The 72,089-nt window shown below is 34.0% G+C and overlaps 1 protein-coding gene across 1 annotated transcript; it reads left to right on the forward strand.

The window, feature by feature from the left end:
- Window positions 1-7,197: 7,197 nt before the first annotated feature.
- On the forward strand, window positions 7,198-36,939 carry LOC135716250 (uncharacterized). Its single transcript, XM_065238933.1, has 3 exons — window positions 7,198-7,264; window positions 18,011-18,063; window positions 36,565-36,939. The coding sequence occupies exons 1-3, from the start codon at window positions 7,247-7,249 to the stop codon at window positions 36,839-36,841; spliced, it is 348 nt and encodes a 115-aa protein (XP_065095005.1). The 5' UTR covers window positions 7,198-7,246; the 3' UTR covers window positions 36,842-36,939.
- The last annotated feature ends 35,150 nt before the right edge of the window (window positions 36,940-72,089 follow it).

The following is a 72,089-nucleotide window of genomic DNA, read 5'->3' on the forward strand; positions in this document are numbered from 1 at the left end:
CGATTATTTTGCATTTTATGCAGAAATTTTCAAGGGACATTGGCTTCAATCAACTTCAAGTGCAGGACATTTTGCAGGCTTTAAAAAAATTTAGATGCCTCAAAAGGTCCTGGACCTGACGGAATTCCTCCAGTATTTATTAAATGTCTAGCAATGGAACTCACTGCTCCATTGTTTTGGCTTTTTTAATATGTCCCTGGAATCCGGAACCTTCCCTAAAATTTGGAAAAGCTCATTTCTAGTACCTATCTTTAAATCTGGTCGAAAATCTGACGTACGTAATTATCGTGGTATAGCCATTATCTCTTGCATTCCTAAGCTTTTCGAGTCAATTATCAACGAAAAATTATTTCTCCAAATCAAAAATAGAATTACTGACATGCAACACGGCTTTTTCAAGGGTCGTTCGACCTCGACCAACTTACTTGAATTTATAGACTATTCATTGAATGCAATGGATAATGGAAACCACGTAGAAGCTCTCTATACAGACTTTAGCAAGGCATTTGACCGCATTGACATACCAATATTACTCTTTAAACTGCAAAAAATTGGAATTAAGTCAGGGCTCCTGAAATGGCTTGAATCATATTTAACTAACCGCCAACAAATAATTAAATTCAACGGAAAGAAATCGAGCCCAATTCAAGTCACTTCAGGCGTCCCCAAGGCTCTCATTTGGGACCTCTTTTTTTTATTCTATACGTAAACGACATATCTTACATTCTCAAAAAACTTAAATTGCTTATTTATGCCGACGACATGAAGCTCTTTTTGGAAATAAGAAATGAAGAAGACATCAATATATTCCGGAATGAAATACACATATTCTACATATGGTGCAAAAAAAGTCTACTAGAATTGAATGTAAAAAAATGTAACTTAATATCATTTAGTAGAAAAAGAACAACTTCAAATATTTCAATTGCATTAGGAAATCAAACTGTAGACAAATGTGAAAGAGTTAGGGATTTAGGAATTATCTTAGACTCTAAGCTAACTTTCATAGACCATTACAATACAATTATTCACAGGGAAAATAACATGCTAGGCTTTATCAAGCGCTTTTGCTATTACTTTCAGGACCCATACACAATTAAAACACTATATATCGCCTATGTGAGGTCAATACTGGAATATTGCAGCATTGTATGGTCTCCATTTTCAATCACGCACGAAGAAAGATTAGAATCAGTACAAAAACAATTTCTATTATACGCTCTTCGTAAATTAGGTTGGACTTCATTTCCTCTTCCATCATATGAAGCACGTTCATGAGTTGATGGGTCGATAGGTAGGGTCAAGGTGTGGGAGCTGCCTTCCTGGCACGTCGTCGGTAGCATTGGTGCTCAGCACGGAAAACAAGATCGACGGAAAAAACAAACCAAAAGAAAAAAAAATATATGAAGCACGCTGCATGCTTATAAACATACAAACATTAAAAGAGCGTCGTGAATATGCAATGGTTTCATTTGTAAATGATATCGTTTCGCAGCGAATTGACTCAACAGAACTTTTATCAAAATTAAACTTCCATGCATCCACTCGGCAACTCCGAAATCGAAATTTATTTGCCATAAAACATCATCGCACAAATTATGCAAAATATGGGCCATTAAACCGCATGATGGCCTCTTACAATAAACACTGCGAAACCATTGACTTTACAATGTCTCGGCATAAACTAAAGCAATATTTTTATTCCATAAGAAATAACAACTCATAAAAGAAAAGACAAGAAAGCTGACACTACTTTTTTATATAAATATATATTTAAGAAAACAAAACTGTATTAATTGTACTAGTCTACGTTGGTTGACGAAATAAATAAATAAAGTACGTTCAGACTACAGAGTTATAACATGTTATAGCGCTATTTTGATGGTGGTTTCTGTGTTGCAATTATTTGACAACCGTTATAACATGTTATAACTCTCCAGTCTGGACAGCGTTTTATATCATGTAATGTCTGTAATGTCTTGCAATGAGCACTCATACATCTAGTTTTCACTGGAAATCCTATGTATGAGTGCTCATTGTAAGACAACCTATATTATATGATATAAGCCATAGCCTGTCCGGGGTATAAGGGTGACGAATTGTAATGCTTCGCCCGGAAAGCTGATTTTTATTTCCTGGTCCTGCAGGGTGGATTTGATAACGTTCAGCTCTCGTGTTGATAGCATTTTGTTATTAGTAACGAAGTTTAGAAAGGGTAATTGCTTCTTGAATATTGTCCAAAAGTTCATTGATGACATCTATGTTCAACATAATCGTGACATCATCTAAAGAGTCCAAACTAGCTTTGTTTTCGTTAATCGAAGCGGATATCTGATTGATAGTTTCGGTTAACTGCGTAATCCTTTTGTCGATGCTTTCGTTAATACTGTATTGGTGGTTATTTTGGTCGATGATGTCGTTCATCGTGGAGTTTATGATGTGCATGTGTTGAGCGTCGGGTAGGGGTTAATTTGTCATAAAATGTGTTTGTAATAGTTTCTATGCTATCCTCAATTCTATCTAGATTTATTGGGTGTATAGTTTTTATGGATCCTGTTTGAATTTTACAATTGCTTTCCTTAATTTGAGCGATGGGATCATTAACAATGTTGATGATGTTTAGAAACGGTTCACAGAAAGCAAGGGAAAACGTGGTGCATAGTATAAATGATATACATATTATCTGTAAAATTAAAATTAGTGTGTAAGTTTATAACGATTTTGTCAAGGCAATTTTTTTGTTAGGCCTTGCGTTTTCTTTTCAATTTTGTTTTCTGCAATTTTATGTTCCTACGTTCGATGGCAGTTTTCCTCCTATTCTCCTTAACAATTTGTTTTCTGAATATTTGTTTCTTTTTATTGGGGATGCCTGAAGTTTTAATGTAAATTTGATCGCCTACTGAGAAGGTTGGTTCTTTTTCCCTGTTCTTATGTTTATGTCTTATGTTCTTTATGTCTTATGTTCTTTATGTCTTATGTTCTTTATGTCTTATGTTCTTTATGTCTTATGTTCTTTATGTCTTATGTTCTTTATGTCTTATGTTCTTTATGTCTTATGTTTTTGTCTTTTTTATTATGTTTTTTAATAAGATTTTTCTGATGCGTTTCTACATTTTGAACGATTTCATCAAAGATCTAATTTCTATTGTCTAGTATTCTCTGGAGATTTATAGGTCTTTCTTTTCCCTACTTAAGTCCAAAAAATACGTCTATAGGCTTCATTTTCGTCGCAGAATGAGTGGTTGTGTTGAACAATGAAGTAGCAATCTTATATAGGGGAAATGAATGTAATGTCGACCTAAATGCTCCTAATTTGGACCCATACATAAATTCAGCAATCGACTAAATTTTCAATAGTGACCAAAATATACAATAATACCTACCCAATGAAGCGTTCATCTAGATAAAATTGATAAAAAGCAGATTTTTAGCGATGGGCCCACTCTTAGATACATAGGCCAACATTAGAGCCATTTCCCCTATATCTTTGTTTGTCAAATCGGTGTATTTTGGTTTGATGCATCTAAAAACCTGAAGGCGTGTAGAAAATTTCAACGTTAAGTCTTTGAAGCAGACTACGTACTTCTATTGATTTTAGAGCGACTTCATTGTCGCACACAATCATTTGTGGTGTACCATGCGATGTGAGTAATTTAATGATACCCCTTTTTATATCTGGAATAGAACGAGATTTTACTGGAATAAGCATAGCGTAACGCGACAATCTTCTATACCCGAAAAAAAAGCGTCGGGCTGGAAATAAATATGTCTAAATGAAAAAAATATCTAATGGTTTGTTCGGGGTTGGGGTATATTCAAACTTAACGCGATAAGGGTTTCTCTCGTATTTGTTTTCGAGACAAGTAAGACAGAGATTAACGAAAGAGGATACCTTATTCTTCATCTTGGGAAAGTAGAATTCCTTGGAGATTATCCGATGGTTATACTCTATGGGCTCGGCTGTGCGTTTTCTCAATAATTCTGTCTTGATCTTCTTCTACTGAGATGTCCTGAAAGAGTGTTTGTGTTAATTTAATTTTGAAAATTTTATTATAGGTTATTTTATATTTTATATTTTTTTATAGGTTATTTGAAGAATATTTAACCATCTTTCAGGACAAAGAATACCGTTCATCCTCTTGGGATGCATGAATTCTTTAATTATTCTAACTGCCACTGGTACTTCGAATGATGTTCTGGTCATGGTCCTTCTTTATATACCTGGAAATATTTGTTGATAAGTATCATGGGTTTTGTCCCCTTTTATCATAAGGATCTGATGTTTGAACTTAGTGAGTCATGTTGCACAGTATAATAAATCTCTGAATCCAGGGAAATCAATATATATTTCTTGGGAAATAAGAAACTAATTTTCAGTGAAATTCTTCACATAGGATACATAAATCGATCAGAATGACTGAGTACGCAAAAATTAATTGTTTATTTTCTTACAAATTTCAGGACGTATTCTCGTCTATATAGGGGCTTTTCATAAACTACGTAGAGGTACATTTTTTGGAAATTTGTATGGGCCGTAGATATGTGGGGTCCCTCTAAAGAGTCTACGTAGTTTATGAACAGCCCCCTAAGCAGCGTCCGCACATCTATTATCCATTTTTCAATGTCACGCACACATATATCGTGTTTGTTTGTTTAAATTTATCTGCTACTTGCTATTCTATCCATTTCAATTGACAAAATTGACCAAAACGGGTTGAAAATGTTGTACGAGCGTTGTATCCAAACTTTTCAGGTGAGTGTGAAATTGAACTGCGTGTTAATCAGCTGTTATATTATCGGCAACTCTTTATCAGCCTTTTTTGTGGTGGGTATGTTTCATTTGAAGAAAAACCTGGTTGTTGTATGACTAACATTGAAGTTGTATGACTAAGGTGTGTGTGTGGATACAATCCGTCGCCCACTGAACCGGCAGTGTTGTTATGGAAAAAACTTGTCTGCATCTATCCTGTATCATAGGTGCAAACATTTTTAGCCCTGGAGATGGAAGGTGACAGCTCTATTGTACATCCAGTGACCCATTTCAAGAATACCTGTTCCTACACGTACATTCTGAGGTCTCCTTCATATACAATAAACCCCGCATGAACACATCGATGTATCAATTGGATACATGTAATGCATTCACACTTCCAGAATAAAAAAAAAACTTTTTTTTATTCTGGCGCGTATTAAGTTGTAACAATTTGAAATTTATGTGAATAACACATTAAAATGTAATGATAACTCGGCTCTGTAAAGTTTATTCGATTGAGCCTGTACAAATAAATTAATATAAAAAAACACATTAAAATGTAAGTAAACTTAGCTGATCTGTTCAACGTCAAACTAAAAAGGCGGCTCTCGATCGCATCTTGTGTCCGACGTCTTTTCCCCCTTTTTCTTGTCTTTTTACGAACCCTCTTTCCTTGATTCATCTGCTCTACTTCGATGTATGTTGTATTTTCTCAATGCTTACTACAAAATAAACATTAAAACATTAAAAATTATGTTCAAATACTCTATAGAACGGACTGACATCAGTTTTTAAATCAGTTTTCACACTGAAACTAACAGAAATCACTACTCGAAACAAAAATTTTGTATTTCAAGGTTACTGCTTTCCATTGGACCAGTTCCGACCTTCTCCGATTAGCATGAAACTTTACATAACGATAACGATTTAAAATGTCTCAAATATTGTTTCGTGTGTAGAAATTACATAAAAAAGTTCAAATATTCAACCAAAAGTTCTTGTCCAAGGATTTTTGCCCATTTAAAATATCCATGGTTTTAAATATTCCAAAAGTTTACATTTCTTATGAGCTTTTTTAAAAAAAGCATAAAAAAAAATTAAGACATACTTTTTGAGACATTAAAATGCAACGCAAAATTACAAAAAAAAAATGCTATGTTTATTTTCCCCATAAAGACTTTATTTTTATCTACAACTTTGTCTCTGACGTTCTTTCGATCAGAAGTGAAGTTTTTGAGCTGCAATTTATTGAAAAATTACAAAGACACCATTTTGAAAAAAATACAACATTCAAAATGGCCGAATTTATGTAAAAATGTAAATGATTGCCCTAACACACAATTATGCAAAGTTTTATGCAAATCTGGAAAGTCGAGCTTTCCGATTCGTCATTTGGTGAGGAATTGATCATTGCTAAAGAACATTGTTCTATGCTAGACGGACTAAATATTATTGAGAAAAGGATTATGGTGGTAAACACAGACTGGCAAAAATAAATTCCATCAAACTGTCACTACCCATATTTTTATGCAGAAATGCAACATCTTTTTTTATATTCAAGTAACACTTTATTATTATTCTTTTTTTAAGGTTTCAAACGACGCCAAGGATAACAAGCTGTTGTTAGTAAAATATAATTGTTTCCGTCATATTTGATTACTCTACCAAGAAAAGGGTAAGGATAACTTGGCTCTAGATTACTTAATTCACACGATGCACATATTGGCTCAGCTAGCTCTTAAGATAGGACAAATTTTAGTGGCTAAAGCATACTATGAGAAGTGCATTGAACGTAACGCTAATCACTGGCCAAGTTTTACGTTGAAGCTGTATGACTAAGGTTTCATTTAATTACTTTCATCGATGTGTTTTGGTGAGAAAATACAGCACATCATTTACCCCATTAAAAATTATTTTGGAATATGAAATATTAAAATATTAAAATTTATCATAATATGAATAGTATTGAAAATTTCACATGATACTAAACCAATAAATTTGCGTAAAATGAGATTCAACCCCTTCAAATATGTTGATGTGATTCGCAAACGATAACCCTCTCGATTTACACTCAATGCCTTTATGGCTAAATACAAATATCGAATTAAATCAAAATACGAGAAATTTTAGTAAATATAAATGGCAAGAGGTGTGATTTATAAGTTTTGATAAGAATATGATAAATATCTGTTCATTACCTACATACCTACGTAAAACTATTGTACTTGTTTTTCTTTTCACACACGCTAGTTCGCTCATCAACGCTTGCAAATTAACGAGGCAAAAGAAAATGTTTTCACTGCTGCACAAACATATAAGGGTTTCTTTCTTTTATGTATGGAACGCAATCGTTAAATTTCGTTCCAAGTTCGCTTTACTCTATCGGAGAGGGGTGCTTAACATAATGTACGTATAAAAGCTAAAATCATACCGTCAATAACAATCAGATTTCCTTTATCAATACAGCAGTAAGTTTAGTTTAGATTTTGCACAATGAAGCTGAAGTTTGTGGTAAGTGTTATTAAACCACAAATCTAGAATAAAAACGAATCGTGTTTGGCAAGTTAGTGGCATAGTAGTAATACTTAAAATGTAATATAAACTTCTTAAATCAATCAGCTGTGGGTGTGTGCAGTTTTAAAATATGTGAAAAGGTCTCCAGTGTATGTTGGAGGAAAACATGTGAAAAAAATATGAAAAGCAAAACATCATTTGATTTTATTTCGTTCATATCCTATTTGTCACGAGCAGAGATGCCAGATATTTTTTTCTGAAGTCTGCGAAAAATTTCTGTGAATTTCAGAAATGTCTGTTATTGGGCTTCATAAAATTAGCAAAAGCTTTGCGTGTGTCGGGGAGGTTGTGAAATAGATGCGAAATTTGAAATGTTTTAAAAGTCATGTTTGAGCAAAAACCAGGTGTTTGGAGCAGGTCTTTTAACGAATGTAACCTAATTGGAGTTGCGAATCGTTAACATAAATTAATAAAAAAAAATTACGATTACACGACAAATGAGGTCAACTCTAAGTTGAGATTAGTTCACTCATATTCTTGAAAATGTAGTTAACTAACAAACTGAGTAAAACTTTCCGAGCTTTTACAGGAATTTGTTTTCTAATATGAGAAACATCTCGATGTACATATGAAATTAGTACACGGAAAAAAGTTTTCATGTAGTTTCCATTGGGAATGCACATAATATTTTTCCATTAATAACCAATAAAATCTAGCTAAATTTCACATAAAATTCATGTGATCACTTGAGTTCAAAAGGATAAATCACTTAAATTTCATTTGACACATAAACTTCATGTGATTTTGTGGTGCAATTCCCAATTACGATATCACTTGAAAGTTATGTAAAATTCTAATGAATATTTTCCGTTGGATACGTGATTTATTCTTTGAGTGTTTACTTCTAGAATGAGTGAATTTTTGGTCGATTTTTCTCATATTAGAAAAGATTTATTAAGGCTCGGAAAATTTTACTCAGTCTACAAGTAAACTACGTTTTCTACAGCACATCTTAGTGAGAGATTCAACTTTCCACTACTTAAATATGGAGAAATCGACAATCAAAAGAACAATCTATAAACTTATTAATACGATTCTAAACGCTTCGTGCTTAGAAAGTGTTGATGAGTCACATTAGAATTTTACTATAAGATCAATGATGGACATATTTAGACCCAATGTTCACAATGGCCTATTTTAGATGTACCGAGTACCCCCGGTAAGTGGACAGATTCTGACATGCGCCGAAATTCATCGTGCGAAGACATGTCTGTAAATCTGGCATCTCTGGTCACAAGTTTACATGCGGTAGACGTCTTTGAAAAACAAATTAAATTAAAACTTACCAGCTCCTAAAAAATTCAGTTTTTTATTGTGAAAGCAAATTGTGAATTCAATGCACAGTGGTCCAGGAGGGTGTTTTCAGGTAAAAACTAAAAAAGTGCATAAAGATGCAGTTTAATGAAGTTGGTGTCTTGATACAAGTTTAGATTAAAAAAAAGGCCCATCTGATGAAAGGGTCATCCATAATTTAAATCCCTTAGGACAAAAAATCAAAACATCAATGGTTTAAATCGTCGTTTTCATTGATACATGAAGTATTTTTTTACAGAAGGTCCATTCAAATCGACTTTTCAACCATAACTTTTTTTATTTGTTTTTTTCATGGCATACTATGTTTGAAAGAGTTTTTTCATTTACCAAAACAAGCAACTTTCTAGAGTACTGCAACATGTTAAGAGCGTTTATGTGTTCAAAACATACGATATTCTGGTGAATATTTTGTAAATTGGGGCAACCAGTTTTTTAAACTAAAGACGTTATCAAATTTAACGTGCTTTGATGAATACTTTTATGTAAAAATATTAGAGGGGAAGTTATTTTTCATTACAGGACAGCTAATTTAAAATCATGGTTTTTAGCTCAATTTTACTTAAAATTGGCTCTTTTCCGAACTAACTTCTTTTATATCAAAGTTTAATCATCTCTTTCATTAAAAATGTAATTTTTGTAGGAAACCACACAGCTTGAAAGATAAATATCACATTACAATATTATGATTCTGCTAATTTTAAGAGATGTGTGCCATATTATGTTATTGACATTATCAAAGTCAATTAAAAAAAGATAGGGTTTGTGTACAGCGCAAAACTGCATTATTGATTAATACACGATTATTGCTGTTTCATCATTCAATAATATTCACTTGATTAAAAACACATAAACTTAATTCTCAAATCAACAATGTTTCAATTCATTATTAAAATATTTGAAATTAGGTGACCTCAATATCCTAAAATGAAGACTATATTTTTAGCACTCAATATTTGATATGGTTCCAAACATGGAGACTAAACGTTCTGTAACTGAATAATAATTAAAACTTATCGTTAGCGACGCCAGTGGTGTAGTGGTAAGCGTGATTGCCTCTCACCTCAAAAGGCTTGGGGTCAATCTCAATCGGCGACGCCCGATTTTCTGGGGCATAATATCCATGATCACGGCTTCCTTTGGAAGGGAAGTAAAGCCGCTGGTCCCCGGCCCATGAGTTAATAGGTCGATAGGTAGGGTCCAGGTGTAGGAGCTGCCCTCGTGGTGTCGGTAGCATTGGTACTCAGTACGGAAAACAAGATTGACGGAAAACAAATAATAATAAAAAAAATCAATCGTATGTTAAACTGCATTTCATATAACCCTCCAGTTTATAATACATTGCAGTGCATCTGACATTATATAACATTTTTATATTGCATCCAATAGGTATTGTCCACCTGCAAAACTTTTCCCAAGACACAAATTTTCTATCAAATCGGGATGTCATGTTAAGCAAGTAATTAGAGACCAAAAGGCCCACTCTCGCTACCTGGTGAGCGAGTTCTGAACTGAGCATTCCACCATCCAATACGCTTTTTCCATCTGAACAATTTTGACCAAGACATCAACCTTCTGTTTAGTTAACACGCAAAAAATTCGACATATTAATTAATTTTAAGTAATTTTTTACCTTATTGTTGGTAAAGCTTTTACCTATTTTTGAATTCCCTTTGTTTACTCCGAAAATAATTCATCCTATTCCACACATTTTTGGGTAATTTTGAACGGGTTTGTAAAAACTATAAGCCAAACATTTTAAAAGGCTCGATCTCCTTTGATCGATTCGCGTCACTGTGTTAATACATCCGCCGAGGAACTTACACAAAAAAATTCTGCCTGATAGTCATAGCAAGTGCGAGAGCAAGCGAGCACTAAATGGTTGATTATGGTAAAATTTTTCGATCAACTATAAATGATAAGCAACTATAATATATGCAATAAACGAATCTTACATCAAATTTTAATCAAGTGATGCAATAAGATTCGAAATTCATCCATAATTGGTCAAGTCATAAGCGTTGTAAGTCAAAACCTGACACTATTTCGTCACACATTCTTTTTTTCGATTTGCACCCCAGTTATTCCACAAAAACGTAGTTCATACGCACTATCAGATATCAGGCGGTCAAAAATCAAAAAATCGACTTTCACTAATCCTTTTTTCGTTATTTTTGGTCGATAGTAAACATTTCAACTAAGAGAATCTGAAAGTTTCAAGCTTCTAGCAGTTTTAGTTTCTGAGATATCGAATGTCGAAGGCAAAAAAGAGTAAGAAAAGTACAAATTTTGCCGCAAAAATACACTGCCACTCAAATAAAATTTCATCCACTATTTATCATATAACTACCACATAATTATACATCGTTGGAAAGGTAATTTAATAAGCTTTCCGAAAATAAAATCCATTTGAAAATTTAATGGAGACAAAAAAATAAAAAAAAATAGAAAAAAAATAATTGAAAATTAATGAAAATTTAACTTTATTGATCACAAACTTTCGAGTCTTGCACATTCCCAGGCAAATTATCAGCTCTGGATGAAGTTTTCAGTGCACTCTAACAAGTACTGAAGAGTTTGCCTGCCCCAACCTGCCCCATTGGAAATATAAGCGATTTGAAAATTTTCGGTTATTATGGAAGATTTGTTGAAAAAAATAAACATATTTAAAAAAAAAAGGTTTTTTTTAATTTTTTGACGGTGTTCCCCCCAATAAAACCATGGTAGGTTGTCTTTGTTCAATAGATTTAATTCTCTGAAAACAAGCTTGAAACTGTAACCGTTATAAAATGGTGAAAATTAAATTTTAATTAATCAAAAGTTAGGCCCTTTTCAAAAGTTGGTCGTGAAAATGTTGAAAAGTGATAACGCACACCTTATATTGATGAAACAAAGCAAGAATAATAGCAGAAATTGTGAAAAAATTATAGAAATATTTTTGACCGCCTGGTTGTATGAAAATGCCCCATAGTGATACGTCAATATTAACCATCAGCATGAACTACCTCTCACAATATTTGAAAGTTATCTATGCATTAGATTTAGTTGGTTCGGAGAGTACCAAAACTAACATTATGATCAGAAGCAGAACTTCAATACTGCGGATCGTTAATCGTAATCGAATCGTAAATAATCTGACGAAGCGAATTTCAATCGAATCTCTAGAATCCAGCCTTGTAGTTCCGATACTCTTAAGTTTTGCCAGTTGTGAATCAGTCAAAGTTTTCATTATTCAGGACTCTAAAGTATTATTATTCAGTATTACAGTATTATTATTCAGTATTTTACAAGAAAACTGCACGCGCTGAAGTTAAAGGGTTTCGAAGATGACGGAACGTAAGTGTATTTTCACAAGTATTGTAGGACTTTTATTAGTCATAAGTATTTACAGGAATATTAATTGCAAACAAGGAGCTGGTTTACATTTTAATGGAAGGGAAAGTTGTGACCTAGCTGTTGGATCATGTACAAAAATACTGGTAGTGTGTAGTCGGAAGCGAAAAAAAAAGATTTCATTGTCAAGTTCAACAATTGGTGGAGGAAAAGCACCATCATTGGGGAATATTTGAAAAACTCTAGGAAAACTAATTTTTGAGACGCTGAAAGTCTCGAGAACGCCAAAGGTCGCCCCAAGAAAACGTTCTCAAAGTCGAGCACAAATAGGACGCGTGAATTGCGGGAGCTTTTTTCTTCAATGAAACTGATGTTTGCCGCAGCATCTAGTGTTGAACCGCCAGGTATCAAGCTTGATGATATTTGAAATTAATGTCAAACGCATTACCTTATTTTACGTAACAGGAAAGAAGAATGCCGAGATTGTAGAGAACATCATGAAAGCACCAAGTTCAATGGAAACCTCAGAAACCAAAATCTTATTATGTTTGCATATAAACGCAAGAGCTTCTTCTGGGGAATACGACCAGAAGAAGATCTTGCGTTTATATGTAAACATAATTTCTCGAAAGCGCAATAGATGAGTATTTGGCTTAGTATTATTCAAAACGGCGCAGATATGTATCCAGCGTATGGGAAAATTCTCGAAGCAAAGGAAGTGTATTATCTCTGGTAAATTTTAAAAGGGACTATAGGATGCACTAAAACTGTAATTACACTTATGTCTTATACAGGACTATCGATTTCGCTATCCGTGGCAGTAGTTAGGCTTCAAGAACTTCCAGACCATACTACAACCCGCTTAATAAGCAGTCAGGTTCCTGTTAAAAAACTGCAACAGTTCTATGGTAGCTATGAACTAACCGTTATCTACAAGTGGGTATGTGATGGCAGCAGTAATCACGCCAAATATAAGCAAGGTTTTAGTGACGAGCTCAAAGCCGGTGAAGTTAAGGAGTATAGTGATTCGCACATATTGGTATTCTCGACCCCTCTGGGTATAGAAGCAAAGAAAACTGGGTCAGCTACGGAGGAAATAGTTTGGGTCAATACTCTACCATCATCAGTTACTTTATGTCGCCCATGAAAATTACTGTTTGCCAAAGAAAATGCACAATTAACGTCAAAATAAGTTGAGCATATGGAAAGGCAAATTGGTCTGCTGAATCCAAACATTTACCGATCAAATGGTATCGAGCTTCCAGTTGTTCCAAAACTGTATTTCAGTATGGTCGATACAAAAGTTGTGAATTATGTTACCAGTACCCAATCCTATTTGTGGTCGTGCGGTGAAAAATCTAAACGGTGTCAACAGAGAAGATGACCCGAACAAAACCGACACATCAAAATACACCAAAATTCAACAACAAGATCAATGGTGTCCATACTATGTATCTATGACCACATTAGCCACTTCCGGGCATTTAGCGGATGCCCCCGGGGAAGTGACCAGAACCAAAATTGATCCAAAACCCACCATGTATAAAAGTTAGTTAGAAAAGAGCCAATTTTAAGTAAAATTGAGCTAAAAACCATGATTTTAAATTAGCTGTCCTGTAATGAAAAACAATTTCCCCTCTAATATTTTTACATGAAAGTATTCATCAAAGCACGTTAAATTTGATAACGTCTTTAGTTTAAAAAACTGGTTGCCCCCATTTGCAAAATATTCACCAGAATATCGTATGTTTTGAGCAAATAAACGCTCTTAGCATGTTGAATTTGTGAGGTAGCGTGTTAAAGTACTCTAAAAAGTTGCTTGTTTTGGTAAACGAAAAAACTCTTTCAAACATAGTATGCCACGAAAAACTCAAATAAAAAAGATATGGTTGAAAAAACGATTTGAAGGGACCTTCCTTATAAAATACTTCATATATCAATGAAAACGACGATTTAAACCATTGATGTTTTCAACAAAGTTTGCGGAAATGATAAGATCTACAACTTTGTGGATCATTTTATTTTTCTAAACCGCATAGAAATATAGTAAGAAATTTTATTTTTTGTCCTAAGGGATTTAAATTATGGACGACCCCTTCATCAGATGCGTCTTTTTTAAATCTAAACTTGTCTGAAGACACCAACTTGATTAAACTACATCTTTATGCACTTTTTTAGTTTTTACCTGAAAAACACCCCCTGGACCACTGTGCAATGTCAGCATTTATTTGGTTAAGCGTGTATTTTGCTATTGTCTTACAGAGCTCATACTCAGTGTCCCTATGTTTCGAATATTAAAAATGTTTGTGAATAATGAGTTGCAGTTCAAAATGCTTATGAAGCAGAAAAGAGGAAGAGTATCCAAAATGTATATCCAACCACATAAAGTGCAAAAAAAAAAGTTTGGATTTGAGCAGTTAAAAATGACAAGCAGGATTGTTTCAATTAACCATCAGTGTTGTAGAGCCTTCGTGACCTTGACCATAAAAAATACGTATATATTACATGTATAAAACAGATCTAGAAGATTTATGGCTTAGCACACAAAATTGAGGAGTCAAAAGTGCCTTTCTCGAATAAAATTGAATAATATTTATATCACAGTGTTACAAAGATAAAATATAAGGAAATTTTCAAGTTACCTACACATTTAATTTGTTTTTGCCGAGTAGTCTTGCAATTCATTTTGCTGAAATTCAGTAAAACAATTGCCGAGACTCTGAAAAAAACAGATATTTTGCAGAGGTATCAGTAAATTTAAATGCCGAGGTAAACGACTGTTGGAAATTCTAACGAACTAGATTGAGTGTGTACTGAAAGTTATTAGTCTAGTTGTACAACATTAAATCACATTTGAAATTGATATAATTCTACCAACAATTTAAATTATTGATTAATAACCGATTTGGGTAACCATTTTTAATGTTTTGCCGGCGTTGCAAACGAAACTAAATACAATGTTCTTTTAGGAAATTATATGCTCAATAATTTTGTCAAATACTGGAATATAATCCTAGTTGATTTTTAAAAGGGATTAATATTTTATTGAAACGATATCTAGCTAATTTTTATTTTTTATAAAGGAGACTCAAGAAAGAATAAAAATTAACATCAGTCAGACATAGCTTCTATAAAATGCTAGTAGCTTTTCAGAATAAATTTGGATCCTCTTCCAGTCTTTGATAAAGTTGTTGAGTATATAATTTCTTATGAGAATATTGCTAATGTCATCTAGGGGCAAAAGCTTAAAAATTGTATTTCTTCATACATTTTCCCATACAAGCTACAGTAACTTACCAGCCTTAATTGTTATAATATATATATAAATGTTTTTACATTGATCCTGCTTTGGAAATTCATTATTTTAAACAGGTTTTCTAAACCTGCATGTCAGTATATGAATTGAAATCTTATAACTAAATCTTACTTAAATTTAAAGGGAATTAATCGTTGCAATTGAGGATTGCAACGATTTTTGCCTGAAATTATCAATTATTTTGTTGGACATGTGTTCTAAAGTCTCAACATTTAATATTTTATCTACCTCTATAGTACTGCGCCAAGGAGGCAACTTCAAAATCATCATTATGTACCTTGACGAAGTTATTTCTACCGGATTAGTTTATATGGATAGCTGTCATAACGACTTTTAAATAATTATTGTAGCACTGTAAAAACTTTTTCTGTTCGTCACGATGGTGATGATGGATTTTTAATATTTGATTTAATAATAGTAGCTCAAAAAAATGCAGTTTTGAAGCTTATTTGGAAGATACCTAGTAGTAAGTTTTCTGGCAAATGTTGGGGGTTCGTGAGCATTCCTGACATTGTGAAAATTATGATAGCATAAGATTGCGGGGTTGCTAGTGTAATAGGATGCTTTGTTGATTGTTCATTAACTCTTGATCGCTTGTAATACTTATGAATATTTAGGTGGACATTTATATCGCTGTGAAGCAACTGTAAACTCTAGAGGGAATTTATATCTGTAACTGTAACCAGTTCGATTTTGTTTGCTAACCTGGTTAAAATGGCATATATAGTTATCATAAAGATAAATCGTCCAGCTCAAATCTTTGTAGCGGCAAGAGGTGGGACCATCCTCAAATTTTTTTCCTAAGTCAAAATTATCAAAACTTCCGTTAGAATTATGCTGGCTAGTAATTTGATATCTATCAGTCTACCAATAGCAGCATAGGTAGCTCCATTTGCTCGCTGAACATTGTTAGCAGCGAGGGGAGCAGGTAAAGATGAAGAATTTGAAGCAGGGGTGATGTTTGTACATCCGGGTACGAATGTAGAATTTGTTCCTCGCTGACCGTTGTTAACAGCAGAGGAATTTGTACCTGGTCGGAAACGTAGAGCGTCTTCTACCTGTCACTTTGAATCGATTTGCGAGTCTCACATTCCTAAAAATTGGATTTCTGATTTTCCCCACAATTTGAACATTAAAATTTCTTAGGAAATCGGAAGTGGTTATTACAAAAAGGGAAATCTTTTCCTTCTCAGCATTAAGCCGGGAAAGTTTACTCATCATCCGTGAGCAAATCGAATTGATTGCTCAAATTAATTGCGCCATGGCGGCAAAAAATAGTTTATCCAAATCGGCTTCCAAGCGGATTTCTATAAGTATCTGAAGGATCAAAGAGGAATTTTCCAAATCATTATCCAAGCAGGATTACCTCGTGTAGGGTCCAAACAAGGATCGAAGAGGAATAAGAGTCGAAAAAGGTAGAAAATTCACAGGTATATTAAGCACTGAAAAGTGTTGTTTAAATTTGTTGTAGCTTTAGGTAGCAGTAACACTTCCCTCTGTAAAAAAAAAAACAAATAAATTCGCACGGCAATAGAGCACGATGCGGACCCTGGTTTGACAGTTTGATATCTATTTGTCACCTCTCTTGTGCACGCTAGGCGTGCTTAGTTTATGCATTATTGAAGCTTTTTTCTAATATCAAAATCGATGCAATAATTTCATTTTCAATATTTAATTAATAAGATGGTTATTTTTCTAGCAAGAACATGTTCTGCAAAAATTGCCTCGCTAAAACCAACAATATTCCTTAGTCACCAACAAAAACTGTTGGCCAACAAAAAAGTTAAGTTAAAGTTGATTGAATGAAGGATATGTTTCGAACACTTTTAATAAACGAAACATTCGTTTTTTTTACCCCTCCCCCTTGATATGCTTTGTAGTGATAGCACATAATTTTATTTTAATATTTGTTATAGCCTAATACTAGTGCACAAAATGGTACAAACTTAGAAATAAGACAATAATAACGATTTTGCTGAAATTTTTCAATTGTAATCATAATAACTCAATTAATTTCTTTTTGATGGAGGGTGAGGTTCTTAAATAAAACAATTATAAATACTTATATAACCATTGTAACTGATAACTGTTTTGATCAATTACCATTACAAACAATGACTAACCTTATAAACAGGTACCATACACAAACTATAAAATAGATGTTATGACCATAGCGCATACAGTTGGGATGATATTCCGAATTGGTGGATTGGCGCTTCTTATTGTTATTGTTTATGCGGCTAGCACTTCATCTCAGGGTAGATGGATTGCGTTTGTTCGGAAAATCTTCCCTTTTTTTTTGCTTGATTTGTTTTTCTTCGATCTTGTTTTCCGTACTGAGTACCAATGCTCCCGACGCCAGGGAGGCAGCTCCCACACCTGGACCCTACCTATCGACCCATCAACTCATGGCCTCAGAAAATCCCGACGGTGCCGACTGGGATTGAACGCAGGCCTTTTGGGGTGAGAGGCAAAAACGCTTACCAATACACCTCCGGCGCCGCTAATCTTCGATGTTACGTACGAGCGAAATCAACAAATGCATTAACAATGCGACCAGGACACGTTTGTGGATATTCATCAACGCTTTAGTATCCAACCCAACATTGTCAATAGCAAAAAAAAAAATCGTTTTAGGCAAAATTATTATTTTGAATATTATCGATGCCTGAGCCAAAAACCTCAATATTATCATATTATTTCATGTATTGTTTTTTTTTCAGATATTGGCCGTTCTGCTCTGCGTGGTTTCTATAGCTGGAGTTACTGCTGCCGGGTAATAATAAGTATGCTTATTCATTTATGTACAGCTCTGCACTATATAATTTGTTCATAAATGTGAATATCCTATGATAGGAAGAAAAAAAACTCCTAAGGCCGGGCGCCACAGTGATCTACCATACAAACTTGACCCACCCTAGAGGGCATGCAAAAATATGACAATATTCAAAATATGAAAGGTGCAAAAGCAGATACGTAGCCAGGAGCAGCGTTTAAGGATCACTAAGGGTATATGTTTATGGTGAACACTGATCACTGTTAAATGTATATTAATTTGCTTTCGATTATATACCCGCGGTAGTCACAAACCCGTCATCAGCAAGAATAAAACATATATTGTATTGGTGTGGCGGCGATGTGGCATTATGCATGATGTTTTGACATGCTAGCAGATGCAACACCTCCGCCACATCAGTGGGTGTCTGACCTAAAACATAACTTCATTCATTTTCAGCTGGGAGGACGAATATAAAAATACGATTTCCCAAAAACCAGCAATAACAATATTTCTGGATGACTTCACAGAAATATGTTTTATTCTTGCTGATGACGGGTTTGTGACTACCGCGGGTATATAATCGAAAGCAAATTAATATACATTTAACAGTGATCAGTGTTCACCATAAACATATACCCTTAGTGATCCTTAAACGCTCCTCCTGGCTACGTATCTGCTTTTGCACCTTTCATATTTTAAATATTGTCATATTTTGGCATGCCCTCTAGGGTGGGTCAAGTTTGTATGGTAGATCACTACCCCCTACTCCCCACTACTATTCCGATGTGTATTGAGGTTCCCAACAACGGTGTCAAATTTGAATGAATTTGGTTATGATCTGGATTTGCGAACCATTTCATTTACTTGCCAAAAACTCAAATATTGCTCATTTTCACCAGTCTTCGACAAAGTTGTTTTGTAAACTATTCTCAATCTAGGTTAGAGATTTGGTGAAATTTGAGCAATATTTGGAGTTTTGATAAGCTTATGAATATGATCATTCTTAAAAATGTCAACTCTAGAACGTGAACGTCAAAAGTGGCCTAGCACATACAAAATTGTTGAATAAACGTAAATGATACGAAAATGTCAAAATCGCCTAAAAAAAAAACAAGTACACCAACAATGATTAAAAATGTAATTATGGCCAAAAACACGCAAAATAAATGTTAAAATACTTTACACTTTCGAGACTAGCATAAAAATTAAAAAAATTTCATTAAAACGCCTAAAATATCCCCGAAATGCAAAAAATGCTCCAAAAATTTCAAGATGACCAATAGCTACTTGAAAGATGGGGCCAAAAATGGCAAAAAAAAACACATTACTTTAAAATCGTCAAACATGGTCCAACACTGAGTAAGATTGTCCAAAATTGTAAAAATGGCCTGAAACATAAAAAAATGTTAAAATGGCCAGAATTTAAATTGTTGAACAACCTGAAATTAACCATTAATCTCAATAATGGCGTCGATTTTTTTTAATGATTTTGAAATGCTAACGTAGGGGAAATGCCTCTAATGTTGACCTATGGATATACTTATGGATATTTTGGTCACTATTTAAAATTTAGTCGATTGCTGAATTTATATATGGGCTCAAGTTAGGGGCATTTAGACCGACATTACATCCATTTCACCTATTTAAGAAAATAAAATTCTGGATAAAAGTTTCCATTAGTCAATGTCAATGCTTTTATCATTTTGGATGAATATTTGTTGATATTTGCGTACATATCAATTTCAATTAGTTATAATCCTTGAAATAAAAAACTTATTAGTTTGTTATTGTAAATCAATTTCAACACAATTTTAAATTCAGATAAATTTTGCATATTTTTTTTAATCATGACCACGTTGTCTAAATTTTTGCGACCCATCGGTTGCAACCCTTATATTGAGAAATGCTGTGCAAACTAATTTGTTCTGAATTTTGTGAAAAAACGGATATCGGATAACGGTTAACGGATTCTGGACTTTTTTTCTGTGACTGTTTATGTAAATAAAAAAAAATTACATGTCAATTGTTTCTTGGTCTTTTATTATCGATCTGCAGTATCACACATATCTGTTGTTGGAATTTATGCGTAATATTTAACAATAAATTAAATGTCCGGCTTAACGGACCGTCTAACATTCGGTGCATTACGGTACTTTATTCATGTTTTTCGACATTTTCTTCTAAGTGAGTGGCCGAAACCAGGGTATTTCTTAGCTAAAGATCTGTATTTTATGTATGAAGGAGAAATGGCTATAATGTTGCCCTATGGATCTAAGATTGAGCCCATCGCTAAAAATCTGCTATTTATCAATTTATCTAGATAAATGCGTTATTGTGACGGCACAAATGCATATTTTTGGTCGCTATTAAAAATTTAGTCGATCGCGGAATTAAGGTATGGACCCAAATTAGGGACATTTAGGCCGACATTACATCCATTCCCCCTACATCATACAATAAAACGACAAATAAAAAAAAAGGAATCTTCAACTAAATAAAACTATGTCAGTTGCTGATAAAAATATACAAACAGAATGAAAAAGCCTAGTGCTCTAAATCATAAGAGTGTAACCGATTCACATTATCGATTTTCTCTTTAGATTACTACAGCCAAGTGAACCAATTTCCCGATTATGTTTAATGCAGTTCCATAAAAGGTTATATTGGCTACCAAAACCAACATCAGACGTACCGAAAAATGATAATTTGGCCGAGTTATTAACAAACAAACAATTAAAGTCATTGGGGAAAATAGAAGCAAAGCGCATTGTTCTTTTCAACACTATCAAAGCGAATTCAATATCACAAGCCGAGCTCTGAATTTCTTCTACCTGACAACGATTCAGTTGTTCAAATCAGTCGATCATTAGGATTGGAAACCTAAGTTAAGCATCAGGTGATCACAGGGAATTGAACATTTCGAACAGAACGATGTCCTAATTTATGGTATTGCAATGTATTAATCTTCAAACAAAGGCTGTTCATAAACTAGGCTTAGACCTCCACGTGGAAATAAACCCTTCTTCTTCTTCTTATTCGCATTTCAAGCTTATTGCTAAGTGCATATTAGCTTATTGTGTGCTCTCAAATGCACTTCCACAGTTATTAATTGAGATCTTTCGATGCCAATACCAATGCATGAGTTTGTATATTGTGTTGCAAGCACAATGATACTCTATGTCCGAAAGATTCCCTAGACCAGACCAGGAATCGAACCCGCTGCCTTCGGCTTGGTAATACCGTGCCTTTACTGACTAGGCTATGAGGCCCCAGAAATAAACCCATAAACGCCAATAAACTTCCCGCCCTCCCTAAGGTGCAAACATGATGAATGAACAGCCCTACATTTCAAATATCTCCGCGTTAGTTCAAACCAGGATGAGGTTGCTCTAAGAATAAGTGCAATATACGCAATGTTGTACACGATTGCAGTTAAGGACTCTTCACTTTATAATCTAGATATGGGAAGATTATGATCCAATCAAAACTATGCAATGCTTAAATTATTGGTTGTGAAACTCATAACTTTTTAATGAACATTCAAAGTAAGTCGTCACCAAGAACTCACAGCCAAAACTCAAAAAAAATCTATTCCATGTTGCTGTCTTTATTTTTTCGTACGGAAACAAGTGAATATTTTTTTTTTTATTATTTTTTGTTGTTTGTCAAAAAATGACCAGTTATATCGAACTTTGTGTTACGTGTTAGCAATTGGCATATTCAATTCAAATTCAATGAAAACTGCTAGAGAATAGCTTAACGGTAAAAGATAAGGAAGAATCATAGTTATTAAAACTGTATTATTGGAGCCGGCGCCGGTGTTGTAGTGGTAAGCGCGACTACTTTCTCACCCCAATGGGTCTGGGTTCAATCCCAGCCGAGGTCGGTGGGATTTTTCTGAGGCATAAACATCTCTGGTCACGTCTTCCTTCGGGAGGGAAGCAATGCCGTTGGTCCCGGCCCATGTGTGTTGAATGGGTGCGATATCCTACGCAGGTGTGGAAGCTGCCTTCCTGCACATTCGATTGCCGTCAATGGATGGCAATCGATGTCCGTCGGTGATTGGCACTGGATTGCGGAACAGAGACTGACGTTAAATAAAGGAATTAATAAAACTGTATTGTTAGTTTTCTGAAATTGTAAACATGGGACGCAAAATACAATAAAAAATGTTGAAAAATCTAATGTATACATTGTTCTACACAAAAAAATTGGTTGGTGTCATCATTGAGAATTTCAAAAATTAAAATTATGTGACTTGACGCCAGTGCACAGTGGTTCCCCCTAGAACAAAAGTTGGACAAAACCTCAAAATTGTTGCTGATAGGCAAAAACAGTTGAAATAGATGTTTTTTAGCTGTGCGAAGAAAACTTGACAATCAAGACGTCACAAAAAGGAGTGTAGTAGAACCAAAACCAATGCACAATGGTCCCAGCCGTATTTACCTAGGAAGACAAAAAATTTTGCGCCCGAACTGTCAGTTTTAGATATATGGTTTCTTACGGAAAGTTGCTTCATATTTTTTGTTCAATCTTTTTATGTTCGTAAAATCAAGGTGGTCCTTATAATTGGAGAATTAAAAATACAAACTATTTATTATTTGAGATAGACCAATACAGTGTTCTAAACAGTTGTAGAACATTAAATTCAAAGCAACTTTGTAGAAAACTCAACGTTTTTCATGAGTTATGATTTTTTAAACAAGCAGGTTAGGATGGTCACTAAAATCGATTTTCTTTGAATATCTTTTCATGCGTTAATTTCTTGCAAAAACATTGTGCTGATTACACTTAGAACTTTTGATGACGCATATTTTTGCTCAAGCAACTAGGTTACTATCTATTTGATTAGAAAGTTAAAGGCTATTTTCTTCGAAAAAATTACTCTTTTCAATTGTCAATATCTCAAAATGGAGCAAACCGATTTCATTGGAAACATCGTTTTTTTTTTTTCATTTTTGGTAAAAAAAAACTGCAAGAGCCTTTTGTGTTTAAAGCATTTAATTAAATTAAAAAAAAGTAATATTTTTCAACAAAACAAGTCATAACTTTTCAAATAAAAGAGATAACAACTTAGCAAAAATATGCGTCATAAAAAGTTCTTAAAGTATATGGCATAAAAATTTCACGAGAAATGGACGTATAAAAAGATATTTAGAGAATGTCGATTGTGTAGGGGCCACCCTAACCTGCTTGTTTAAAAAATCATAACTCATGAACCATAAGAGATAGCTATATGGTGCGTGTGTGTATGTGTGTGCGTATTGGTGTGCTTTGAAAAAGGCATTGTGCTACGGTATACACCGCAGATTATATAACTTAGAAACAGATATTTTCAATGAACACTTTACTTGTTATTCCTAATTTCAACATGTTTCGCAAAAAATCTCAAAACACATTAAAGCCAATCTGAAAGCTAACTTTTGTAGCAATCTTTTGGTTACTAAATGATAGTGAGCGGATGTGTCCGTCATATGTTTTGCTTAGTCTAAATATGAAAAAAAGTATGTTTTTGCTAATTTTAATATCAGAAACTGTCACTAAAAACACTACGACACTCTTTAGACGTGAAATAAGCCGAGAAACATTTCTTCTGAAGCAACCAAGTTTATAAATACATTATTTTTTGCTATATTTGAGCAAAACAGTAACAAGAAACATTACGATTTTTTTCAAAAAAAAATTGATATCTCTACACTATAACAGCCATAAAAAATATTTTATCAACAGAACTGCACAAATCATTCAATTTAAGATACTCTTAACATGTAAAAATGATAAAAAAATGGAAATAAAAATATATCAACTTCAATTTTTGAGGTTTTGGCCGACCAGGAACCACTGTGCAGTGTTCCAACTGCATCGATATTAGTACGAGCAATATAGTTATGTTCATTTTTAAGCAAACGGAATATAAAATATTTAAAAAAAATTGGTGATACTTCAAATGTATTGTTCATAAATGTTGCTTCCAAATAGAGCTTCATACATGCCAGCCCAAAACGCTAAATAAAATGTCACTTTTGTCTCGACCCCTTCCAATTTTAATGAAACATGTTCACTGCTACTAATGTTAAAACATGTAAAAATGATAAAAAAAAATTGAAATAAAAATATATCAACTTTAATTTTTGAGGTTTTGGCCGACCAGGAACCACTGTGCAGTGTTCCAGCTGCATCGATATTAGTACGAGCAATATAGTTATGTTCATTTTTAAGCAAACGGAATATAAAATATTTAAAAAAATTGGTGATACTTCAAATGTATTGTTCATAAATGATGCTATGTTGCTTCCAAATAGAGCTTCATACTTGCCAGCCCAAAACGGTAAATAAAATGTCACTTTTGTCTCGACCCCTTCGAATTTTAATGAAACATGTTCACTGCTACTAATGGTTGCAATTTAAATATATAAATGTGTTTTTCTTCACAGTAAAATTCGAAAAGGGCGTATTAAAGAAATGTTTTTTATGTATTTTTCCGCTTACTACTGTGATGCTTCCATCTACAAGTTAATTGGTTTTTATAAATAGTTTTAACCCAGCTCCAAGCCTTGCAAATGCTTGTGCGAACCTCGATACGATTCAAATTTGATAAGAAAACAATCAACGTATGTCAGAAAACAAAAAGACATAATTTTTATTTCCGAATCAGGCAAAATAAAATTGGAAAAAGGACTTTATTCCGAATAGAACATTTTCATTGAGAGATCAAGAACAAATCCAAAAAATATCACAAACATTGAAAATTATGAGGAAAACATAACCCACAAGAATAAACAGTTGAATTTAATAAAATTGGATATGGGTAGCTGTGCAGTGAAACGGTAAGTAAATCATCTCAGATATCCAAAAAAAATATAATCTGGAAAAAGTTTTTCACGAAAAACCCGCCTGAAAGATCTGGAAATCCATAGCCAGGGTGAAACATTTGTTTTTATATTTTTATGCTTGAATAAGGTACACCGGGTAATTGAAACGGACGGCGTAACTATTAGCGGAAGTGTGATATCACTGTGATTGAACAGAGAAGTTCCAGGCCAAATAACAAAAACAAAATAATTTTCAGACTCGACCTTCTCCGATTTGCATGAAACTTTATATGGTTGCTTGTTATTGTCAATCCTTCACAATTCAGCTTAAATTTAGCCAATTTGAATCTTGTAAAAAGTTTCAAAATGGCGTATTCAAAATTTTTCAATAAATCCACTAAAACGCCACAACAAATCAAAACGATATTTGAAGTTTAGTTGCATGAAGAAATAAATGCTTTTCAGAAAAAAATATAAAAAGTGCAAACAATTACCAAATTTTTGAAAAAAAAAATCCTTAAAGTCTTAAAAAGTTTAATAACAGAAATTACCTTCTTTAATATTTTTGATCCATTTTTATTAAAAATGCATACTAAAAGTTTTTTATGTGAAATTTTCAAGTTGGACGCTTAAAAATTGACAAAAGTCATGGGAAAACTTAAAAACTTTTTGTTTATACAATTTCACAGAAAATAATTTATTAGGTCTAATCAATCAAATTGTGTCAAAAAATCATTTAAACAAAAAGTTAAAACATTTGCCTAAAAGTGGTTATTTCATGTTTTTCTTTCAATTTTAAGCGTCCAACAAGAAAATTTCACGAACAATTTACACACATTTTTTTTCTACAACTTTGTCTCAGACGTCATTTTAATTGGCCATAACAAACAATTCTGGAAAATTTCATTCTAGTCGGAGAAGGTCGCAACTATACGCATTTTTTGAATGTCAAAACAAGTAGTTGCAAATAGTTAAACGTGCCCCTCAGCTTTGTTTTTTTTTTATGAGTTATGAATTTTGTTTAGTAGTTAGTTCTCCAAAAAGTACAACTTTCTATAATTTAATCCAGTGATGTGCATATGAAGGCTAGTTAAAGTGATTGCATAGACAATTTTGGTCAAACTGATTTTTCGAAAAATTTACTTGCCCCATATTTTTGCACTCCATAGGGTAAAATGAAATGAGTATAGAGGTGCAAGTTAAAATAAATGTCACAATTTCATTACAAACATTCAGTACAGTTGGTTGGATAACATCCCGGAAATAGTAGTGAGTACCCGTAAAATGTGCACGTTGCTACTTAGGAAAATAATAAAAATTCTAGTTTGTTTAAAAAAGAAAAAAATGAGTTTGGGTTAAAGTTAAAGCTGTAAATAATTGGTTGCTGCTCTATCAAATCAATTAAACTGTTTTTCATTGTTACAAATTATTATAACGCATAAATGTATTATAAATTTACAGACAATCTTACGTCAACTTTTTGCAATAACACTAAATATGTTCATATTACAAATAAATTACATTTATTATGCGAATAGTTGTCAACAATTGTAAGTATTTTATTTAATGTTTATCTCATTGTAATTGCTTGGTTATTGTTCTGGATATACTACACTACTAACCGTACACTTTGGCAGATACTTGTAGTCCCGCCAGGGGTTTATAATGTCCACAAGGTGTTATTTATACAGGAATAAACGTATTTTAATGATGTTTTCTACTATTTTCATCGTTAAACTGCTGTATTATGAGTGTTTTAATTACCCCATAAAGATGAAATAATGCTCACTTTTATTGTATTGTTAAAAAGTATATTTCTGTGGTCATATGTGTAAGTTTTTATTTTTTTATAATGAAAAACTCTTTCATGCAATTGTTGGTGTTAAAACATCTGGTGTATCTACATTAATTATTGTTACAGAGAGTGTTTCAAAATACCGTTTCAACTTGCCCCGGTGTACATTACTTCTTATCTTTTACTGGGGCGAATTTCGGACGGGTATCTTTTACCGTTTTAGAGTAATTACCGAAAAACTAATGGCCGGTTATGGGCCATTTTAAGAAAATCATTAAACAAGAAAACGAGTATGTCGTTAGTATCACCACTGAAAAATAAGAAGTATTCAGAGATGTATAAAATCATAACAAAATTGTCATCAACCTGGAGAAGCTTTTTCCTGATTTTTCTAGCGATTTTTCTCCACTGTGAAAAATTCCTAATAAAACATTTTTCAGATAGGCTAGAGAACTACTTCGGCCTAATCGCCCATTTTGGGCCTATCGAGCAGAAAACTTCAAATTATTCCATGATTTCAGAGTTAACGTTGGAGTTGTGTTTGATACGATACTTTAGTTAATAAGCTACGGAACGAAGTCAGTGAGAACGCGTGATATGAAGGTTTCCACCCATTATTCCCAAAAACAAAAGAAGCGATCCGACCGAATCAATTTTTATCTTCATCCAATAGGCCGAAGTGAATACATTGGCGTTTCAATGGCGTTTCAATGCGTTACGCCGAGTTTAGAATCCGTAGGCCGAGTTTGGCGTCAAGTAGCAGTGTTAGACTTTTTACAAAATGTCTGGTTTCTCTTTTTCAAATCTTACGGTACGTACGGAAAGGTAAATAAATTTGGAAGCCATCAGTAATAATAACATTCTGTTTGGTGCTAACTGCGCTAGATTAAGAAATATTAAGTGCAGGTTGTGCTTAATAGGCCGGAAATGGGGTAGTTAACCCTAGCTAGATCGATAGATATTTGTAATGTAAAGGGTGATACGGTCAAAATTTGGTCAAGGGAAAACGCGTGTAAATCGGTGAAATCGTTTATTTAAAAAATCAAATTAAATTTCTTTTTCAAGTTCAATTAGTATAAAATTCAGGAAAAATATTCAGTTAGGCTTCCGCTTTTCCAAATCCGAATTGCCGGGCCTTACGCTTGACCCCTGCCATCAGATTTTGTACAGCCACCTTGTCCACCTTCTTCGCCGCAGAAAGCCAGTTTGCCTTGAACTGCTGCTCGCCCTTAGCAGTTTTTTTGGTCTTCTTTAGGTTCCGCTTGACAATAGCCCAGTATTTCTCAATTGGGCGGAGCTCTGGCGTGTTGGGAGGGTTCTTGTCCTTGGGAACCACCTGCACGTTGTTGGCGGCGTACCACTCCATGGCCTTTTTACCGTAATGGCAAGATGCCAAATCCGGCCAAAACAGTACGGAACAACCGTGTTTCTTCAGGAAAGGCAGCAGACGTTTATTCAAACACTCTTTCACGTAAATTTCTTGGTTGACAGTCCCGGAAGCTATGAAAATGCTGCTTTTCAAGCCACAGGTACAGATGGCTTGCCAAACCAGATATTTCTTTGCGAACTTTGACAGTTTCATGTGCTTGAAAACATCTGCTACCTTTCCCCTTCCTTTTGCCGTATAAAACTCCTGTCCCGGAAGCTGCTTGTAGTCGGCTTTGACGTAGGTTTCGTCGTCCATTACCACGCAGTCAAACTTCGTCAGCATCGTCGTGTACAGCCTCCGGGATCGCGCTTTGGCCATCGTATTTTGTTTATCATCGCGATTTGGAGTCACTACCTTCTTGTAAGTCGATACTCCGGCTCGTTTTTTGGCTCGATGCACGGGTGTAGACGATACACCCAGCTTATTTGCGGCATCTCGGAGAGAGAGGTTAGGGTTTCGCTTGAAACTACCGGCAACTCTCTTTGTCGTCTCAGCGGCTTCCGGTTTTCGATTTCCCCCCGATCCAGACTTCCTGGCTGTCGACAAACGTTCCCCAAACACTTTAATTACATTTGTAACGGTTGATTTGGCAACTTTTAGCGATTTTGCCAACTTTGCGTGCGAGTAGCTCGGATTTTCGCGATGCGCGAGCAAAATTTTGATACGCTGCTCTTCTTGCTTGGACGGCATTTTGACAACTGAAGAGTGAATTCCAAAATCAAAATAGGAGCAACATTCTACACACACACACCTTCAAAATGAGGGGTGTTCAGGTTTTTTAAATGCAAAATTGAAAGAAATACGTCAAGTTGATATTGACCAAATTTTGACCGTATCACCCTTTATTACTGAGATAATTTTCTTACCTTTTCTCTATACAATGTCATTTCTACAATGAGTTATGAGTTATCAAAGTACGAGGTTTTCAGTTTTTTTAGGGTGACTCCAAACGTGTGAGCAATGACGTAAATAACTATATTAATAATTAAAAAAAAAAATGAACTGTATATGGGCCTAGAATAAAGGTGCTACTACAGCTTTCATTTCAATTGGCCAACGCAATTCTGAGAAAATCAGTCATGATTGTTCAATGTGAATTTGGGAAAATGTTGTAGCTTTAGGTGAATTTTTATTTTACAAAACTTGCAAGTATATTGATCCAAATTATTACGAAGTAAGTTTCATTCAATATCTTTAAATTACACCCAGAAAATGGAAATTGTACGTTAAGTGGTATGTTATTTGGAGGGTGCCTCCAAATTTTTGATGGGGAGTGTAAATGGTTTCCCATTGCGAACAATTTGCAAAGTTTCATAGTAATGTGAAAGGGCCGAGGCAGAAATTTCGATTATAGCTCATTGGTCTCGATTTTTCCCAAATGACAGTCTGTATCGATTTTTTTTTCTTTCTTAATGTTTACCTTTTTCCAGGACGCGTGTGCACTGTATGTGCCCTATACTTTGCATCAAAGAGCAATGCACAGTGGTCCTGAATGCAGATTTACGTGGAAGGATATGTTTTGAGCCTGAAATTGAAACATAAGACTAAACATATTTTCTACAAAGTTGTTCCTTATAGTTAGGCCCACACAATAGATAAAGAATTCTAGGGTGATTCATTTTATCATTAAAATAAAAAATCCAAGTTTTTTGATTGAAGAAACGAGGCTTTAGCTTCGGGGCAAAGTTATAGCTGAGCTATTTTCAAGAAACTTTCAACAAACAAAAATTTGCGCCTTTAAAATATCTAAAAGTTATTTCAACTCATCTCTGCTGATAAATTTGAAAAAAAAAATACAAGAGCAAAACAATTGTTTTTAGAGACACCCTAGCTCAGTTCAATAAAATATCTCTAAATCGATTAATTTAAGAGATACAAAGTAACTTGAAATTTGCTCAGCTACAACTTTGCCGAAGAATGTAAACCTTAATTTCTTCAAACAAAAAAGTTAGATTTTATATTTCAATGATAATAAGAACCACCCTAGAATTCTATGTCATAAAAATGAGGGCCTAAGGAACAACTTTGTAGAATACAGTTTTTGTCTAAAATTTCAATTTCAGGCTCAAATCGTATCCTTCCACCTAAATCTGTATTCTGGACCACTGTGCAATGTGGCATCTCAAATTAAAAACTTCCGCAAACTGACTGGCAGTCAATTCAAAGCACGGCCTCTGAAAATTTTGAAGCAGGGATCGGAGGATGTGTTTTTTAGTTGTTGACGGCCCAGCAAATGTCATGTAAGTTGTCGGGCTCGATAACGTATCAGTTGAGCTGCCTCCAGATGAAATGTTTTTTTTCTCAATTATTCAGACACAGAGTTCCCTGTGATTGACGATTTTAATGTTTGGTTTGTACAACCTTTTGTTGAAACCTTTCTGGAGGGTCACAATTAAAGTATTTTGGGAGTTGGTTGGAAATGCTAACATGAAGCTTTAGTGTGATAATTTATTAGCTAGAGAATGATCTTTAGAAGAGGGTAGGTGGATAGTTCCGTTAGAGTACGGCTGTATGAAAATTGAATAGAAGTTGAAAATGAGCGAAGGGCCATTAATGCGACAGTTTTTAAAGTCAATCGCACATCTTTTGCCTAACCCGTACAATGTACGCGGAGACTTGAAGTATGTCTTCAAGTCTACAGGCAAAAGATATGCGTCCTCCTTTTGCTCATTACTGACTGCGCCTGTGGAATAGTTCTAGCGACGTTTCATCACTACCTAAAGCCCCACGTTTGCGAGAGCATTTCCAGTCGATGATGTGTTATAATGCAATTCTTCTTTGAAGATCCTGTTTGCGACTATTTGCCCAGTCGTACAGTTGTTTAGGGTTCGATATAGGGTATTCGTGTTGCTAAGCTAAACTTGCTCTGGCTATCATTCTCTTAAGGGTACGTCCAATCGCATCACAAGGATCTTTGGCGTGTGAAGATGAAAAAAAGATAATATTTAATTTCTACATTATGCTTTTCTTTAAATCCACAAAGGATTTAGCATTTAAAAAAATACACTTTTGGACTGTTATTTGTGACTTTAAAAATTCATCTTGATAAATTTGAGATAGAAAACTGAACTGTTACTGTGACATGCTTTGAAATTTCCGAAATAACCACAAAATTTAAGTGGTTTAGTGTACTATTGAGTCCTATTGAGCGCACTACTGGTGGAAGGTAGTTCCACATCTTGCTGCTTTACGTAATCCGAAAGCGTTTTGTTTGATGGCAAACGATAAACTTGAAGACGGCATCCACTACAAATTTTCAAAAAATTATCCAGAGGTATTTTACAACCAGAACATTTTATTTTTTATATAACTCATCTGTCAAGTTTCGTGTTTCTGAACAACACTTCTTTGATTTAGGTAGATGTTTACAACACTTGAAATTGTTATCCATGGTCAAAAAATAACTTTATTTTTAACTTGAAACGTTAAAAGAGATGAACTGAATGGAACAGGTGAAGGATTTCCCAATATTTATTTAGCAGAATAATTACAATGTTGACATTATACCTATCTTCATTAGGTACAATTGATTATAAAAAAACGTTTTTTAAGTGTGAATGTAAGAAGCGTCCACGGAGTGCCTTTTTAAGTAGTTGTGATATCACGGGATACCTGTTGCGGTCTTCTTATTCTTTTATCATACATGGACTTAAGTGAGATCTCTATGGGATGAGCTCCATAGGCACAATAAAGTAAAAGTCAGAGAATTACCTAAAGAATTTATCTCAAATACAGGTTTAATATAATATTTGTTAACCTGTTTATATTTTATGCCTCTGTTATGACATATACAATTCTATCCAGGTATATAAATTGAAATAACAAATGTAATGATAACGATAAGAACGTATGAAGCGAAAACGTATAAAAATAACTTGACCGTCGCTTGCAAAAAAGTACCATTGGATACTATTTAATTTCGAATAAATACATAATCCTGTCATCTTAATTAATGTATGTGATAAGGCTCAATCGTATTAACTTTACAGAGCCAAGGATTATTGTTCACTAAACAAAACATCTTAAAACTATAGTCACAAGGTACAAAACAATAAACACTTTATCTTCCGCTATCCAAAATGCCTCCTCCATCAGAACTGGAGTTGCATTGTATGGCAGTTTCACCGGGGGAGGGGGCTGAGTGCTTCCATTGCATCAATGGTCACAAAACGTGGTCAGCAATCACACACTCATCACGAAACGGTTACTTTCCAAAGTCGACAGCGCATCGACCGAAAGAACTGCTCATGAAGAGCAATGAGGTGGACCACACAAAGGTTGCTGCCGAGTAAGCAGACGATCGCGTGACACTCATCGATAGTGGTCTGCTTTTGTCGACAGCCGAGTGAACACTGATAATCCTGCCATCTAGTCACCTCAATTTCTTGGCAGTCCTCCATCCAAATGCGATCAATTTAAAAAAAAAAATATTCAATTTCATAGGATGGGAACAAATATAAAACTATTGTAACCGTCATGAGAAATTTGAGTTCAATATAATACGTTTGAAATATCAATATCAATACTTTAAATATGCATGATTCTAGTTAATTCGGTTTATTATACTTCAAGCAATAACAGTTTGAAAAAGGGTGGTCAAATGGGAAGCGTATAATTGAAATTGCTCAAACTTTTTACAGACTCACCTAAACCTTAAAACCATACCGATAAATCTCGAATAGTTGAGGTACTGAGGACTGTTCAAGTTATAAAACGGACCCACACTTTCAGTCCCAACATTTTCATTTGAATGCTTTTTCGGCCAGTTTCAAGCAATTTGAAACAGCATGTAATTTTAACTAAATTTGAAATATTATGTGCTCTAAAATGCATTTTTATAATCATGTCAATATAACTTGAACTGCAGGATAAATTTTGCAATGTATCAAGCAAGATATTTTTTTTCAGCTCTTCTAAAAGTTTACACACACCAACGCTTACAACTTTGGGAAATTGACAATAATATCTCAAAAATGTTGATACTTCCTAATACCGTAAGTTTAAGCTACTCAATGATAGTTTTCATTAAATTTGAATTGAATATGCACATATATGTTTCCATATTAAATTAATTTCGTTCTGACTATTAACTAAGTATACACACTTTTTATCACATTTTGTTCTAATTATATTGTATGACAAGTGTAAGGGATAAGATTATTCACCTATTGGCTACGTAAGTTTATAAAGAGGATCCCATTCAAAAAAATGAAAACAAAGCTTTATTTGTTTTCACGAGAAAACAAAAATGCGGATATTGAATTTTTTTCTTCTATTTTTTGTTTGTTTTTTAGATACGTTTTTTTTTTGGGAATACTTGCTATGATGGTTAATTCTGAAGTGATGCGTTCTATCATTATTAGTTTAAGCAATGCATATTTTTGTTTGGATCATAATCTATACATATCTGGAATAAACAATACGGATACAAAGAAAAATGAAAAGGATACAGACAATTTTTGATGTCCGTCTTATAACTTGAACAGTCCTTAATAGCCAAAATTTCAGCAAAATATTATACATTTTCCTAAAAGAAACAGCTAATTGAATTTTTTGCGAGAGTTAAAAAAAATATGATATATTTTTGTCAGATACTGTTGAGTTGCATTTAAAATACATGAGTTTTAAATAGTACTAATAACACCCTACCCTATGCAAAGTAGCAGAGGTAATCTATAACTATGCGGTCCACCTCATTATTGTCATTCTACCTCTATGCATGCTTCTTCTTGTGCTCTGCCATATGTGTTCTGAAGAATACAGCTGATCAGTTAATGAATAGCAATTGAATCTACTATTGATTCAATTAAAAAAAATTGATGATCATGATCAATTCATGATAACGATCAATTTAAGATACATAGAATTTATCTTATACTTCTCAGTGGTAAAAGCTTAAACTTGGAAACCGGTTATTTACCAGTATCACGATTTTATTACCGAATAACCGGTTTTATAATAACCTCTTGGTAATGAAATCCCTACAAACGTTCAAATATTTATTGTTTTATCGGTACCATGGGCTTGATTGCCTGTGTGTATGAGAAGTTTGAACAATTATAGTAAAAGACTCGTGCTTAAACATTGTTTGAAGAATGAAAGTTTCACACGAGCTATGCCCCCATAGTCGATGCCTATTTGATCAGCAATAAAGTTTGTGAATTAATTCGGTTGAACGCATATTTAGAGCACATTTCGTGATCTTTTCAAGACAAACATTAATTTGAACAGAGAATAGAGGTTAAACGCTGAACGTTCCCTCACTTATCACACGATCCCAAGCAGCACACTCCCATCACAATAAGTTATGCTGCTACTTGATTATGACTGGAATAATGTCCAAACAACCACAATTGTTCAGTGACAAATGTGTTGCTAGGGATACGATAACTAAAGATTTCCCAAAAATCTTTCGCATAATATTATAGTAGAGGAATTTACGTATTCTCGTCAATCTAAGCAGCTTCCGCACTTCTATTAGCATTTTCTCAGTGTCACGCACACATATGACGTGTCTGTTTGTTTACATTCATCTGCTGCTAGCTATTCTATCCATTCCAATCAACAAAACTGTCCAAAACGGTTTGAAACAGTTTTTAAGGCGCTCCAAACTTCTCAGGTGAGTGTGACTATTGTCGGCAGCCTCTTTTACTTCGGCAACCTTTCCGTTTAAACTGCGTGTTAACCAGCTGTTCTATTATCGGCAACTCGAAATCAGCCGTATTTTGATGTGCTTATGTTTCTTTTGAAGAAACACCTAGCATAACAGGTTTGCTCAGTCGTAAAAATGTATTAGGATCAGCGAATCCAAATACATAAAGCAACCAACGATACAGACAAAACGGTTGCTACGACTACCATGACAAACTCGCTCTGTAACAAAGCTCGATCCGAGTGGTAGAAGGATAATGATATATTGCTTGCCTGCTTTGTTGCAATATACACGGATGAGGACATAGCTTGATATGAATCGGGAAAAGACATAACAAAAAAATTCCCATTAACACACGTGTATCATCTTCGGCTTTACTTCGTGAAGCAGCTTGCCAACAATTTGCTCGTTTCCTTCTACCGCCCCGAATGAATTGGGTCGCACGAGCTGCTTGTCATGAAAAAGAACGGTGAAGATTATATCATTATTGTTTTCCACTTCTGACATAGCGTTATTATTCGGTTCGTTGATCGCTTGTTATTTTGTCATTTGGAGATATTTTTGATTCCTTGATTAGGATTGAAGCTGAAAGACTAAGGAATCGTTTAAATACATTCAGCGAAGTGTTTTAGTGAGAAAATACATCGAAATTAACGTTTAAATTGTGGTTGCCGAAAACAGTCGATGGCTGCCGAAGCCATCATTTACCCTATTTCATCAAATATTGTTTCAAATATTATTGACGTAAGACTACGTCTGTGATTTCTATATGGGGGTACACTTGTTGAAACCGAAAATGGAACATGTAAAAAAATTATGAAAGTTTTTGAACGTTAATAACTCAGCTGCCCCAGAACCAACTTCAACCAATCGACGAGAAATATCCCTACGCATCTGTTTTTCAAAATGTCACTATTGAAAATTGCACGAATGTGCAACTGTTGCTAAAATAATTAAAATTATCACCGATTGCCTGCGAAAAGCGATTTCCCTATCACAGATTTCAAAGTTGAATTCCATCCGGTCTCACCAAACGGTGTTTATTCAATCACCGCGTGGTGGGTGATGGTGATCTCCAGTACACAACGAAAGGCTGCCTGCAAGCAACGAGCTGCAGCTCACATGAGCATCCATTGAAGGAGGAAGAAGCAGCACCGCTATTGATCGGAATCAGTAGCTCTTCGTGAGTCGCTGTGGGTCATCTATGCCAAGCGCGCCATACTAAAGAGTATAAATTAAGAGAACCCCGTTCAAATTCCTATTCCTACACAAAACACAAGCTCCTGCTGCAGTTAAAAAATAAGATTTATTATATAAGACCACGTAGTCCTATGTACGTCATCATTGCGTACAACCCCATAGCGCTGTCCCTTGTAGGTTTTTTAATATAATACTAACTGAGTGTGCCCGGCCTTACTCGGCACTCAATATAAGCATGAGTTTATACGCCAATTCAAAAAAGCATGAGTAGTAGCCCCCCCCCCCTTCTTATTTGAGGGGCTACCGGCTACCTCCTATGACCTCCATATGTTCAATTTGGATCCATTTGCTTGATGAGTTCTCGAAATATGCAGAAATTTCTGTGTCTTTTGTATGGGAGCCCCCCCCCTCCTTACAGAGGGGGGATGGGTCTCGAACCATCATAAGAACCTTTTCTAGCCCCAAAAACCTTGCATACAATTTTTCCACGACAGACAGACAGACATTGAAATTCATTTTTATATATATAGATTAATAAACAGTCCAAAAGTGCTACAAAGTACCTTTAATTTAGAATGTCTAAACATAATGTTTTTACATATCCTTCCAGAAAGCGACGGAAAATTATCATTCACGTGCCAGTTAAGGTAAAGCAACAAAAACATATACATACACAGGTTAAGACTGTTCATCATCATCATAAGCCAACTGTTATTAAAGAGGAAAAAATAATAAAGAAAGAAGTACATAAACCGGTTGTGATTAAGGAAGAAGTCGAGCATGAACATTTTCACCACCATTATAAGCACGATCACCCTACCTTTGAAATCGACGGACACGAGTCACTTGGTGAAGGCAACGATTTTAGTGGACTAAAATTCAACTGACCGTTTCTACAGATGCAATAAAAGGAACTCAAATGTATGTGTAGTGTAGAATGCCTTGCATAAGTGTAACAACTAAACTTGATATTAAATTATCCCAAACCTGAAACATAAGAGCAAATTTATTTTCATTCACACGCCTTGCATCGATAAAAAATTATATATCTCGATTACTTTTTCGAAAGGACGTATCTGCTTTTATAAACAATGCATTTGATCGTCGGTTTGGCGTGACTGGTCACTCGCGTACGTATACACTAGAGTCGCTTTTTACGCGGTTTTTTTACACGGTTTTTTTTACGCGGTTAGTGCCGCTGAGTCGCAATTTACGCGGTACGCTTTTAACGATTTCTCGACAACGATACGACCTTTCGAGTTGATTCCAATCACATTATCCGTTTCAAACTATAGGTAATCGAATGGCATACTTTTAAAAAAATCACATTTTTTGGTATAAACACAGAAATTTTTAAAATATGTCTATGTTATTATATGCTATAATAACGAATGGCATCAAAATCCGATATATAAAAAATATTTAAGCATGTGAAAAATCAAAATCTCGGAAGTTTTTTTACGCGGTTTGTTTTTGCGCGGCACGTATCCCCCGCGTAAAAAGCGACTCCAGTGTACTATACTACTGTCGGGAAGGTGAAATTTGGCATGCGAGGGTGAGCTACCAGTTACGTCATATCGACGATCAAATGTATTGTTTACAAAAGCAGTTCCGACCCTTCGAAAATGAAATCGAGAGATGCTTCGCCGGCGCCGGTGGTGTAGTGGTAAGCGTGACTGCACTCATCCCAACGGATTGGGGTTCAATCCCAACCGAGGTCAGTGGGATGTTTCTGAGGCATACAAATCTCTGGTCACGGCTTCCTTTGGAAGTGAAGTAAAGCCGTTGGCCCATATGTGTTTGATTGATTGGTGCGATATCTTACGTAGGTATGGAAGCTGCCTCCCTGCACATTCGATTGTCGCCAGTGGATGGCAATCGACGCATATTAGTACAGAAAAAAAAAGTCAAACCCAAAAAAATCATATTATCGATTAAGCTGAGGTATGAAAAATATAGATGTAGGGTAGAGCACTACCTCAGCCTAATCACCCATTTTGGGCCTATCAAGCAGAAAACATCAAATAAATCCATTATTTCAGAGTTAAAAAGTCAATTATGCGTTTGGTACGATACTTTAGTTTAAAAACTACTGAACGAAGTCAACGAGAACGCGTGATATGATTATTTACACCCAGAGAAAAAAACCCAAAAACAAAAGAAGTGGTCCGACCGAATCAATTTTTATCTTCAAAAGTTAATTCAATGGCATTTCAAGGGAGTTTCAATGCATTCTGCCTAATTTAGAATCCGTAGGTCGAGTTTGGGATGGTAGATTTTAAATATATCTCAACAATTTGTTTCTGTTTATCAAATATTATGGAAAGGTAAATAAATTCAGAATTCATATGCAGAAAAAAAAATTATTTTGTGAAAAAATCCACTCAAAAAACTGCCTCTGCAAATGGCGCGTTGTGCTTAGTAGGCCCAAAATTAGACCTAAACCGAAAACAACATATCAAGAAGACTGGCAACTTTGCCTGAATCCGAGCGACAGACACAGTAGCGCTGCGCTCGAGCGAAGGTGGAAGCAACGCATAGAAAAATGAGCAGATACACAAACCATTCTTCTGAGGATGGAACCTTTGCTATCCAAAGATTTGATGTCTTTCCTTTGTATTTTACTATTTGATGGCGGTTAGTTAAATATGATTCAAGCCACATGATGAGTGCGTAATGAATTCCCATTTTTTAAGTTTAAGAAGAAGCATGGGTATGTCAATTCGATCAAACGCTTTGCTGAAATCTGTATAAAATACTTCTACATGGTTTCCGTTTTCCATTGCATTCAAGGAATAACTAATTAATTCGAGCAAATTCATAGTTGTTGAACGATAGCCATGTTGCATAGTAGTTATTCTGTTTTTAATTTGAAGAAAGAGTTTTTCATTTACGATCGCCTCGAAAAGTTTCCGAATGCTAGAGATAATAGCTATACCACGATAATTACGTATGTCTGATTTTTTGCCCAATTTAAAGATAGGCTCTAACAACGAGTTTTTCCATATTATAGGGAAGTTTCCGGATTCCAGCGACATATTGAAAATCCAAAATCATGGAGCAGTAAGTTCAGTTGCTAAAGTTTTCATAAAAACTGACGGAACACCAGACCAGGACCTTTAGATGCATCTAAATTGTTTAATCTATGTAATATATCATGAACCTTGATTTGACTTTCGCTGATATCACTTGAAAATTCTGGATAAGATTCAAAATATTCACGGTCACGGTCCTCTTCTGAAAGCGTAGTATAGATTTCTTGGAAGGAATTTGTAAACAAATTGGATATATAATCTGAGTTCTCACCTACCCTATCGTCCAAATGCATATTTGATGGAAAATTATCTTATTTTAATTTGGATTTCACATAATTGAAGAAGTTCCTAGGACAAGATTTTATTTCAAGTTCAGTTTTTAAATTATACTCCTCAAATGCCACATTCGCGGCCAAATTAAACTGATAGCAAATGTCTAAATATTATGCCAAAGTTTCTTCACTATTATATTTTTTATAAATTTTTTGCCTTCGATTTTTTAAATTTTTTAGTTCCCTGTTGTATTAAAATGGAAGTTTTGCATGACTCTGACGTCTTTTTTTTTCTTTTAGTTGGCACTACTTCAAGTATTATTTCAAACAACACATTGTAGAATACGTCAACTGCAAATTCAACATTTCCTGCAGTTCTTAATATTGCTTGACAATCGTCAATGTTCAATCTATTTCTAGAGAAAGTTATCATAATTTGCTGAATTGTAATCAAAGATTTCATCAAATTCGCAGTCGTTGGTTTTTTCATTTATGTGAAATAATAAAGAATATTCTATTGTTGTGTGAAACATTTCATTTCTCCATTTGGGACTTAAAGATTCAGTCACACAGAAATCTTCATAAGTATGTGTTACGGTTCTACAAAGGGTAAATAATTTGTCTACTTCTTCTTTTTGAAATATTCTTCGATCATTATTTTCTAAATGTATGGGTAAAATTCATTGGAAGTGCATGTCAACGCGCCAACACTGTCCATGTTTTATAAATATCAACTGGTATGGTGAGGAAAGTTTAACCATCTCTTTTCTTCCTTCATTTCACTAAAACAGGAAATTGTGTTTACACCCCTCACCGTTCGAAAAATTCATGTAAATTTCTGTGAGATATAGCGCACATAAAATTAACGCTAGATTTGGCATAAATTTACGCGATATTTCGTGTAAATTTAAGCGCAATATCGCATAAATATGCAATATTGTTTGGAAGCTTGTAATCGCTTTCGCTGTTTATGCCAAGTATAGGTCAACTATAAACGCGATAGTTAATATTCAGAATTTTTTTCTGTGCTGATGATGGTAAGCTCCAACCGGTATTATCCTCGGATTTGATCCTGATCACGAATGTCATGCTGCTATAGTGTCGATGTCGATGTTAATCAATACGATCCTTAACAAACATTTGGCACATCCTTCAATCAGGACCGGTATGAAATGTTGATCCGAGTTGAAGGTTATAGCCATGAGAGGGAATGCGAATCACAGGTTACGTGCACTGCTGTTATCTTTCCTGTTAGTGTTTAATTCAATCTTCTGTGACTTTTCTAATTGAACCGGTAAAATGTCTAAAATGGTAGTTTTTGTTTAATTTATTCTGTTTTTGATATTTATCTACCATTAAATACATCCACTCATCTATGTTAATGAGTCAAACTTCGCAATTTTTTGTTTTAATAAACGTAAATTCATTGTTAGAGGCAATACATCTGGCACCGCTGTTTCAATGATGCTTTCACGATTGCTAGCAAAGCAATAAAGTTGAAATGGTTTTCTTTGTGATAAATTTTGTTCACCAAGAGTTTTGGGAAGCAGTCGTTTTGACTTTCGTGTATTCGATTGCGTTAAATTGTTCTATACTTCGAAGAATACAAGTAAGTAAATAGAGTAAATTTGTTTTACCCAGGAAATTTTCAATCTAAAATCATGTTTTAAATTTTCGTATGCATAATGTATGAATGTATGTGTACACTAATGATGATGATTGAATGCTATTTAAAAAAGAAGAAGAGCACAGAATTACTTGACCTTTGTAGAACCTTAATAAAAGATCTAAATAAAAAATTTGTTGATTTTTCGCATGGTTGATTTGATTAAGTCCTAACTTTGCAATTTTGTCAACAATGGTTGATGAAATAAATAAATTGTAAAATTTTAAAATTGTAAAATTATAAATTGTAAAATTTTAAAATTGTTAAATTTTTAAATTGTAAATTGTAAAATTGTAATACTGCAACTCCCGATATTTTTCCATACCATTGAAAATTGTGGTTGCCTCTATAAACGTTATAATTGTTACCAAAGACTTCTTCATTTCTCATACTATCATCCCAACTTGTTTCTTTAGTCATTACGATAGAGTAAGTAGAACTATATATTTTTTTTATTATTGAATTCATTTTACCGGCGCTTCGCATGCGGTTAACATTTTGACAACATACCAAAATTTCTGTTATCGTCTGAAGATTAGGTGAAGAAGTTGATGGTAACCTATCATTCATAAAACTATTATACGGCGTGTTTTTCGGGCATCTTACTTGGTCCAGTTTGCCTTCTATACCTTCCTGGTACCAAGTAGACGCCACCCTGAGTTATCGTTGTTGTTATTTAATTGCACCTCCAAGCTGGGGCACGAGTCAGATGGCGAAGGTAAAGGTGCAGCACCTCGTGTTGAGGCTATATTTGCTGACAGTGACTTCTGCTTTCGGGAATAAGTTCTGCCCGTCATACATAAGAGGTACATATTTAAGTTGTTGACAAAAGTTTTAGCTAACATCAAAACCTACAAAATCTCATACATCATTTAACAGAATTCTGTTGACAGAAAAAAATTAGAGGCAAATGCATGTAAATGATGCACGAAGTGAATGTAAATAATTCAGGCATAAAATTTGATAACGGCACAAAAGCATTTGTAAACAAACTTTCTAAGTCCCTTTACACGCGAACCAAAGTACGCCCACGCAAACCAATACCACTTTCGGAAAGGTGATAGTTGCCCCTATCTGATGATGTTGTTGGTTTGCGTGGGCGTACTTTGCTTAGCATACAAAGGGCCTTAGAAAGTTTGTTAACAAATGCTTTTGTGCCGTTTTGAAATTTTATGCCTGAATATCTATGCCTGGGTATAAGCAACAATCAATACGAAACTAACGATTTTAAATTGGCTCACCACTTTAGTAGCCTATTGGTCCCAAGCAAACGATTAACGTACCCTATTCTAGTTGAAATTCTATTACTACACTATGTTTGTTTTGATTCGCTATGAAAGTTTGACAGATAACATCAGGGGTGTGTGGATTCATGCAGAACATGCAGGGGTGAGTGAAATAGCTTGGGACTGCTTGGGACCGTTGTTCTGGTACTGAGTGAGCCAAAAATAATAATGATTTTCTTTTAGACCCAGTGGTCTTAGAGCTACCTCTATGTTATAAACTCATTCGCCGCCGAACGCCAGTTAGATTTGATCTGCTGCTCGTTTTTCATGAATTTATTAGTTTTTTGAGATTCCGTTTGACCAAGGCCCAATACCGTTCGATAGGGCGGAGTTCAGGGCTGTTGGAAGGATTGTGGATTTTGGGTACCACAACCACATTGTTCGCATCGTACCACTCGATTGCCTTTTTCCCATAGTGGCAGCTCGCCAAGGCCGGCCAGAGTAGCACAGGTCTATTATGTTGCTTTAGGAATGGTAGCAGCCACTTTTCCTGGACGTAGATCTCTTGATTGATGGTTCCCGTAGTAATGAAAATTCCGCTTTTTAGACCACACGTGCATATGGCCTGCCAGACGAGATATTTTTCGGGAGCTTCTATAGTTTGATGGTTTTGAAAATTTCAGCCACCTTCCCTTTTCCTGATGCGGTATAAAACTCCTGTCCCGGAAGCTGCTTGAAATCCGGCTTCACATAAGTATCCTCGTCCATGACGACACAGTCGAACTTTGTGAGCAGATTCTGATGGAAACCAATCAAAACAAAACTGTGTATAGGAATTTTAGAAAAAAAAAAATAAAAAAAAATTCTAATTATTGTATAGTGAAAGGCAATGTCATTAAATTTTAAAAAATTCCAACGCAGATCTTTCGTTCGAAATCAAAATTATGTTCATTGTATTCTACTTACCTACCGGAACACAGTAAACACAAACATTTAAAAAAAAATGACCCCTGAAAGAAATTTCGTTAACGTCACTTTACGCTTATCTTTAAACATTGTTTTGTCCCCTTACGAAAATACGGTCATCGTGAATATGGTCACATTTTTAATTTTAGCGATATTAAATCGATCAAAAATACTGTTATTGGTTTAATAGAGGGCACACTATCCCTAAACAAAATTTTATGGTTAATTTGCTTAACGACGTGTTCGGGGTATCATCCAAACCATTTGTGGAATAGTTCAATCATTTTGAATATCGTTCGTTTATGGTATTAAAAACTAATCCGAGCTGGAGCTTGCCTCCAGCAGTTTGTTTACGTTTACCCGAGTCGCGAAGGGACAGGTGACAGCTTTAACAGTAAGTATTAAAATATTTGTTATATTTAGTGCAATTATTTTTAATTTAATGTTGAACTCATCCGGATTCCTCCAGCGGATCAATTTAGAGGTAATCATTTTCCAAAATTGATCCGCTGGAGGCATCCGGTTGAGTTCAATTTTGGAAAATAGTTACATCAAAATTGATCCGCTGGAGGAATCCGGATGAGTTAAACATCCTTGTTAATGCGTTTTATTAGTTGGGATGCTTAACTCAGCCGGATTCCTCCAGTGGATCAATTTTGGAAAATAATTACATCAAAATTGATCCACTGGAGGAATCCGGATGAGTTGAACATCCTTGTTGAAACCTCGGTTGAAACCACAAACGAAGTGACAGACGGAGCGGCTCGAAAACTTTGGTGACTAACCTTCTATTGAAATTTTTCAGTGTACCACATGGCAACACCACTACTACTGGATTGTACCACATGGCAACACTACTATTGGATTGAAGTAGCATTTTCACCAAATGTACTAGAATATTTTGATTCTACCTCTTTCACTCTACTCAAAACTGAAATGCATAAAAAAAATGACAAAATAATACGCACTCTTTGCACACTGTCAAAGAATCATTGTACACAAAATCAACTTTGTTCAAATCAAAACAAAAAAACTAACCCATCTGGTGGATGATGGCACAAGCTTCCAAGAAAATTCTTTTACAGTGAACCACATTATTTAAATGGATTTCTTCGCCAGTAAGTCGTCTGTCACTTCGTTTGTGGTTGATACGTTGCATCAGTAAGGATGCAGTTTTGATGTAATTATTTTCCAAAATTGATCGCTGGAGGAATCCGGCTGAGTTGAGCATCCTTTCCTTACTTAATTATCCACGGTCCATACAAATTTTAAACTTTTTGTATGGACAATTGTCTACGCAGGTGGGGGGGGGGGGGGGTCAAGAATCCAAAAAAAACTGTCTACGTAGTTTATGAACAGGCCCTATTTAAAAGTTTAGTTAAATTAAGTATGTAAAAACTAAATTTAAGATAAAATCATGATAAAGTTAAGTTAAAGTTCGGCTTATTAAGTTAGAGTTACGTTAAATTTATGCTACAATTATGTTAAAGTAAAGTTAAAGTTAAGTAAATGTTATGTTAAAGTTAAAGTTATGTTAATGGTAAGCAAAACTTTTGTTAAACTAAAGTTAAAATTTAGTTAATTTTACGTTAAAGTTAAGTGAGAGTTAAGTTAAGATTATGTTTAAGGTTAGTTAAAGTTATGTTTATGTTAAGATAAAGTTAAGTTAAGTTATGTTTAAGATAAAGTTTAGTTAAAGGTAAATTAAAGTTATGTTGAAGTTAAGTTAAAGTTAAGTTAAAGTTAAGTTAAAGTTAAGTTTTAGTTAAGTTAAAGTAAAGTTAAGTTAAGGTTAAGATGATAAGTTAAGAACCGGTGCGTTGAAGTTAACATGCAATCAAAAGAACTTAAAATAATTAATAGGTTCTGAAGTAGTACTGACGGTAATTCAAATTATCTATCCGTAAGTAATGTAATTAAAAGAATTGTACATTTTCTTGTACTTTAATAACGAAATTTCAACTGTAATTAATATAGTTAAAAAAAGTAGTTAGTGTTCTACATTGTGTAATTAATGTAATTAAAGCAGTACTTAATGGAATTAATTTAATTACAGCCGTTGCCTGGGTTGGAGTTACAGCTTATTGCGTGCCCCTACTAAGGATGTTATTTTTTACTTTATTAGAGAGATTTTTAGCCGTTGGCTAGTTCATCTCTGAATGATATGATAATGTTAAGCTATAATTAAACTAAAATTAAAGTTACGTTCGTGTTAAGTTAAAATTGAGTTAAAGTTAAGTAAAATTTAAGTTTATGTTTACTTCAATGATGTAAAGTTTATTCAAACTGAAGTATAATTTATGTTTAAATTAATGTTATAATAAAGTTGAGTTTAAGTTAATGTTTTGATATCGTTAAGTTATCATTAATTCAATATTAAAGTTATGTTAAAGTAAAAGTTATGTTGAACTAAAAGTTATGCTAAAATTAATCTGAAACTAAGTGAAAGCTAAAATTACGATAAGAGTATGTTAAATAAAGTTCAAGTTAAGTTAAAGTTATGTTAAATTTAATTTTTTTTTCCTTTGGTTTGTTTTTTCCGTCGATCTTGTTTTCCGTGCTGAGCACCAATGCTACCGACGTGCCAGGAGGGCAGCTCCCACACCTGGACTCTACCTATCGACCCATCAACTCATGAACCGGGGACCAACGGCTTTACTTCCCATCCGAAGGAAGGCGTGATCAGAGATGTTATGCCTCAGAACATCCCGGCGGCGCCGACTGGGATTGAACCCAGGCCTGCTGGGGTGAGAGGTAATCACGCTTACCACTACACCACCGGCACCGTTCTATGTTAAAGTTAAAGTTAAGTTATAATTAAGTTTAACTTATGTTAAAGTAAAGTAAAAGTTAAGTTAAAGGTTTGATAAATTAATGTTAAAGTTAAATTAAAGTAAGTTTAAAGTTAAGTTAAAGTTATGTTAAAGATAAAGTTATGATCAAGTTATATTAAAGGTAAGATGAAGTTATGTTAAAATTAAGTTAAATTTATGTTATAGTTAAAATAAGTACTCGGTTAAGTTAAAGGTGTGTTAACGTTAAGATACAGTTAAGTAATAGATAAAGTTATGTTAAAGTAATATTAATTAAAATTGAGTTGAAGGTTCGTTAAAGTTCACTTGAATGTTAGTTAAAGTTATGTTAATGTTAATTTAATGTTATGTTAAAGATAAAACTAAGTTAAAGTTATCTTAAAGTTAAAGCAATGCTAAAAATAAAATAAATTTATGTTAAATTTGGTAACATTTAAGTTAAGATTTATATAAAATAATGTTTAAGTTAAGTTAAAGTTAAGATAAAGTTATTTTAATGTTAAAGTTAAGTACGTTATTTTAAAGTTAAAGTTAATTTTAAGTTATTTTAAAGTTAAACTTAAATTTAAGTTATATTAAAGTAAAAGTTAAGTTTAAGTTATTTTAAAGTTCAAGTTAAGTTGAAGGTAAGTCAAAAATAAGTTACAGTTAAGTTAAATTTATGTTAAAGGTGAGTTAAAGTTAATTTAAAGTAATTTTAAAGTTATAATAATGTTAAACTTAACTTAAAGTTATGTTAAACATAAGTTAAAGTTATGTTATAGGTAAGTTAAAGTTAAGGTAAAGTTAAAGTAATGCTAAAAATAAATTAAATTTAGGCTATATTTGGTAAAATTTAAGTTAAAGTTTTGCTAAAATTATGTTCAAGTAAAAAAAAAGTTATTTTAATGTGAAAGTTAGGTTTAGGTTCGATCCGGTCGAGGGAATCTTTCGGGTTGGAAATTTTCTCGACTTCCCTGGGCATAGAGTATCATTGTGCTTGCCACACAATATACAAATTCATGCATTGGTATTAGCATCGAAAGCTTTCAATTAATAACTGTGGAAGTGCATTTAGAACACTAAGTTGAGAGCACGCAATAAGCTAATATGCGCTAAGCAATAAGTTTGAAATGCGAACAAGAAGAAGAAGAAGGTTTAGGTTATTTTAGAGTTAAGTTAAGTTTGGGTTATTTTAAATTTATGTTTAAGGTAAGTTAAAGTTAAGTTAAAGTTATGTTAACGTTGAGTTAAAGTTGTGTTAAAGGTAAGTTAAAGTTAAGTTAAAGTAATTTAAAGTTAAAGTAATGTTTAACTTAAGTTAAAATCATGTTAAAGGTAAGTTAAAGTTATATTTAAGTTAAAGTTGTGCTAAAAATAGATTTAATAAATGTTAAATATGGTTAAATTTAAGTTCAATTTTGCTTAAATTATGTTAAAGTTAAGTTAAAGTTCTTTTAAAGTTATTATAAAGTAAAAGTTAAGTTTAAGTTATTTTAAAGTTAAAATTAAGTTAAAGTTATGATAATGGTAAGTTAAAGTTAAGTTAAAGTAATGTTAAAGTTAAAGTAATGTTTAACTTAAGTTAAAGTTATGTCAAAAGTAAGTTAAAGTTATCTAACAGTTAAAGTTAAGCTAAAAATAAATTAAATTCATTTTAAATTTGGTTAAATGTTAGTTAAAGTTTTGCTTATATTATGTTAAAAATAAGTTAAAGTTAGTTTAAAGTTATTTTAAAGTTATTTTATAGTTAAAGTTAAGTTTTAGTTATTTGAAAGTTAAAGTTAAGATTAAGTTATTTGAAAGTTAAAGTTATGTGGAGGGTAAGTTAAAGTAATTTTAAATTTAAAGTTATGTTAAACTGAAGTTAAAGTTCTGTTATAGGTACGTTAAATTAAGTTAAGTTAACGTTATGTTAAGGTAAAATATAAATTAAAGATCAGTTAAAGTTATGTTAAAGTTAAGTTAACGTTATGTTATGTTATGTTAAAGTTTAAGTCAAGTTAAAGTTAAGTTTAAGTTAATTGAAAGTTAAAGTTAAAATAATTTTAAAGTTTAAGTAATGTTCAAGGTAAAGTTATAGGAAAGCGATTTTAAAATTAAGTTAAAGTTATGTCAAAATAAAGTTAGAGTTATGTTAATGCTTAAGTTAAGTTAAAGTTCATTTAATGTTAGGTTAGAGTTATGTAAAATTTAAGTTAAAATTACTTTAAGGTTATGTAAAAGTTTAGTTAAAGTTAAAGTTACGTTAAAGATATGTAAAGTTAATTTTAGATTAAAGTTAAGTTAAAGTTATGTTAAATTTAAGTTAAAATTAAGATAAGTTTATGTTAAAGTTATGTTAAAGTTTAGCTAAGGTTATATTAATGATAAAAATAAGTTATCAATTTATTAAAGTTAAGTAAAAGTTAAGTAAAAGTTAAGTTAAAGTTACGTTAGAGTGAAGTTAAAGTTAAAATAATTTTAAACTTAAAATAATGTTCAAGGTAGAGCTATGTGAAAGCTTAGTTAAAATTAAGTTAAAGGTATGTCAAAATTAAGTTATAGTTATGTTAATGCTTAAGTTAATTCAAGTTAAGTTAATGTTAGGTTAAAGTTATGTTTAAATTAAAGTTATGTTAAAGTTAAAATTAATTTAAGGTTATGTTAAAGTTAAGTTAATGTTCAGTTAAAGTTCAGTTAAAATTAAGTTTAAGTTATTTTAGAGTTAAAGTGACGCAAAGCAATTAAGCTTACCACTAGAAGCAAGCTAAGCCCTCTTAAACTCAATTGTTCCAGCTCGGTCGGTTTCTTTGGGGTGAAATAATAATTCTCGGTATTACATAATCTTCTTTCAACCTGTAGGACCATAATATTCACGTAGAAATGTTCAAAGTAAGCGTGTGTAAGAAAAATATCAGGTGAAATGAATGTTGTCATAGTCAAATTTAATATCCTTCCAAATTTTGTTTTGAACGAATTTTTCGTTAAAAAAGTTTTCAACTAGACGACCTTTATGAGCCTCAAGTAGAAGCCGAAATCCGTGAATATGTTGTTCATTTTTGCGGCTACTAAGCTACGGATGCTACGAGGCTCTCCGGATGCCACAAGTATGATTCGAATGATTTTAAAACTCTCAGTTAAATTCCCGATTCAGCTCCCAACAGCTTAAATGTCCGTTGTCATTATCACACGATGTAGATCCTAGTGGGTGAAATCTATACTAATAACACGGTAAATTGGTTGAGCAATGGTCGAAAGGTTTCAATGTCCATCAGTATGGTTTTTTCCTGGAACTGTAGCAACGAATCATGCTTTAATCGGCCAGTGGCATGCAGCTAATGCTGTAATAGAATAAATATTTATATCGTATTATGCGTAAAAAAAATCTACAGAAAATCAGCTATGATTTGAATCCACACGTCAGATAAACAAACTACTGAAATTTGTCTATCAACCGAGCAAACATACCTAGATACCTATTTCTTAAGTATTTATAAATATAATAAGTATAACGATAGATATAAGTTTAGAGTGGGATGTCCCTAGCTAATATGAGTTGATTCATCTAAAGATGTATGAAATTGTTTGAAATTATTTGAAATTCGCTGAATTACTACGAGTTTCTAAACGAACTTCCCTGAAGCACTGAACATTATTCTGAAAATCTACGAACTTCCCTTAAGTTCTGAAATTTGCTCTGACCATCTACGAACATCCCTGAAGTCCCACAAATGTCTTTAAAGAACTAATAATTGCTCTGAACCACTGAAAATATCTCTGAACATTTGCAAACTTTCCTGTAGTTCTGTAAATTTCTGTGCAGATCTTCCGTTAAATACTGAAAATTACTCTGAAGATCAACAAATATTTCTGAAGCACTGAAAGTTATTCTGAAGTTTAACGAATTTCCCTGGAGTTCTGAAAATTTCTCTGAAGATCTATAAACTTCCCTAAAAATCTGCAAACTACTCTGACGATCTTCGAACTTCCCTGAAGTTCTGTTTACTCCCAGAAATTCTGTAAATTTCACTGAAGATATTCGAACTACCCTGAAAGACTAAATTTTTTTCTGAATTTCTGCAAATTTTTCTGAAGCAATAATAATTTATCTCAAGACCTCCTTTAAGTTCTGTAAATTTCTCTGAGGATCAACAAACTTCCCTGAAATTCAGTATTTTTCCCTGAAGTACTGCCAATTTGCTTGAAGCTCTGTGAACTGTCCTGAAGTACTGAAAATAACTTTTAAGATATACGAGGATCTTTAAATTGATGTGATCTTCCCTAAAGTTCTGCGAGTTTATCTAAATTTCTGAGAACTTCTCTGAAATTCTGTTTTCCTCAGGAACTAAAAAAAATATCTTAAAATCTACAAACATCAATATAGTTCAGCTAATTACTCAGAAGATCTACGTACAGCCCTGAAGCTCTGTTAATTTCTCTGAAGATCTTAAAGCTTCCCTTAAGATCTGTGAACATCTAAAAAGTACTGATTATTTCGCTAAACGACGACAAACATTGCTGTAGTTCTGTAAATTACTCAGAAGATCTACGAACTTCCCTGATTTTCTTTCTGAAGATTTCCGAACCTACCTGAAGTTCTCTGAACTTCCCTGAAGTTTTTTAAACTTCCCTGAAGTTTTTTAAACTTCCCTGAAGTTTTTTAAACTTCCCTGAAGTTTTTTAAACTTTCCTGAAGTTTTTTTTAAACTTTCCTGAAGTTTTTTAAACTTCCCTGAAGTTTTTTTTTTTTAATTTTCCTGAAGTTCTGCTAATTTCTCTGAAGATCTACGACCTTCGGTGTAGTATGGTCTTCAAAACAATTTCGGATTATTCTGCGTTCTGAAGAAATTTTCAAACGACTTCAATTTAATTTTGGATCAGATTTTTTTTTAACAATGCGTTTATTTTTCCAGGCTCATTTGCTGTAGCTTTGCGGAGCCGATATTCATTGTTTAGATTACAAAATTACTTAAAACTAACGTTAGTAAAACGGGGGCCGACACTCGCGGCTATCTCGAGGTTAGGGGTAACAAATTGTAACAAATGGATGGCAGGGTAGGGATTGTGAACACAAGGTTTGGAGAGCAATATGCTCTTGATCTCAAACTAAGCGACACTCTGATGAAAAAGACAATCCTCAGATCTATCCGTTTTAAAAACACATAAATTAAATTCAAATAGTCGAGACATCTCTAACGGGTATCGCGGGTTGTTTTCCTCGGGCCCTGAGGGATGTGGATAATCAGATCTGGCAACACGGTGTAAGGTACATGACCAAACAACATGCTCGATATCGTGATAACCACTGCCACACGCACATAAATTGCTGCCTGAGAGCCCAATTCGATAGAAGTGCGAGTCTAACGAGCAGTGATTGGACATAAGCCTTTATATAACGCGTATAAAGTCGCGGCTAATGTCCAACCCTTTGAACCATGGTTTGTTCGACACCTGTGGGAGAATAGAATGTAACCATCTTCCCAATTCACCATCATTCCATTTTTGTTGCCAACTGATGAGGACTTGCTGACGAGCAATGGAGAAAAATTCGTTGAAGGCGATTTGTCGCTCAAAAATATCGCCTTCCATAGCGCCCACCTTAGCCAACAAGTTCGCTTTCTCTTTACCCGGAATTGAGCAATGAGATGGGACCCAAGCGAATGTGATAGTATAGGAGCAGTTAGATAAAGCAATCAGTTTAGATCGTATTTCAGGCAGGAAATACGAGGAGTGCTTCATCGGCCTCATTGAACGAATAGCCTCCAATGAGCTAAGACTATCCGTAAAAATGAAATAATGGTCAGAAGGTAGTGAGGCAATTCGCTCTACTGCGTAAAATATAGCCGCGAGTTCCGCAACGTATACGGAGCATGGTTTCTGCAGTTTATAGGAGGCGCTATGAAATTGATTAAATACACCAAATCCAGTGGAAGAATTTATGGTTGACCCATCTGTGAAAAATCTTTAATCGTTACTTACATGGTGGTACTTGATTGCAAAAATTAAGGGAACAACCATCGACCGATGGTGATCTGGTATTCCATGGATTTCTTGCATCATGGTCAGATCAAAATTTACAGAGGAACTATAGAAGGCTTGAAAGCAATCACGATTGGAGATTAATGAAGAAGGGCCATAAGATAATGTTTAATTAAAGTTAAGTTAAAGCATAGTAAAAGTTTAGTTGAAGTTATTTCAAGAGAGCTTCTGTTAAAATTTAAGTTAAGATAAAGTTATGTAATACTATTATGTTGAGCTTAAGTCATGGTAAAGTTATTTCCAGGAAATTTCAGGGAAATTTCCAGAGAACTTCAGGGAAACTCCAGTTCTTGAAACTTCTTGAAAGATGTTGGAAGCTTTTGAAATTTTTTGAATGTTCTTCGAACTTTTTGGAAGTTTTGAAACTTCTAGAAATTTCTTGACACATCACATGGTTCTCACTACGTTAAAATTAAGTCAAAGTTAAAGTTGAGTAAATGTTTAGTTAAAGTTAAGTGAATGTAAGTAAAGTTGAGGTTATTAGTTAAACTTTAATTAATGTTAAGTTGAAGTCTGGCTAAAGATAAAATCATGTTGTGTTCAAATTAATTATAAGTAAAATTTTAATGAAATTTAAAATAAACGTAAGATAAAGTTTAGTTAAACTTATGTATTAAAATTGAGTCAAATTTTTACAAAATTTTAAAGTTATGTTAAGTTAAAGTTATGTTAAGGAACTTCATGGAAGGAGCTACTATGTTGTAGTTAAAGCACAGAAAAACAGATATAACACTGGCAAGTTGTTCATCGAACACGCATTTAACGGTCAATTTAAATGTTTTTAGTTGGTAATATTGCTACCTGTAGCGCGCTTAGTCAATTCCCTTGCGTTTGACGTGTAAACACTAGTGCCATCTGTTCAGCGTACCACTCATCGCAGGATACTCAACAGATGGCGGTAGTGTTTAAGTGACTATGTTTTACCGTGAAAAATAATAAATGTGTTATGTCTGTTTGCCTGTGGTTAAAGTGAAGTGAAGCTAATGAAAGTTTGGTTATATAAAATAAAGTTTAGTTATAATTAAGTTAAAATTTAGTGAAATTTACGATAAAACTAATTAAAAGTTTATTTAAAGTGAAGTAAAAGGTATGATAAAGCTAATTACGAGTAATGATAATTTTAAGTTGAAGTTGAGTTCTAGTTGAAGTTAAGTTAAAGAAAAAGTAAATTTAAGGTATTATAAGTTATTGGTTTATTTAAAGTTTAGCTAATGATATGTTAAAGTTAAATTAGTACTATAATAAAGTTAAATTTAAGCCAAGTTAAATTTACGTTAATTTTAAGTTCAATTTTAGTTGAAGATAAGTTAAAGTTGTTAAAGTTGAGCTAAAGAGATGTAAAAACTAAGTTATAGTTCTGTTAAAGTTAAGTTAGCTCCCAGGAACTCCTATGTTGTTCTTGGAAGGCTGGGAACTTCTTGACTTTAAGTCCAGCCTAACTTCGATTTGAATATTACGTAGCATAAACATAACTTCTAACAAGTTTTAGCTGTTTACTTAATTTAAGTTTATTATAGCTTTCACTTAACATTTACTATACGTTAGTTATATTAATTAGTTTTAACTTAACTTTGACTTGATTTTAACTCAACATAGCTTCCAAGATGTTCAAATAATGAAGTTTCTCTCAAGTTGCCTGGATATAACTTTCACATAACTTCTACTTGACTTAATCAGAAATTTTAACATAACTTCAAAATATCTATAGTTAAACATTAGTTTATCTTCAATTAAACTTTAACTAAATACACCTTAAATAAACATTTACTTTTATTTAACTGCCACTGAACATTAACTTATCTTTAACATTACTTTAACTTAGCTTTAACATATTCTTAAGTAAGCTTTTACTTAATTTTAAACTAATTTTATTTTAACATTCGCTAAATTTAAACTCTATAATAACTCAGCTGGATTTTATGTAACCAAATTTCAACATAACTTTAATTAAACATTTACTTGTTAAATTAATTTAACTTTAATTTCAACGTAACAGTAACTTAAATTTAACAAAATTTAGACCTAATCTTAACTTAACAAGAACATCCAAGTGAAATGTAAAGAAGTTCCATGAAGTTCCAAAAAGTTAAATAAAATTCAAGATGTTGCAAGAGATTTCAATAATTTCAGGGCTGTACGTAGATCTTCTGAGTAATTAGCAGAACTACAGTGAAGTTCGTAGATTTTAAGGTAATTTTTTTAGTTCCTTAGGGAAATTATTAGAACAGAATTTCAGAGAAGTTTACAAGAATTTAGATAAACTTGCAGAACTTTAGGGAAGATGACATAAATTTAAATATCCTCGTATATCTTAAGAGTTATTTTCAGTACTTCAGGACAGTTCACAGAGCTTCAAGCAAATTGGCAGAACTTCAGGGAAAAATACTGAATTTCAGGGAAGTTTGTTGATCCTCAGAGAAATTTGCAGAAATTAAAGGAGGTCTTGAGATAAATTTTTATTGCTTCAGAAAAATTTGCAGAAATTCAGGGAAGTTTGTAGACTTTCAGAGAAATTTTTAGTGCTTCAGCGTAGTTCGAAAATCGTCAGTGAAATTTACAGAATTTCTGGGAGTACACAGAACTTCGGGGAGGTTCGAAGATCGTCAGAGTAATTTGCAGATTTTTAGGGAAGTTTATAGATCTTCAGAGAAATTTTCAGAACTTCAGGGAAATTCGTAAAACTTTTTGTAGCTGCTGTAGAAAGGTTAATAAGTACCATGAAATCAGCTGAAATGTTCAGTAAAAATGCACAAATGCACACAATGATTTACTGAACATTTCAGCTGATTTCCTGGTACTTATTAACCTTTCTACAGCAGCTTTTGCGATGATATATGGTACAATTACACTTCAAAATGGTGCAAAGCGGTGCATACTAAGGAGCATTTTCAAATGCTTAATGTACAGTTTTCTCTATTTTAGGGAGCGTACTTTAAATATTTACTGAGCATTTTAAGATTTTTAACGTATTTTGAACAATAATTTAAGGAGCAACCCGATCTAATTAAGGAGATTTTTTTTTTATTTATTAACACTCCGAATACGATGCCTCCGAAAAACGTGTAACGGCAAGTTTGCAATGGCACAACTTAGCCATTTCTTAATTAATTTCAAAAATTGTGGTACCTTTAGAATTCTTAGGGTTTCTAGATGATTTTGATTGCAAAAAACTTGAAAATAGAGTCGTCTACTTTTTTAAAAAGCGAAAAGAGTTGTTACACGTTTTTTTGAAAGGTGTGTTTGTAGGGTTTTGCAAGTGGCGCAAGATCTGTAATTTAGATTAATGGGCACAAATGTTCACAATTAGCCAGAATACAGTCATGGTTCCTATAAATGGATCCTGGAGACAACGGAACGGTCCTCGAAAAATTCGGAACATCCGTAAAAATGGTCAATCCATGATCCTGATCCTAGAGCTCTGTGGTTTTTTTTTTTTTTGAAAACATTAGGAACTGTGATATAAACAAATATTTGGAGTCGTGACATAAACATGTACCTGTACGGCCATGGGACAGTCCTCCGGAAGATCCGGAACATCCGTAAAAGTGGACAATCCATGAAACTGATCCTAGAGCTTCGTGTTTTTTTTAAGATTAGGATCTGTGATATAAGAATGAATTTGGGTAATGGACCCAGATGGCCATGGAACCGTCCTCCGGAAGATCCGGAACATCCGTAAAAGTAGTAAATCCACGATCCTGATCCTAGAGCTCCGCGTTTTTATTTATAAACATTAGGAACTTCGATGATAGAAAGAATTTGGGCTTGTGACATAAACATGAACCTGGATGTCCATAGGACCGTTCTCCGGAAGATCCGGAACATCCGTAAAAGTGATCAATCCATGAAACTGATCCTAGAGCTACGCGTTTTTTTTAACATTAGGATCTGTGATATAAGAATGAATTTGGGTCATGGAAGATCCGGAACATCCGTAAAAGTGGTAAATCCACGATCCTGATCCTAGAGCTCCGTGCTTTTCTTGAAAACATTAAGAACTGTGATGATAGAAATAATTTAGGTTTGTGACATAAACATGAACCTGGATGTCCATGGGACCGTCCTCCGAAAGATCCGGAACATTCGTGAAAGAGGAAAATTAACGAAACTGATCCTAGAGCTCCGTGGTTTTCTTCAAAACGTTAGGAACTGTGATGATAGAATGATTTTGGGATCGTGACATAAACATGGACCCAGATGGTCATCGGAACGTCCTCCGGAAAGTCCGAAAAATCCATAAAATTGGTCAATGTATGGAACTGATCCTAGAGCTCCACGGTTTTTTTTTTTTCGAAATCACTTGGAACTGTCATATATAAATTAATTTGCGGTCGTGACATAAACATGTACCTAGAAGGCCATGGGACCATCCTCCGCAAGATCTAGAACATCTTTAAAAATGGTCAATCCTCGAAACTGATCCTAGAGTTCTACGGTTTTGTCGAAAGCATGTTGAACTGCGATATAAGAAATATTTTGTGGTCATGACATAAACATGGACCCAAATGGCCATTTATTCCAAAAACATTAGGAACTGTGATATAAGAATGAATTTGTGATCGTGACTTAAACATGTACCTAGATAGCCATGGGACCGTCGTCCGGAAGATCAACAATATCCGTAAAATGGTCACTCCATAACATTGAGAGGTGGAAGCATTACTATGACGAGCACCTCAATGGTGATGCAACAGACCTTGGAGCACGTGCAGAAGACGACAGGCTACTGGCCCCTGATCTTCAAAAAGTTGAGGAGGAGATCGGTCGACTGAAGAACAACAAAGCAACTGGTGTAGATCAACAACCACATTAAAATACGGTGGTGAAGCACTGGCTAGAGCGCTGCACTGGGTAATTGCCAAGATTTGGGAGGAGGGGATATTACCGGAGGAGTGAAGCAAGGTGTTGTATGCCCAATCTACAAAAAGGGCGACAAGTTGGATTGCTGCAACTACCGCGCGATCACACTGCTGAGCGCCGCTTACAAGGTACTCTTCCAAATTATACGCCACCGCCTGTCACCATTTGCAAGAGATTTCTTGGGCAATACCAGCAGGAATTCATGGGTTCATATTCGCGATTCGGCAGGTTCTGCAGAAATGCCACAAATACAACTTGCTTACACATCATTTGTTCATCGATTTCAAATCCGCATACGACACAATCGATCGTGATCAGCTATGGCAGATTATGCATTTTCAGGAAGTCCATTCAGCTTCTTGGCTTCGCCGATGACATCAACATCATGACACGGAACTTTGAGACGAAGGCGGAAACGTACATCAGACTGAAGGCTGAAGCTAGGTGGATTGGACTTGCCATCAACACATTAAACACAAAATACATTCAAAGTGTTTTTATGTTACTTCATATGCGAAGTTAGCGTTTTCAGAGTTGGTTGGAAATGCTAACATGAAGCTTTAGTGTAATAATTTATTAGCTAGAGAATGATAAGTAGGTGGCAGTGTTGAGATTTGTCATTGTCATTGACAGACTTTTGCGTGATATTGACAAAATTGTCACATAGACTTGATCCTCAAAAAAAATCTTTGTCAAAATCTCATTCATTTTTTCGTCAATGACAAAGATTCACCTGGTAACAGAAAGGGTAATTTCTTGCATTCTGAGTCACATTATTGTTATCCCAGCTGCTCAGGACGTAGATGCTTGTTCACTTTAATGGCTCCATGTGAATGTTTTCCTCAAGACATTTAATTTCATTTTGAATTTAGCTAATAAACAAATCAGCACATGTTCGTCACTGACACAAATGCCACTGACAATTGACATGGTTTGCCTTGACGATGACTGTTAGCTCAAACGAGTGACCAAAGCAGAATTTTGAGTATCACTGTGTATTGTTGAAATTGTGCACCACTGGTAGGTGGATAGTTCCGTTAGAGTACGGCAGTATGAAAATTGAATAGAAGTTGAAAATGAGCGAAGGGCCATTAATGCGACAGTTTTTTAATTAAATTTCGACGCACATCTTTTGCCTAACCCGTACGATGTACGCGGAGAATTGAAGTATGTCTCCAAGTCTACAGGCAAAAAAAATCATGTTAGCATTTCAAACCAACAGAAAATACATGAAAGGAAGAGGTTCTAGGAAAAACAATGTTAGCCTCCCACCCCGAGTTCAGATTGACGGTGACGAAATCGAGGTGGTCGATGAGTTCGTGTATTTGAGCTCACTGGTGACCGTCGAAAATGATACCAGCAGAGAATTTCAAAGACCTATTATGGCAGGGAATCGTGCCTACTTTGGACTCTGGAGGACCCTCCGGTCGAATAAAATTCGCCACGAAGTTGACTATCTAAAAGACGCTGATTAGACCGGTGGTCGTCTACAACCACGAGACCGTGACTATGCTCGTGGAGGACAAACGCATTCTTGGATGACGGAACGTGGAGGTAGCGAATGAACCAAGAATTGCACCAGCTGTTGGGAGAACCATCCATCGTTCACATTGCAAAAATTGGGCGACTACGGTAGGCTGGGTATGTCGTAAGAATGTCGTACGACGACGCAGTGAAAATGGTTCTCAAAAGCGCCCCAACAGGAACAAGAAGAAGAGGCGCGCAGTGGGCAAGGTGGATCGACCAAGTAGAAGGCGACCTGCGGACCCTTCGCAGACTACGAGGCTGACAAAGTCTGGCCATGGATCGAGTAGAGTTGATACGACTTCTTCGGACAGCAGAGGACAACAAGGCCTTAGCCCGATTGTAATTTATGGCTTGAACGAACGAAAAACCGTGGAACTGTGATATTAGAATGAATTTGGAGTCTTAACATAAACATGGAACCGAAAGACCATGGGACAATCCTTCAGAAGATCCGTAAAAATGGTCCATCCCTGATACTGTTTCTAGAGCTCCGTAGTTTTGTCGAAAACACTTCTAACTGTGATATATGAAAGAATTTAGGGTCAAGACATCAACATGAACCTGGATGGCCATTGGAACGTCCTCCAGAAGATCCTGATCATCCGTAAAAGTTGATCATCGATGAAACTGTGAAAAAATCGTGGTTTTTTTTTTTTGAAAGCTCTTGGAACTGCGATTTAAGATAGAATTTAGGGTCATGACATAAACATGGATCCGGATGACCATGAGGCTGTCCTCCAAACGATCCAGAACATCCGTAAATTTATCATACTGTGAAATTGATCCTAGAGCTCTGCAGTTCTTTTTTAAACACTGTGATATAAGAAACCTCTGGATCACTTTTACGGATGTTCCGTATCTTCCGGAGGACGGTCCTATGGCCATCCAAGTCCGTTTTTTTTTTATCTTTATTAAGGAGACTTTCAGTCCTGGGCTGGTTCGTCTCCGGTACGTGTTTATGTCATGACCCCGAATTCATTCTTATATCACAGTTCCACATGCTTTCGACAAAACCGTAGAACTCTAGGATCAGTTTCGAGGATTGACCATTTTTAAAAATGTTCTAGATCTTGCGGAGGATGGTCCCATGGCCTTCTAGGTACATGTTTATGTCACGACCGCAAATTAATTTATATATGACAGTTCCAAGTGATTTCGAAAAAATCGTGGAGCTCTAGGGTCAGTTTCATTCAATGACCACTTTTACGGAATTTTCGGATCTTGCGGAGGACGTTCCGATGGCCATCTGGGTCCATGTTTATGTCACGATCCCAAATTCATTCTAATATCGCAGTTCCTAACGTTTTCAAGAAAACCACGGAGCTCTAGGATCAGGATCGTGAATTTTCCTCTTTCACGGATGTTCCAGATCTTCCGGAGGACGGTTCCATACTCATCAAGGTCCATGTTTATGTCACAACCCCAAATTCATTCTATCATCACAGTTTTTAGTGTTTTAGTAACGCGTAACTCTACTATCAGTTTCATGGATTGATCACTATTACGGATGTTCCGAATCTTCCGGAGGACGGTCCTATGGACATCCAGGTTCATGGTTATGTCACAAACCCAAATTCTTTCTATCATCACAGTTCCTAATGTTTATAAAAAAAAAAACGCGGAGCTCTAGGATCAGGATCGTGGATTTACTACTTTTACGGATGTTTCGGATCTTCTGGAGGACGGTCCCATTGCCATCTGGGTCCATGACCCAAATTCATTCTTATATCACAGATCCTAATGTTAAAAAAAACATGGAGCTCTCGGATCAGTTTCATGGATTGATCACTTTTACGGATGTTCCGGATCTTCCGGAGGACGGTCCCATGGCTATCCAGGTACATGTTTATGTCACGACCCCAAATATTTGTTGGTATCACAGTTCCTAATGTTTTCAAAAAAACCGCACAGGTCTAGGATCAGGATCATTGATTGACCATTTTTACGGATGTTCCGAATTTTTCGAGGACCGTTCCGTTGTCTCCAGGATCCATATATAGGAACCATGACTTATTCTGGCTAATTATAAACATTTGTACCCATTAATCTAAATTACAGATCTTGCGCCACTTGCAAAACCCTACAAACACACCTTTAAAAAAAAACGTGTAACAACTCTTTTCGCTTTTTAAAAAAGTAGACGACTCTATTTTCAAGTTTTTTTTTCCATCAAAATCATCTAGAAACCCTAAGAATTCTAAAGGTACCACAATTTTTGAAATTCATTAAGAGATGGCTAAGTTGTGCCATTGCAAACTTGCCGTTACACGTTTTTCGGAGGCTTCGTAGTCGGCGTAAAGTTTTTTACCCACCGTATTCGGAGTGTTAAGGATAATTTCATCTGTTTTATTGAGCAAAAGTAGGGCTGCCCAAAGAAACTGACCGAGCTAGAACAATTGAGTTAAAATTTGCTTCTAGTGCTTAGTTTAATTGCTTTGCGTACCTTTAACTCTAAAATAACTTAAACTTAATTATAACTGAACTTTAACTTAATTAATTTATTTATCTTTATAAGGGAGGCTTTCAGCCTGGGGCTGGTTCGCCTCCAACACTGAACATTAACTTAACTTTAACATAACCTTAACTTAATTTTAACTTAACTTTAACATAACTTTAATTTTAACATAACTTTAACCTAACATTAACTTAACTTTAACTTAACTTAAGCATTAAGTTAATTTTGACATAACTTTAACTTAATTTTCACTTAGCTTTCACATAACTTTACCTTGAACATTACTTGAACTTTAAAATTATTTTAACATTGACTTTAACTTAACTTAAACTTAACATCAACCTAAGTTAAATTTTTACATAACATAACGTTTACTTAACTTTAACATAAGTTTAACTTATCTTTAACTTAACTTTAACTTTAACATAACGTCAACTTAACTTAATTTTAACTTACCAATAACAGAACTTTAACTTTAGTTTAACATTACTTTAACTTTAAAATTACTTTAACTTAACTTTAACTAACCTTTAACATAACTTAAACTAAACTTTCGCTTTCGAGCCTTCAACTTTAACTTAAAAATAACTTTCACTTAATTTTAACTTTAAAATAACTCAAACTTAACTTTAACTTTAAAATAACTTTAACTGAACTTTAACTTTACTTCAACATAATATAAGCAAAACTTTAACTTCAATTAAACCCAATTTAAAATGCATTTAATTTATTTTTAGCTTAACTTTACTTAATTACTTTAACATTACTTTAGCTTACTTTTAACACTACTTTAACTTAAGTTTAACATGACTTCAACTTAACTTTAACTTAGCTTTAACATAACTGTAACTTTAAAATAACTTTAACTTTCCTTGAACATAATTTTAGCAAAATTTTAACTTAAATTTTACCAAATTTAACATTTATTGAAATTATTTTTAGCATAACTTTACCTTACCTATAATAAAATATTAACTTAAGTTTTACATTACTTTAACTTTAAAATTACTTTAACATAACTTTTACCTACCTTTAACAAAACTACAACTTTAAATAACTTAAACTTAACTTTAACTTACCTTTTACATAACTTTATTTTTTAAATAACTTAAGCTTAACTTAAACTTAAGTTGAACTTTAAATAATTTAAACATAACTTAAACTTTAAAATAACTTCAACTTAACTGGAACATAATTTTAGCAAAATTTTAACTTAAATTTTACCAAATTTAACATAAATTTAATTTATTTTTGGCATTGTTTTAACTTTAAGACAACTTTAACTTACCTATAACATAACTTTAATTTAAGTTTACCATAATTTTAACTTTAAAATTACTTTGACTTTTATTAAACATAACTTTTAATAACCTTTAACATAACTTTAACTTAACTTTAACTTTAAAATAGCTTAAACTTAGTTAAATTAACCTAAACTTAACTTTAACTTTAAAATAACATAACTTAACTTTAACTTAACCTTAACTTAACCTTAACTTTACTTGAACATAATTTTAGCAAAAATTTAACTTAAATGTTACCAAATTTAATATAAATTTAATTTATTATTAACAAAACTTTAACTTTAAGATACGTTTAAATTATGTTTAACATAACATTAACTTAAGTTTAACATTATTGTAATTTTAAAATTGCTTTAACTTAACTTTAACTTTTCGTTAACATAACTTTAACTTAACTTGAACTTTAAAATAACTTAAACTTATTTTACCTTTAAAATAACTTAAACTTAATTTTAATTTTTTTAATAAATTACTTATTTTTAACATTAAAATAATTTTATCTCATCTTTAACTTAACTTGAACATAATTTTAGCAAAACCTTAACCTCAATTTAACCAAATTTATCATAAATTTAATTTATTTTAAGCATTGCTTTAACTTTAAGATAACTTTAACTTAGTTTTATCTCTAACATAACATTAACTTAACATCAACATAACATTAACTTAACTTAAACTTACATTCAACTCAACTATAACGAGCCTTCAACTCAACTTTAACTTATGTTACTTTAACATAAGTTCAACTTAACTGTATCTTAACTTTAACACACCTTTAACTTAACCGTGAACTTATTTTAACTTTAACTAAACTTAAACATAACTTCATCTTACCTTTAATATAACTAGATCATAACTTTATCTTAAACGTAATTTTGACTTAACTTTAAACTTACTTTATCTTAACTTTAACATACATTTAATAATCCTTTAACTTAACTTTAACATAAGTTAAACTTAATTATAACTTAACATTAACTTTAACATAACTTTAACTTAACTTGAACTTTATTTTAACATACTCTTATCTTAATTTTAGCTTTCACTTATCTTAATTTTAGCTTTCACTTAATTTCAGCTTAATTTTAACATAACTTTTACTTTAACATAATCTTAGCTTTAAAATAACATTAATATTGAATAAATTATAACGTTACATTATCACAACATTTACTTAACTTTAACCTTATAATAACTTTAATTTAAACATAACTTATACTTCAGTTTGAATAAACTTTAACTTTACATCATTGAACTAAACATAAACTTAAAATTTACTTAACTTTAACTCAATTTTAACTTAACTTGAACGTAACTTTAATTTTAAATTAATTATAACTTAACATTATCATATCATTTAGAGATGTACGGCCAACGGCTAAAAATCTTTCTAATAAAGTAAAAAAAGCATCCTCGGGGCACGCAATAACCTTAAACTCTAACGCAGGCAACGGCTGTAATTAAATTAATTTCATTCACTACTGCTTAAATAACATTAATTACATAATGTAGAACTCTAACTACTTTTAAACTATATTAATTAAAGTTGAAATTTTGTAATTAAAGTACATTAATTACATTTTCAATACTTTTAATTACATAATTTACGGATAGATAATTTTAATTACCGTCAGCACTACTTCAGAACACATAAATTACTCTAAGTACTTTTAATTGCATTTTAATTTCTTTGTATTGCGTGCCCCTCGAAAAGATCTTAACTTTAACTTAACTTTAACTTAACTTTAACTTAACTTTAACTTAACTTTAACTTAACTTTAACTTAACTTTAACTTAACTTTAACTTAACTTTAACTTAACTTTAACTTAACTTTAACTTAACTTTAACTTAACTTTAACTTAACTTTAACTTAACTTTAACTTAACTTTAACTTAACTTTAACTTAACTTTAACTTAACTTTAACTTAACTTTAACTTAACTTTAACTTAACTTTAACTTAACTTTAACTTAACTTTAACTTAACTTTAACTTAACTTTAACTTAACTTTAACTTAACTTTAACTTAACTTTAACTTAACTTTAACTTAACTTTAACTTAACTTTAACTTAACTTTAACTTAACTTTAACTTAACTTTAACTTAACTTTAACTTAACTTTAACTTAACTTTAACTTAACTTTAACTTAACTTTAACTTAACTTTAACTTAACTTTAACTTAACTTTAACTTAACTTTAACTTAACTTTAACTTAACTTTAACTTAACTTTAACTTAACTTTAACTTAACTTTAACTTAACTTTAACTTAACTTTAACTTAACTTTAACTTAACTTTAACTTAACTTTAACTTAACTTTAACTTAACTTTAACTTAACTTTAACTTAACTTTAACTTAACTTTAACTTAACTTTAACTTAACTTTAACTTAACTTTAACTTAACTTTAACTTAACTTTAACTTAACTTTAACTTAACTTTAACTTAACTTTAACTTAACTTTAACTTAACTTTAACTTAACTTTAACTTAACTTTAACTTAACTTTAACTTAACTTTAACTTAACTTTAACTTAACTTTAACTTAACTTTAACTTAACTTTAACTTAACTTTAACTTAACTTTAACTTAACTTTAACTTAACTTTAACTTAACTTTAACTTTACTTTAACTTAACTTTACTTTACTTTAACTTAACTTTAACTTTACTTTAACTTTACTTTAACTTAACTTTAACTTAACTTTAACTTAACTTTAACTTAACTTTAACTTAACTTTAACTTAACTTTAACTTTACTTTAACTTAACTTTACTTTACTTTAACTTAACTTTAACTTACCTTTAACTTAACTTAAATATAACCTTAACTTAACTCTAACTTAACTTTAACGTAACATTAACTAAATTTTAACTTTTGCTTTAACAAAATTTTATCTTACCATTAACATAACTTTAACTTTAAAATAAAATTAACTTAACTTTAACTTTACTTTAATATAATTGTAGCATAGCTTTAACATAACTCTAACTTAATTAGCTGAACTTTAACTTAACTTTAACATAATTTTAACTTAAATTTAGTTGTTACATACTTAATTTAACTTAACTTTAAAATAACTGTAACTATTACTTAATTTTAATAAAACTTTAACTTGACTTTACCTTAAACTTAAACATTGGGATCCGGCATCGGCATGCGTTTCATCAGTAAAGATGCTTAACTCAGCCGGATTCCTCCAGCGGATCAATTTCGGAAAACAATTAAATGAAAATTGATCCGCTGGAGGAATCCGGATGGGTAAAACATCCTTGTTGATGCGTTGCATCAGTAAGGATGCAGTTTTGATGTAATTATTTTCCGAAATTGATCCGCTGGAGGAATCTGGCTGAGTTATGCATCCTTACTTATGCAACGCATGCCGATGCCGGATCCCGATGTTTATGTTTAAGGTAAAGTTACGTTAAAGTTTTATGAATAAGGATCAATAAGGATGTTCAACTCATCCGGATTCCTCCAGCGGATCAATTTTGAAAAACAATTATATTATACTTAGAAGAGTTGCAAAGGGCCGAAACTCTGATCTGGCAGCAGGTGCAGAAGCAAGAATATCCGGTTACAACAAAGAGCACCCGGACGCGGAACCGAAGCAAATAGCCGGATCGAGCGCGTTGTACACGATGACTCCGATGCTGGACGACGATGAAGTTCTTCGGATGAATAGTCGAATAATAGCTGCACCGATGGTAGCAAAGGATATGAGGTATCCAATCTTCCTCCCCAAGGATTATCGGGTGACGGAGTTGCTCGTGGAACACTATCATGTCCGTTTTCTACATGGGAACAACGAAACGGTAGTCAACGAGATACGACAGCGTTTCCGGATTCCACAACTTCGCGCAGTGATTGCCAAGGTAGCCAAGCAGTACCAATATTGTCGAATCCAGAAGGCAGCACCTCAGGCACCGATCATGGCGCCTCTTCCAGAAATCCGGCTGACCGTTTTCATACGGCCATTCACGCACACTGGGGTGGACTACTTCGAGCCCGTCTTTGTAAAACAAGGTCGCAGCTTAGTCAAGCGTTGGGTAGCGCTCTTCACGTGCCTGTCCATCAGAGCAGTTCATCTCGAGATCGTCCACAGCCTGTCCACTCAGTCGTGCGTGATGGCCATAAGAAGGTTTGTGGCACGTCGGGGCTCCCTGGCAACGTTTTGCTCAGACAACGGGACCAACTTTGTGGGAGCCAGCAACTTGCTGAAGGAGCAGCTGAAACCCATAAATGAACACTGTAGTGCGACATTCACAAATGTGAGCACGAGATGGCTATTCAATCCACCCCTAGCGCCCCACATGGGAGGACCGTGGGAGCGCATGGTCAGGTCAGTGAAGGTGGCAATGGCGGCAATCGCAGACCATCCACATAACCCCAGTGACGAGGTCCTGGAAACCGTCGCGCTCGAAGCGGAGTCGATAGTTAACTCGAGACCGCTAACCTATATCCCCTTAGATCATTCGGAGCAAGAGGCTCTCACGCCAAACCACTTCTTGGTCTACGGGACGCAAGGCATCAACCAACCTAGCCGGGATCTGGTTCAAGAACCTGCAACTCTACGGGACAGCTGGTAGCTTGCCCAGAATCTAGTTGATACCTCCTGGAGCCACTGGGTACACGAATATTTACCTACACTTACCCGACGCACCAAGTGGTTCCAACCGGTAAAACTTTGCAACCACAACGGATGGCTGCGAGGGAAGATCACGGATGTAGTGTCAGAAAAGGATGGTCAAGTTCGAAGAGCAGTGGTGCACACTTCCAGGGGGATGTTTAGCCGACCGGTAACCAAGCTTGCTTTGCTCGACAATCAGGAATCATCTGGAGAGCCAGAAGAGGAGAGTTCAAGCGAACCGGAACTACACGGGCGGGGGAATGTTGGCAAACCCACAGGGCAGTCGCCGCCGGCTACCAAGTGAGTCCCGGTTACGCCCGTTACGAATGTGCGGACGAGCATTAACCGCAGCTGTCATGCTGAACTGTCATGGGAACTGTCAGGGGAAAGAAAAGGAGAAAGAAAAGTAAACAATACAGAAAAATCTATTGAATTTAGTGGAAAGATTAAGTGCGTGGATTACATTGTTTCAATTATTAATAAACCTGCTTTGTAGTTTGTAGTCAAAAAAGGTAATTGAATTAGTGAAAGAATGAAATACTTATATTTTACTTATACTATTTTGATATTTAGCAGTGATTTAAACGAAGGATTGTTGGAGAAATTTAGCGTGGAAAAATTTATAAAAGGCACCAAAATGTAAGTTTCTTTAAAACGATTTGACCCAAGCTAACCCCGAAATAAATTTTCAGCTTTGAAGCTGCTAACAGAGAGGATGTTTCTTTTACATCCCGCCAAGAAAGTTTTCTCGCGAACACAGTTGTTAAATCATAAGCTGCAAATTATGCTTTTAACAGCATTTATCGCAAAAGAACGGAACAAATTTACTTTTCGTATATTTTTTAGATGTTGTACTTCATGACTCACAGTTTAACACTCGATTGAGACCTTATTTCTGATATAACATAAATAAACAATCATTTGAAATACTCCATGCCTTTGCATTCTCTACATGCATGGGTTATGGTTTGTCTCATCAAGCGATCAAGCGGTCAATTTACCCCAATGTTGTGGCGTGTTTTGGTCATTGTTAACGTGCGTCTTGCACCATGAATCATTTTGGAACCGGTTTATAAAATACCTTGAAAATCATGAAAAATCGTCGTTTTGTAGTTCGAAACCACTCGATCTTCGTAGAAAACATGGTAATGAATCATACACCATTACTTTCTCATTGATTTTAGCTTCTATACGCCAGCAATTGATGGTTTTGCTTAAACGGTGCATTTTGCACTATCCTACCCAACAAGGCCAACTTATATCATTCGCTGCGATATTCGCTGCAGAGGATGATAGGAAAGCTTTGCAATTGATTTCACAGAAAACCGACGAGTCCTTTTTTCCCTGTGCCACCGTGACGAGCCAGGTAGCGAAGACTTTATCTGTTGTCTTCTACTTCTTCTAAGCAGAAATGATTACGTTCGTCCACTGTCAGCAATATTAAAGCATTCGGTCAAATTTCGTGATTCGGCAGTTTCGCGTGCCCACACATTTTTTGTTCATTCTTTTTAAAATCAGCATACGACACAATCGATCGAGATCAGCTATGGCAGAGCACGGATTTCCAGATAAGCTGAAGCGAATTCTCAAGAGAACGATGGATCGAGTAATGTGCGTTGTTCGAGTATCGGGAACACTCTCGAGTCCTTTTGTGTCTCGAAGGGGGTTGATGGAGTTTCGTGTCTGTTATTTAACATCACGTTGAAAGTAGTGATAAGAAGAGCTGGGATAGACAGGAAGTCCATCCAGCTTCTTGGATTCGCCGATGACATCGACATCATGGCACGGAACTTTGAGACGATGGTGTAAAAGTACATCAGACTGAAGGCTGAAGCCATGCGGATTGGACTTGCCATCAACGCATCTAAGCCAGAATACATGAGAGAAAGAGGTTCTAGAAAAGACAATGTTAACCAATTGAACGGAATCTAATTAGCGGTGCCGGTGGTGTAGTGGTAACCTTGATTGCCTCTCACTCCAAAAGGCATGGGTTCAATCCCAGTCGGTGCCGCCGTTATTTTCTGAGGCATAAAACCACTGAATCACACACTTCGGAAGGGAAGTAAATCCGTCGGTCCCCGGTTCATGAATTGATGGGTCGAAAGGTATGGGAGCTGCCTTCCTGGCGTCTTTAGCATTGGCACTCAGTATGGAAAACAAGATCGACGGAAAACAAATCAAGGAAAAAACCGAAAGACACTCAATATCAAAATGCAACGGTAGCGTTTGACAGTACGAAGATTTGAAAACCTGAATTTCGGAATCGTAGCCGTTTACAGTTTTGATCAGCAAATTTATGTAAATTACAAAAATTCAGCAGTGCTGATTGTGATAAATTAGAAAAATATTTTTTTTTTACAAATCATTCGATAAAAATTATATTTTACCGAACAAATCCAGCAAAAAAAGTACCGAGCAAGAATTAAGAAATGTTGTGCGTAGAAATGGATTTAAATTTTACATGATATTTGCAACACAAAACTCTCAATAAAAAAGGAACACAACAAACGTTGAACGCAAAATGTGGATTCAAGAGCTGTAAAATACTTAAAAAGTCTGTTGGTTACGATTCAAAACAACATTTTTCCTTATGACCGGTTTTAATATGGAGTCCCTCCACTGTGTTGGAGTAGTATCCCCGAATAAACAAGTATTATAAAGCTATTATACCATTTATCATTTTATGATTATTCAAGTAAATAATATGATGATGCATGTCTTTGTGCGAAAATGTTCTGTCGCCAGCAGAACAGTTTAAAAATGTTTGCGATATTATTGCCGTTATTATGTTTCATTTCGGTTTTGCTTTGTGGTAGGTACAGGTAAAAAGAATATATACATATTTTTTTAATGTACTGTAGTAAACCACTAATTAAGACGCAATTTTTTTGTCAAAAATCGAAAATCCCGAGCGATTAAAAGAATCAACCATATTTTAAATATATATACAGGGTGTTTGGTTCCGGGTTTTACATATTTTCAGGGTAGATAGGGCTTCTAAAGTTATGAAAAAATCCCCATGAAACATAGGGTCGGAAATGACTGCTAAGTGAGTTATTCAACATTTCAGTGCCAACATTTCAAAGGGGCGTAATTGCTTTTGTAAACAATGACTTTAGCCGTCAATTTCTCGCGAATGAAATCTCACCTCTCCCAAATGACAATGCTAACTGGCAGAGGAAACATTCCTCTACCTGCTGGTGTCATTATTTTTAATGAGTGAGCTTTTATTCACGAGAAATCGACGGCTAAAGCCATTGTTTACAAATGCAATTACGCCCCTTTGAAATGTTGGCACTGATTTTATGTTTTTTTGTATTGCCAACTTTGGTTAGCTATATTTTTTTAATCTTAATATGGTTTTCTGATTTCAACATACCAAATGAAAGAATGAAGTCTTAGCTATCAATGCTCTTTGAAAAATAACTCGATTAAAGTTAATTATCATACATTAAAATTGAAAAGTATGTTGAAAGTACCAAAAAAAATTGGTGAAATTTCATACATTTTAGTGTTTTTAAGTTGAAAATTTTCATTTCTGTTTATTTAGTTGTTCTACAAAACATTTTCCATGCAGTTCCCTAGATTTGTGCCTTTGGTAGTAACCTTGTAGGCTTTATGGTTTCTTCGTAATTATTGATTTAAAACAGCCATAAAAACTTGTGACGTTTTCATAAAATGCGCTATAGTCACCCTATTCGTTCGTACGTTCGGCTGTTGCAGTGGACTACGCACATGAAAATTTGGTAGAATGTTATTGTAAATGTTTAGCTACATTCTTAACTTTTGATAACCGCACATCTCCTGCGCCGAAAGAAAACATAATTGCGGAGATGTTTCGCGGTATCGAATATTGCTCAGTCTCAGCAGAAAACACAACGAGAGACACCGAATCGGCGAATTCTGAGAGCGGAAGGGAGAGAAGTAGGTAGCGGTAATAAGTCGATGTCCCTTTTATTTCATAGCACTCGCAGCCTGCGTTGCCAGTATTCCAGATTTATCTGGATTTTCCAGATGTTCGGTCTAGAGTCGGTGTATAATGAGTCACGCCAAGAGAAAAACAGTTGAACTCGCATCACGGTTTTCGAAAGATTCCCTTTCTTTTCACTTGGCAACAGAGGACTGCTACATCAACTTCAAATGACTTCTAGCGAGCAAAAAAAATAGCGCCTGTTGTAAATCATTATATCAGTGATTTTGTCCAATCATCTTAACAAAAAATAGTAGAAATTCTCATTACTGATCGTTACCAAACGTATCATATGACGATTCAATGTTCACTGCGTGTATATGATCATTTCTTCGATCATATTTTATATTTTATTGCAATACCTTTCGTGGACCTTTCATAGCATCGTAATGTTTGTTTACTTTGCACGATAGGTAGCCGGTTTGACAGTTCAATAGGTAGACTTGGCTTCACTCTTGGCGTGACTCATTATACACCGACTCTAGTTCGGTCATCCGGCCAGATACACAGACAGATCACGTATATTTCCAGATTTTTAAAATATGTTCCAGATTTTCCCAGATTTTTTCAAATATTTTGCTTTAAAAATATCATTGCAGTTGATTTACTCAAAAAATAAAAACTGCTTCTTTAATTATTAAAGGCCATCAACGTTGGAAATTATTACAACATCGTACATGGAATTGTTGCAACATGTTTGCATGATTTGGTTTGCAGAATCATGAAAATTGAGCCATATTCTTAAGATTATTCGCTGAAAAAAATCTTCAAACTTTTAAAAATAGTGGCCCTGAATGTTTGTTTAATTAGAATTTTTATTTATTTTCTATATAAAAAAAAATCCAAATTTCAGTACGGAGGAATTTTCATATTTTTTTTTTAATTTAGAGAAATCAAAAACCACAGACAAACAGACAAACAGACATAAACATTGAATATTTCCCGCTGTCAAACATCGTCGCTAAAACATTACCGCCATCTGTTGAGTACGCTGTGGTGGGTAGTATGCTGAACAGATGGCGGTAGTGTGTAAACATCAAACGCAAGGGAATTGACTATGCGCGCCACAGGTGGCGGTACTACCAACTACGATACTTTTAAATTGACCGTTAAATGCTTGTTCGATGAAGAACTTGCGAGTGATATGTCTGTTTGTCTGTGCAAAAACTGTTCAGGATTGAAAACAATAAATTCAGCCTTGGAAAATTAGCAAGACTTTTGAATCTAGACAACCACCAGGACTTTGAAGTATGTTTGTGACATTTTTGAGGATAATTCATAAGGAAAATTTGAAAGGCATCTGATAATTTTTAGCATTTTTTTAAGTACCTGTGAATATTGAGTTACAGCAGTCTGAATTTATTTAGAATTCTGAATTGCCCTAGAATTTCATAATTTTAAGGTAATGTTTAAAAT

The sequence above is a fragment of the Ochlerotatus camptorhynchus genome, unplaced genomic scaffold (genome assembly GCF_037179485.1).
Source record: "Ochlerotatus camptorhynchus isolate MF236.1 unplaced genomic scaffold, CSIRO-AGI_Acam_v1.1 ptg001178l, whole genome shotgun sequence".
NCBI classification, from domain to species: domain Eukaryota; kingdom Metazoa; phylum Arthropoda; class Insecta; order Diptera; family Culicidae; genus Ochlerotatus; species Ochlerotatus camptorhynchus.

Excerpts from the sequence above, each read along its gene's own strand:
- LOC135716250 (XM_065238933.1), top strand. Across the intron at positions 18,064-36,564 it reads GCTGGAGTTACTGCTGCCGG|AAAGCGACGGAAAATTATCA; the intron begins GTAATAATAAGT and ends ATATCCTTCCAG.